General features: G+C 40.8%; 1 protein-coding gene and 1 long non-coding RNA gene across 2 annotated transcripts; one reads left to right on the forward strand and one right to left on the reverse strand.

Annotated features, from left to right (window-relative positions):
- Positions 1 to 17180: 17180 nt before the first annotated feature.
- DYNLRB2 (dynein light chain roadblock-type 2) lies at positions 17181 to 21990 on the reverse strand. The gene is made up of 4 exons (XM_027466903.3): positions 21909 to 21990; positions 21724 to 21799; positions 18294 to 18461; positions 17181 to 17481 (listed from the first exon to the last, which is right to left on the reverse strand). Exons 1-4 carry the CDS (start codon positions 21909 to 21911, stop codon positions 17438 to 17440), a joined length of 291 nt encoding a protein of 96 aa, XP_027322704.1. The 5' UTR covers positions 21912 to 21990; the 3' UTR covers positions 17181 to 17437.
- An 8810-nt stretch (positions 21991 to 30800) lies between these two features.
- LOC140003517 (uncharacterized) lies at positions 30801 to 36537 on the forward strand. Its single transcript, XR_011812320.1, has 2 exons — positions 30801 to 30962; positions 31151 to 36537. It is a non-coding gene; the product is annotated as an uncharacterized lncRNA (long non-coding RNA).
- The last annotated feature ends 35552 nt before the right edge of the window (positions 36538 to 72089 follow it).

Consider the following 72089-nt stretch of genomic DNA (forward strand, 5'->3'; position numbering starts at 1 on the left):
GTCTTTGGTTTGGGGAGTTGGGCCTTTAACAATGCACCGGGGAATTTCTTCTTTGTGGCTGTCATAGCTTGTCTGGGGAGTGGGGAAGGGAATCGCATGGTGGGGGAGGGCAAACCTCACTACAGTGAAGCTTATTAAATTATGGAGGAGGGGATTACTGATGGGAGCAGGGCTGTGGGCTCCAGCAGCCATCGGAGGAACCTTTTGTGTTGCAGGCTGGCAGAGGACAGTTTTTGTTACAGCCGCTTCTACACCGCCGGATAGGATTGCTTCGTGGCGAGAACCGTATGGCTGGGAAGGTTTCACTTCAGCCAGGGTAACAGAAGAAGGTGCAGGGTTTGGCTGTAGGATAGCAGGTGTGTGCAAAGATACCTTCCCTCCTAACAGCCCCCTGTGCTGATAAAGGATGAATTAATGGTGCTGCTCCCACCCTCAGCTCAGCTGGGCAGGAATGGTTCAGGCTGAAGCTGCCCTCCTGGGGAGGCACCTGCTCTGCTGGGATTAACTCTGTAACACCCTCCTTTTTCATGTTAAGCTCCCTGAAACACACAAAAGTGCTTCTTACATGCCACCCAGGATCTTTGGTGATTGAAGACATCCAAATGTGGTGTTGGAGGGGATGGTATCAGGATTTAGTTGAGAAAGGGAATGCTAGGCAAAATGTAAGGGACAAATAGCCTTGCCAGGAAAGGCATTGGAAGTGAGAGAGCACTATTCCCTGCTAGGCTGGTCTGTGCTGGTCCTTCCTGCATTATCCAGGACCTTTGTGTTCTGGTAAGCAAAGGCATTAGTGCTCACGGAGCAATAACCCCATCCTCCAGCTCAACATCTGGGAGATGCAGGTGGAGTGTGCATTGCTGAAAGGATCCGCTGTCATTCCTCAGTTTATGAAAGCGCCTTTTTAATTTGATCTTGAGACATTAATTTTCCTTGCCCACTATTGCTTGTTTTCAGCCATCCATTATAAAGGGGGCAGTCCAGGATATTTGTGTGCTATCATGACAGATATTTCATACTTTTTAGTGTTCTGTAAAGATAGTGCCATGAACAAATCACCTGAAGATAAGACCCTCTGTGCTTGATAACAGTTAGTCGGAGACCTATAAATCATCAGTACAGTTGCTATTCATATCTTCTTTTCCATGTGCTGGGTTTAACCGTGGCTTGCTCTGTTTGCAGGGAGCAGGTTGCAGACTGTGGGGTAAGAACACAAACCCACAGGCCACGTTCCTTGTGCTCCGTGTTTGCTTTCCTTCAGCTCTCTTCCTTGACCTATTCCTGGAGTTTACACATCAAGATAAGGTTTCTTCTAACTGACAGTCAGGCGAGCTTAACCCTGAATCTAATAATTAACTTGTGTTGTGCTTCTTACATCAGCAACCACCACAATCAATAATGGGGCGAGAACTGGAGTTTAGCTGGCTGCTTTGCAAATGATGCTCGAGGCAAAAAGAGGCGGAGTGGCTGTTGCACAGCTGTATTCTCTCCAGCTGTCCAGGCCTCGCTATGACAGCCTGCTTTTGTAGATTAAGGAGCTGATTTGCAGGGAGTGTAAATCATTGTAGCTCTATTAACTTCAATAGGGGATCTTTTTCTTTCTTTCCCATATGTTCGTATGAGAGTTTGTACCCTTTCCCTTCTGTTTCTGCGCTTTCTCTTCAAGAGGCAGGAGTGGGGTCCCTTCTGTGCTGGAATTGTGAGCTGAAATGGGGTGAGCATGCAAGAACTTTTGAAATCATCCCATTCACACATACAAATTGCAGTAACTACATACTAGATGGTATGCAGTTAATGAGGTGCATGCATTCATAGCAACTGGGCACGTAACAGCACATACGTTCCTTAAGAAGTACTCTCAAAATCACTACTTAACACCTCCCTGGCAGAGAGAGAAGCAGCAGGGCCCTGGCTGGCAGAGCTGAAGGAGCTGAGCAGCCACAGTGGATATGGAGATGAGATTTGGTGCTCAGGAGCAGAAGGGATGCATTTGGCCCGGTGATGTACTTTGCATGCTCTGAAATGCACTTTCCAGGCTTTTCCTATCAAGATGATTTATAATTGTTGCAGATGGTGTCTGGGCTAATCCCCGATGAGAACTCTCTTAAGCTCCTGACAAATTTGAATCTGTGTCCATGTATCTCATCAGGAGCGTGGAGGCATCTCTCTGACATGCTACTGAAATACAAGTGACAGAACCGAATCAATGTAAATACATAACATGCAGGACATTCTTTTAATAATATCAAAGAATGAGATATTTCCTTTTTAAATTATTAAAAGGAAGCATAATTATTGACTGATATCATCTTACCACTAAACGTAGTTTTCTTACCTGAGTGGTGGTAATGGGGTAGACAAGAGAAAGGGATGCTACAGAGCCCAGAGCTGTCAAAACGTAGTACACTAAATGAGGCAGATAGGAACAGCAGAGCACCCTCTAAGACCACATTAAAACTTGGTGGTTGAGTAGTTCTAATAATAGGGGAGTATCTCTGTATTTTGACTGAGTACAGATCTTAGAAAATAGCTGGATAACACACTGTTTACTGCAGAGATAATCTGTGGTTTTCCTCCAAAAGTACATGGTCACAACTCAACAATTATAAATACTCTCCATGGACACTCTTAAACAGCGAGAATCTAGCAGATGAAGCTCTGCCCACTTCAAGCTTTAATGAATGTCTGAGCAATATTAAGCCACTAATTGACTTGTACTGTAGGTCAACGAAGAAGTAAAATCTGCAGTCTGTCTGCTCAACTATATCTTGCTGAAAGCCTGTGTTAGGCCAAGACACTCAGTAGGGGCTGTGGTGCTGAGCAGCCAGTGAAAATCACAATTTTATACATTTTAATATGACCACATTGCTGTGGACACGCAAACAACATCTGGCAAATGGTGCAGGAGCAGTTACGTGGATGACAGCCCATTTGCTATTCTGTACCTAATAAAACATTGAGGAAAATATCTGTACAGGACAGTATTTTTCATGGTGAGATTTGTTCTAAGTTTCAGGCAGAGCTGTGTTAAGACAATTTGGTCTCCTTTTCTGGTTGTAGCTCATGCTCCTTCTACTGCTTTTTCATGATCCTGTTGAATTTCAAGCTCCTGTTACCGCCTCCTTCCCCTCCATCTTCTTTCTGTGCAGGAGAAATAAAAGGCATTAGCAAATTGCTTATATGTAATACTTGTTCAGTCCCGCACTTATCTGTGGCTTAAATTATACTTCTGACACCTTGGCTTCAGGGAGCTAGAGTTACAAGAAGCTTTCTAACACCGCACTGAGAGCAGGCTTTATACCGAGCTAAAGGCAGAATGGGTGGTTTGCATTCAAGTACATATGGAAGATTGATCACAGTTTTAATTGTAGCAATCCTGAAAAATACGTTGAAGTTCTGGTTTCTTAAAGGTCATCAAGGAACAGAAGTTCTCACTCAGAAATATTCTGGTCTCCTCTGTGCAGTGGTAAATACGAGGTAATTCCAGTGGCTTCAGTGGTGGAAGATGGGTTTATATTGGAGCATCTGCTACCAGATTCTGGCTCATCAAATGCTTTAAACTCCTGTAATACTGGGACGTGGTCTCCCTAAACAAAGAGTCTTTGAAAGATCCACATCCGGAATGCACCTGTTTTGCCAAGTTGGCTAAGTCTCTTTCCTAGGGATTTCATCCTGGCGTTTCAGCTGACGGTTTGTCTCTATTTCAGTCACTTAGTTTTCTGCCTCATGCATGAGAAGATGGGATTCAGTCATTTCAGTTCACCTCCCTTTCTCATCTCTGCGAATTAGTTCCCAAACCAGTTGTCCCTGCGTTCAGAGGATCGTGATGCTGTTTGTGTGTTGTCCCTGCCATCTGCGTCTGCTGTGTGATATTTTTCTGGGCAGAAGGCTCTTTGCTCTTATACACAGAGCAGAAGGGTCGTGACTCAGGGAGGAAACATGTAGCTCACGCCTGATGAACGCCCTTACTGGTCAGTGCTGAAGGCTCGTGGTAATAACTCTTATTAATTCTAGCTATGTTTACATGAGAACGTCTGAGTGATTTAGTAAGCATGGTAATTGCATATACAAGCAAATGAATAGATGTATGTTTTTGACCAGATATCAACTTGTGAATGCCCAGCGTATAAATTTTAAATATTTGCAACTAGCAGCTTCCAAGTAACTACAGATCAAGAACCATCTGTAGGAGGTATTTGGCAAATAAATTTAAATAATGAATACAGCTAAGATGATCATGATCTACTTGCAGACAACACTCACAGACAAGTGTAAGTGTTATGAATTATTCAGCCAATTCTATTCAGAATTACAATCTTTTTTAGAACTATAATTAGTGAGCCAAAAGAGGAAGTATAAGGCACGCTAACAAAGGTCTATTCTGCACTAGTTCTTCGGAAAGATTGAAATGAAACGCAGACAGTTTGGAAGCCACAGCCCTTGTTTTAGAATTGTCATCTGCTCTGTTTGCTGACAGTGACTTTTGGTGCTTGTTTACTGCAATTGACTTAGTTACAGCATAAGTTACACATGTTTGTCTTCGCAGTGTGATGCGAAGCTGGCATCTGCCAAGTTTAAAAGTCAGAATAGGTGCCGTTAGTCATTGAGATGCTCCCATGGAATAACGATTGCTGTGACAACAGAACTGCATTGTCTTTATTTAAATCATGAGAGTTTCTAAACAGAATTTTGGGTGGGCTCTGTCTGCTCACAAGGGAGAGGATTTTAGTGTCTTAAAGGCTAGCAGGAGCAGAAACCAGGGAGAAACGTACAGCTGGTGGTCATGGAAACAGTTATCAGAATAATTTCAATTAACCAAGCAAAATATATTGTTTGTGTCCTTCTTGTTCATTCAGTGCAACTGAGTTCAAAGTATCTGCTGCATGCATCAGAAACTTAATTTCTGGTGGGTTTCTGAAGCAGCCATTTCAAGCCATACCAAGCTGCAATTGCCTTGCAAGTCCTCAGCTCTAATGCCAATTAATACCTTTTGGTGTTCCTTTTTGATTTTCAAAAGTGACTTAAAATACAAATTCTTGGGAGTTTAAGGGGCTGTTTAAATTTTAAGTGAAGGAAAAAGCACACAGTTGAAAGCCCTTGTCAAGGTTTGCAAGCTGTTAAGGCTTAAGGCAGCTCCTAATGAAGTCAGTGACCAAATTTCCTGGGAGCTAAATGAGAAGGTGGCCGGCTGCTGGTCCTGCCTTGCCTTGGGTGGCTTGGACAAGAGCAAGGAGGAAGGCAGAGCAAGTGCACTTGAAGCACAGGGTCTTTCTGCAGTCTTTGAAAGCCTGGGCAGCCGCCCGTGTCATGCCTGGCTTTGCATAATGCCCACCGCACACACGAACTCAGCAATCCCATGGATGGTTACACTTCCAAGGCTACCTCTGCTTGGCTGCAAACCCGCAGGCTCAGAAGGCTGCACAGTGTTGAGGAAGGCCATCTTTTGTTCACTGTCAGTGCTTGAAGAGTAAAATACTGAGCTGTTGGAATGTGGGAGAGAAGCAGGCAACGGGGCCGGGAAAAGTCCTGTGCTAACGCCCCTGTGGTGGTGTGGTGGGGAGCATCCTGCCCTGTGGGGCCTGGTGCTGTGTTCCTGTAAATGTTCCCTACCTGTGGGCTGCCTGGGCCAGAGGCATAGCCCCTTGCAGCTGGAGGCAGCTGGCCACAGGAGGTGTATGCTTGCTTAATGGGTAATAATGGTTTTATTTTTTAGGTCTGTGTCAAGGGAATTGGTTGATAAGGATTTAGTCAATGTACTGACAGTTACCTGTTGTATTTTTACTGCATTTTCTTTTTGGAAAGTTTTTTATTGTGTGTTCCCTCTTCTCACGTTCTGCTATGCAGACGCACCTGTAAGTAGCTGAAGCCAAATGATCTAAAAAAGCCAGAAAAGAAATTCTGAAGTAAATGCACCAAAATGAAATAGCAAGGAGGAAAAAAAAAATAAGCATGACAGAGCAATCCTTAAGAGGAACCAGGCAGTTTAAGAAGTCAGAGCTGAAGTGGACAACCCAGCCAGTGGCTGAGCATAGCATGACAAGAAGGGAAACAAAGCCTCGTGTATGGATGGTGTAGAAGGAGAAGTTGTGAACATTTACCTTACAACATTGATAGCTGATTTAATAATTCAGTACATGGATGTGCACACTTAGTGAAATGGCAGAGTGTGTTTTTGTTTGTGGAGGCTACAGGGACTCCCCTACTCCATCAAAGTGTTGTTAAATCAGTTGTGTGTAGTCTAGAACCAGGCATAATGGTTTGAAAAGATCTTAACAGCATTTATCTGTTGTGTGGTCTTTGTGCATTTGTTCATTGGATGTGTAAAACATCATCCAAAAATAATTTACAGCAATTATTTCCAGTGACAGGCCAATGTAAATTCTCAGAAGCAGAGGATGACTATGTGAAAATAATTATACATGAATATCCAGCTGAGATCTTTTGAGCCACTAGAAAAGGGTAGTATGTAAGCAGTGTTGTTACTGGAGCGATAACACATGCACAATCATGTTAATGCTGTAGAAGAGTTTTAAGACCTCCAACTGGGCTAAATTGCAGATGCAGAATTAAACCCGGGAATATTTTGTCCCATAAAATTGCGAGTTCAAAATTTGGTCAGGCTTTAAAAATCTTTTTCAACAGAAAAATGCCACAACTGATTCAAACACTTGGGCTTTAAAGACATGTGGGCCCTTTGAAAACTGTAATTCTGGCTCATCGTATGAGTATCTTCAGGACAGTACAGCACTGAGCTGGCATTATCATGTATAATTCAGTAATGTATGCGATGTGTATTTCAGCTTAGTTAAAATTTCTAGTGCTGCTAAATAAAGATGTATTAAAAGCTAATCTACGCCTGCAGGCCAAGGAAGTGAGAGAAGGACTAAGGGTCTAAAAGAGGTAGGGGTATCATCGTGCAAGAGGTAGGTCTGGAAATCTGCAATGCTGCAGTCACAAGGAGATAAAAGACAAGCCAAGTGTGGTTTCTCTAAATGATCACATCTGATATGTATTGGTCATGTTTAGTCATCCCGTGCTGAATAATGACCTGCATTGTTCCCCTGTTTTGGTAACCCGAAAGGTAGCTAGCTATGTTGGGATGTGTTTTAGAGCTCAAAGTTTGCACTGAGTGCACTGGTTTTATACTGTAGTCATGGGAACTCTCGGTCTTCAAGCACTCTGTGTAATGAATAATATATTATGAGACTATTCACTAAGATTTCTTGTGTGCTATAATATTAACAATTTCCCACATGTGGGATTCATATTCATCCTTCTGTGTATTGAAGGATAGCATAAGTAGATGTCTATTGTGCAGCAAACACACTGATGTAGTACTTGTTAAAATTATTTCCAGATCATGCGGACCGCAGGCATAAAATACCTCCTAATCTTGTAACATTATTAATGAAATAAAATAGTGTTGTGTGTGTTACTCACAAGGAGAATTTAAAAACAAGCTCCACATTGAAGTGACAGATTCCATAGAAGTCCATATCCGGAGGCTGACAGCAGTGTGGGCTAAGACTGGCCATGCTGTGTGTTGTGCTCTGCTTGGTGGATGTGGTGCCGTAAATTGTAAACAAGTCCTGAAGGATCACGAAGCACATGGCTAGGCAGCTGTGGTCTCCGGTTCTTGGGCACACTTTCAAATCTTGGCATGCCGAAATATTAGTTTCTGATTGAGATAATGTAGCACACAGCCCTTGAGTTTAATATGCAGAAGTAATTGTTTCTCCAGGAGATGACTGAATCCCCGACTAATGGATTGAGTGGGCGTGTGAGTGGGCCAGGTTGATTCGATACGTGGTTTGGTCTTTGGTGAGTGATGGGGTCTTGGCTGGTTAACTTCAAATCCAGGCTCTTCTTCTGCTGGATCAGGGGTAGGGGCTGCTCTCTGCATGTTCAGCTGTGCCCAAGGACTGATCCTCACAGGTCTGAGGGTCGCTTGGCACAGTGGGTGGAGGAAGGTCGGAAGAGTTTTTCCTGTCACGGCAGGAAAAGTACCAACTTCTCTCTGCTTAACACACTCAGCCCCTTCTTAATTTAGCACCGTGTTCTGGGGCCTTAGGGGAAAGCTTGCACTTGAACACTGACCTGGGCATGGTGTACCAACACATCTTTTATCTGACACCTTTTTTAGCAGAATTGTGGAAAGTTACTGTAAATAAGCATTATGGAGAGGTTTTTTGCAAGCATTATGTTGGGTTTCACCTCTTACAATTTAAGAGCCAGATTTTATGTGCTTCACATCTCTGTGGTTCAGGTAACAGCATATAGGCAGTCATTTCCGTTTCTGAATTTTCTGAAAAGTGCCCCGGACTTTTTACAAAGTCTTTGGAACTCAATTGTTGGATGGGATACAGCTCTTGAATGAATAACAGAGTATGCTGATGTCTTGATATCATTTCTGTAGTTATGTGAATCACTGTGACTTTTATAATGCCCTCTAACTGGGATGTAAATTTGCTCCTGTAGATACTTTACCCTGACCACGTTTGCTAAAGCTGGCATTGCTTTCAATACTGATGTAGAGGAGTATATTACATACAGTGTGTGTGGCTGTATTTGCATCATCCCCTGCTCTAAATGTATCCTACAGATAAAGACTGCCATTAAGTTACTCTTGGCTCTGCTTCATACAGGCATTATTCAAACACTTCATGAGGTTGGACTGCAGAAAAAGTGCCTAAACCTGGTACTCCTTTATGTTACAGAGGCAGGACTTCCTTGTAAAGTCTCCCAGCAAAAGGCTGTGCAAAAATGCCTCTGGAAAAATAATAGGGTATAGTCTTTTTGGTATGATCAAATACAACTTATACATGGTAGAGGCCATAAATAATCAAGAGGTGTATGTAGCACTACTTCTACAGCTTGTACTGGTGGAGATCTCTGGTGATGTTGATGCATGTGTTCACACTGAGAGCACTGCCAGTCGTACCTCGTTTGAGTCATGGTAGAAGGAGGCTTCCTGTTGTTGATGTGACAGAGGGGAACGTTTTTCCATGATCTTTTGCATTCTTTGAACATTAGCAATGCAATCACACCAAGAAGTAGGTTTTCAAATGGGCGTATCTGACAATCAGGAACAGATTGAATTTATAAGACACGTTTGTGTGCTCATATTTGTTTTTTGTGCGTTGCAGATGTGCTCCCAATGTCAGTAGGTGTGTGTAGACGTTATCACTGACTTGTGAAAAACAAAGTCTGTTTGATGCCGGTAGATAGATAGCCTGGCAAATATCATGGCAATGATTCAAAATGAGGCTCTGAATGTGCAGTTACTGTCCCTTGCTTAAACATCTCTTTAGTAGGAGGGCAATGTCAGGCGTTTTCTCATACTGTTGAGAAATCCTGCCATGGGGAAATCAGTCATAGTTCAGATGAGACCAATTACTTCATTGCAGAGATTAATTGTGAGTGCAGGAATGGTGGGGAATGGAGACTAGGACGATGCTTTCTGCTTCAAGTTGCATGTAACTGTAAGGGAAAGAGGAGGGTATGGCTGTTCCGTCATTTTATTGCTGGGTTTGAGTTGTTGCAATGTATGGTTTGGGAGCAAAAAGAAGAAAGGTGACTTTAAAGGCCTTTGGGATGCTGAGTACTTCATTGTTAGTGGATGTGAAGTGAGCTAATTTAGAGAGCAGCAGCGTTTTCATGCTTATTTCAGAAACTCAAGGACGCAATGCACAGGCATGGTCGTTCTGTTGTCTGCCATCTAATGGCCACACAAAGCAAAAGTAACCTGGTTTCAGCCTGTGGTCTATGAATCACTGGGGATTCTGGAGCTAAATACAGATAAAAATAAACAAATGCAAGCTTTTGCTCAAAAGTTTAAGTGTGTTACATTGGGGTGTAAAATACCATTAAAAATCACTTGATGCCACGGTAGAAAATTGCTAGAAGCTAGTAAAGAAGTCCATCTTTGCCTGGCAATATATTGTTTTTAAACACTGCAAGTCCTAAAGCAAATATCAATCTGTATGAATGAAAATTCATAACTTGAGACATTTTAGTTTTCCTTTTATTTTCTTTTTGAGCAGGTGAATAACTGTGTTCCTCTTTCTTTTCCCCAGTTTCCCCCTCCGCTGCTATGCATGCCCCCATTCTTTTATTATAATGCACAATAGAGAAGCTCTCTCACCGCTGGGGAATGTTAACACACACCTATGCCTTCCCCTCTCGGGCAGACCACAAAGGCATCCGCAATAACTGACACCAGTTCCACCGCACGGAGAAAGTGCTTGAGGTAAATCTCTGCGAGAATAACAAAGCAGAGATGGGGAGATGGTCTGGTTTAATATCCGCTCCGTCTTCCTTATCTATATTAGAAACGTCTGTCACTAAGGATGTCTGAGTAGAGCTGAAATTATGAAGCACCTTCCAGATTCCTTTATCTCCTAGAGCAACATTAATACTTATAGCTAATAAAGGATACTGGGTGAAGGAAACTCCATTGTTTGCCTGTGCTGGTGCATTTGTTTAGGAAACATGCCTTTTAATTCCATAATGTTATTTGAAATGCCTTCATCTGCTCTGAGAAAATAGCCACTTTTGTTATTCTTTGTGAAACAGAAGCTGAAGATAGCAGGCTTGCTCACAAAAGCCCTGATTTGAGTATGCTAATGTTAATTTAAGCATTTAGTTGCCAAATTTTCTTGTGATGAATTTTTTTTGTGGTGTGCACATGTAATATTTGTATATCCATTATTCCCCATGTTTCTCTGATTCGCAGGCACTGAGTAAATATTGTCTTTGATTATGATCTACAGCAGAAGTCAAACAAGACACCACAAAATGGGGCTCCTGTTCCTAGAAAAAAATCTCCTTTTTTCCTCTGTTTTTCCCTGGGAATCCAGGGGAACTTATTTCCACACCCAAAGGTCTTATGAGCTTCCCTTTTTTGTTGATACTTCCAATCTAAATATTACAGATTATGGTTATTTCTAATATGGCATCTGGCTTAAGTAATGGTGTGGGTAAATTCCTCTCTCCTTGTAACTCTGCTGTTTTGAATGCAAAGGGTACAAATAGATGTTACCTCCCTCGATAGGAAAGGGTGAGCAATGGAACACTTAAAGATAAATTTCTGAGTAATAAAACTGTGCCAACAGGAAAAATTTCATGCCTTATCTCTTAGAACATCATCGGGGAGGGAAAGCGGATGAAACCCTTGACTATTTTTGTGAAATGCTGAAAACAAGATCTGATAAATGTGTTTTCCGATGTTCTAACCTAAAGCAGAAGGTGAAATGCATTACTTTAAGTGAGGTGCTGTGGGTGTGTGAAATACATTAAAACCCAGTGAAACATCCCACTTTGCAAAAACAAACCTATCAGTGGGCTACCTACCACAGTGGTAACTTCACTGAGGAGCAATGTAAGAGAAGTTGCAGGTAAGCCCTACAGTGATGGTTTAAAGTCTATTCAATAGGCTGGTGGCTTCACGGCTGCTCTTTCTGAAAAGGACTTGTTTCATGCCCTGCCTTTATGAGGAGTCTACAGCTAAGTAGCACTGTATTGTACTGGTGAACCTTTGTGCACTAGCACAGATAACTCTGCAAGAATTAGGGGGAGCTAAGTTTTTGTCACTAACTTCTGTTTTGTGGCTTGCTGAACCAAGAGTCTCACTTCTATTACTCAAATTCTTCCAAAGTGGAGCACACAAGGGGCAAGTAAAGCTTGTGTGAATGCAGAATAATTTTAAGTCAGTGAAGTCATTTTGCTGAAACAGTGGTGTAGAAAGAAAAGTGGCCCTGCAGGCTGTTAGTCCAAGGACTGTTTTGCTGTGCGTAATGGCCAAGGCAAGTGGCACCACAGAATCACAGGTCATTTAGGCTGGAAAAGGCCTTCCAGATCACCAAGTCTAGCCAACCCTTGACCTGACCTACTCAAACCCACCATTAAACCAGGTCCCTTAGCACCATATCCACACATCTCTTCAATACCTGCAGGGGTGGGGATCCCACCAGCTCCCAGTGCTCACCACCTCTCTGGGAAGAAATTCCTCCTAATGTCCAATCTAAACCTCCAGCAGTGTAGCTGTCTTCTTACTCAGTTGCAACAAAACAGTGAGAATGTCTAGATTTCTATTTTGATTCATGTGGCATAGCCTCAAGATGATATCTTTTGTGTATCATTTTAACTGTTAGATTGAGAAGTTTCACTCAAATGATGCTGTAGAGCCAGGGCTACTAAAAAGGGTAATCAGGTCAAAGGCAGGCTTAGGTATTTTTGGAGAAGAGGAAGAATAATCCTACAGCATGGCCCAAAACAATAAGCCCAGCTGTCCAAGGGAGAATGTGTGCACTCACAGCTCGTGCCCTCTTGTTGTGCTTCCACTCTGAAGAATTTTGACTTAAATTGATGTTGCTTTTAAAAATAAAGTGCACCCAGTTCAATGTAACTGAAAATTCCTCAGAAATGAATTCTGAGGGCCTTTGTCATTCCGGGATAATTTGCAGAGATTCCAAAAAAATAGTCCAAAAATAGTGTGTTTGGACTAACTGATTTTCTGCTTGGTTGCAACCTGGGGATTTAACCTCTTCCCTCTCAAATTGTTTTCAGAGCTCAGGAAATGAGCTCTGATCTCCCTGTGGCTTTTTCTTTCCTGCTACTCGCTGTGTTTCTTACAGGGGTCTGTCTGGTCGCACTCTGCCCCCAAACGTGGATGTCCAGAATTCAGAGAGAAATCAGTGCTGTGATCTGAGCAGATACACGGTGTACCTCTGCTGTTATGCCTAATTAACTTAGGACATTCTAGGCTTTCTCTTGAAGCATCAGTGTTCCTTTCTCCCATGGATGCTGTGAAGTCCCACAGTGAGCCTTGTTGTTAAGACCTAATTTTTCCACAAACTGAGAGATTTAATTTGTGCAGGTGCCGGGCAAAGGGAGCACAAACCTGGAATTCTCCCGGCTCTTCTAATTTAGCTGACTGAGACTTGAAAAATCAATAGGGGAATTATCTTGCTGTCTCTAGGTAGTAACTTAATAACAAACATGATTAAAAGGGTGACATCAGTTTATTTAGGAAAACTGAGGCTTTTTCTGTGGGTCCACTCCAGCGTTCATGTCCTGCAGTGCTGGGATTGGTTCCTTTGGCTGGGGAAACACAGAAGTTGTACTATCATGGTTTAATTCCAAAACTAACTGAATAACTCTCCAAAATAATACGAGTTCCTAACTGTGTTTTCAGATTTGGTTGTGGTAGTTAATTAAGCTGACTCTTTCAGGTTCACTATCATTAACTAACACTTAAGATCAGAAAGGTTCTTCAGGGAATCCAGTGTCGTCCACAAACTGATGCAGTTAACAATAGCTACGTATACAAGCTTTAAGTGCATATATATGACATGATTATATGTATGTGTACGTAATACTGCTGTAAACAAAATGCTGTCTAATTTTATTCTGCTGTCTTCCATAAATCTGAAGAATTTCTCACTGAAGTTACATTGGCAAGTGCTATAAATATATTACAAAATACATTCTGAAAATTCATTTATTGGCAGTAAGAGAATTTAATACCTAACATTTTAGCACTTTCTAGATAAACTGTGAACATCCTAATTGCTGTTAATGAATGTGGTCTACTTCAGACCATTTTGACTTAATGTTGAATACCACCTTCCTCACCATTACACTTGTAAAAATCTTGTCATGTAAACGCACTTAGCAGACAAAATACAAATACATAAATTTCAGCAAGTATGCACAAGTGACAAATTAGTAGTTCAGTATTTTACAAATGCTTTATCACTTACATAGTTTGTGTATCCCTTCTGTTGCATCCCATGGTTATATTAAATTAATGTACAAATATGAGACTACAGAGCTACATACGTCTTGAGTTAAGCTGAAGTTAAAACTGAAAAATATCCAATTTGATACTTCTAGGTGTATTGTGTAAAGTGAACAAAATGATAAAATTAAAAAAAAAAAAACCACAACCACACAGCCAGCCAGACTGCCAAATGCACTAAATATGCATTAAATGAAATATTTTGAAATTATTTAATTGGCAGATGAGAAAAATTTATGAGAATGAACAACTGTCTTGAATGAATCAGCTGGCGTAAGTTGTTGTCCCATGATGGACATTCAAGATTATATGCTAAGGAAAACCCATGTTGCTTTACTCTGAAAGTGGGAGGTTGACTCTATGAGCACTTCCTATTTTAGTTTGTTTTGGGGATTCCAAGCGCATAATACTGATAATCTTTTCCTTGGCTAATTGCCTAGCTAGCATGTTACAGTTGAACCTGAAAGCTGCTTTTCAATGAATAACAGCTATTCTTGACACCGTCAACATGCACTTGACAAAATGATCATCTATGAAATTAATCTCTTAACATATTTCTTTTCAACCTACCCCTGGTCAACTGTTAACTAGTTAGTTAGTAAAATCTCCGCTGGTTCACATAAATGACAACTTAAATGACATAGTGTGACACTTGTGCTCAAAGAACTTAAAATATTTCCTTGTTTTTTCTCTTGACCATTCCATTCCTTCTCAATGACCCACCTTTGCTCAGATCGATGTGCTCATAAAGGGTTTTTGACTAGGATTGTGGGGAGTTTGCTATTATTTCCCTTTCCTGCTGAAAGACATGAATGAAAAGTTGACACGTGTTCAGTTTGCTTTTGCTAATAGAAAATAGGAACAAATTACCAGGAAATGAAATGGAGTGTTTCAATTTATGCTCTCTAGTCAAGATGTTGCCAAAATTGTATACTACTACAATGCTTTCTAGGAAACCTGATTAGAGACTGTGCTGGTAAGAGTATCTGGCAGAAGCACAGCTGAGCCCATGTGTTTGCATAGCATTTGTTACTATGCACATCATTATAAATGGACCAAACTTTGCCCTCTTATCTGCATCTATGCCTCTCATAGGAACAGTGAAATAAACTAATTTGTGAACAGTATTTGACCCTGCGAGAACAACACGCATCTGCTTAAGGCCATTTTTCCATAGAAAAACATTTTTCAGCAAAATGATTTAGCATGTGTTTAATTTTAATGATTTGGCTTAAGTGTCTTTTTGAGTGCTTTATCAAGCTACAGCAATCATCAGCTGCTTAATAAATATTGGATTAAAGTCTGTAAAGGGAACTAACATGTGTATCAGAAAAAAGAAAAATGAAAGAGCATTGCCAGATACTAAGCTTCTCTCTTTGTAATGTACTACTGTGTGGTATGGTCTGGAGTATATTTCTCACTGATGCTGAAAATTACAACACGGTACTATTTCTGACAATAAAAAAAAGTGTAACAGGCACTGTAATTCTGGCAATTTGCTGGACCTAAACAGCAAAATCTCCACAGAATTTCATGCTGTTAGAGAAAACTACACAAACAAAACTATTTGCCCCAAGAATGTGTTAAGAGCAGTTGAAATTCAGCAGTGCTTTTGGGTATGTGCTGAAATTAAAAATCTGGTCTTTGAATTAGTAGCCTATAGTTGCTAATATATGGCAATGAATAAGCTGGATTTTTAAAATTATTACAACAAAAGCAGAGAAGATAAGTTTTTTTTTAAAGTGTTGTCACGTGTCAATATACTGGTTCATTACAAAATAACTTAAAATGGTTATTTTCTAGTGCACATTTCAAAAAACACTTTAGCAGTAAAGAAATTTATTTGTATTGCACTGACTATAGTAGTGTCATCAATAGCTGCCCATTTGATTTACTTACCCTTAAAATTTTGAACAGACCTGCCCAGCTGGCTTGCTATGCTTAATTTCCATCATCCTGGGCCTCTGTGCTTTTGGGTTGACTTCCTCTTAATATGCAGCAGGACTGAATCTTGGTCTCCACTGCCCGCTTCCTGGGTGTTGAGCTCAGACACCTTCAGTTCCCAGGAGCAGGAGCAACCCTCTCAGATTTTTCGGTGAAATACAGCCTTTCCAAGCTGTTCAGCAGAGTCAGAGCAAACATTCAGATTGGAAAAAAACACCAGGTTTTGATATCTCTCCTTGGTGTAAGTTTTGAGTGATACATAACATAACCCTAAGAGCAAATTGCTGACTCCCTATCCACTGAGACATTCAGTGATTTATCAGTTTCATAACCTCAACCACAATTCATGTGATGTACTACAAAGATCCCTGAGCAGTATTCAACAGATTCATTTTTCCTTTCATCCTCATAGCTATCCCACATATTTTTTTCTTTGTTATATCTAGAAAAAAAATGATCTTGTGATAAACTGAAGGCAAACAATCTGATGCTTTAAAGTTTAAATAATTACTTGATAAAATTTTCATATAATCTGCATAGCCTGAAATGATTTGTAGTATAAGTATGATTGGACAGTATTCTGAGTGCAGGCTCAGCTCAGACCCCCCTTGCTTTCACAATGTCAGTGTATAATCACATGCAAAGTAGATCTTGACTTTGGGATGATGGGAGAAAAGCTTTTAGCCGTGCTTGCCTTGATTAAAACCCTACAGCGTGGCCAGAACAGGGGTTCTGTATCCGGTTCTGTCCTGACCTCCCAGAACCAGGAGAGCAAAACAGCCACAAGACTCATTCTGAGACACCAACATCCCATGTCTTTGGAACAGAAAGGATTTGTAGGCAGCTTAATCTTATAAAGGCCTTTTAACAGCGCATCTGTTCTAAAGGCACTCAACAAAAGGTATCTGGTTTCCAGAGCTGCCATTTGAATGTGGACCTGATTTGAGAAACATGAGCTTCAACCCACCTTTTGACTCATGTCAAGTACAGCTGATGTATTGGATCTATCTAAAGGCGTAGTTATCAAAAGTTTTGGTTTCATGATGGCACTGTTTACGATTACCAGCAAACTAGTAGTAGTTCTACACTTGAGTGCTGGATCAACTTTGTCGGCTTGAACTTCTCAGTCCAGAAAATACATAATGAAACTGTTGCTTCAGTCCATAGAAATTGGATGACAAAGATAGTTTCTTCTTTCACTTCTTTTCCCTTAGAAAATGCAAACAAAACAAACAAACCAGGAGTTGAAGACAGGGCAATACTTAGTCCCTCACTGACATGAACTATGTTACTTACATTTGTATTCTTTAGTTCATGTAACCGGTTACTCTGGGTCACAGGGACATATCTATGTGTGTACGTGCACTGTGATTCTCCTCCAACAGTGAGACATTTAAGTAGAATGACTTAACTGAAAGAATAGCTCAAACATCCAATAGAAAGGTTCTCAAGTATTTTGCTTTATTTTGCTCTTCTGAACATCAAGACAAACATCCAACATTTTGGTATTTGCATTACAATTTGCTCACACAAATTGGTAGAGCTACAACAGAATATTAAATTAGCAACATTTTAGTCCTGACAGTTATGTTATGTAAAATTTGTAAGTGCTATGTTTGATATTAAATATCAATAAGTAATTTTAGTTTAACAAGTAGAGCTACATTACTGTCTGAAAATACTGCCATACTAGGCCTATTCGCATGGGTTCTGAATAACGACCAGGAGATACTCCTTATCTGCAAAAAGATATAAAAATACTTAGTTAAAATATTTTATCTTCTTTCCTGATAAATATCCCATATTAACCATTCCTCTCCAACTTTGTGCATAAAACGTATGACATAAAATATAAGACATTCTTATTAAGAAAGTACTTTTTTTTAATCTGAAAACTTTTAATAAAACTGTCATAAATGTTAACTATACCATTTAAAAATTATTTTAGTAAGCAGTGTATTTGCCTTCAAGAGTCTGTGAAGATATTTAAACAAGAGGAAAAAAGTCATAAGATTAGCACCTGGAAGCTAGCACTTGTTATAACAAACTTTTGACATCTGCAGCCTCTTCTGCAGGTGCAGAGATCTTCTTTCAGTTCACTAGCTAGTTTATTCAAAATTGAGAACCCCATTTAGAGATGAAAAAAACAGAAAAGATTTGAATAGACCTTTACTATGAATAAATTCTAAGCATGGCAGTCTTTGCCTACTAATTCTAAAAGCTTAGGGAGGTTTTAGAAGGAATTCAGTTGGATAGCTATTTAATATTGATTTTAATGAAACATTTCTTAAAAGTATCCAGGGAATTTGATAGGTTTATATCTGCTTTGGAAAGTCAAGAATGACTACCTCTTGACTTGTTCTGTTGCCTCCAATATTGAGTACTATAAACCCTGTACATTAAAATGTTAATGTATCTGTTTTTATGGTGAATATACAGTTTTTCATATACGTATTTTTAAAATGCATTTTCTACAGTAGCCTTATTCATGAACAGTTAAAAGAAACTTACGAGGACTTTACGATTCTATCATTTTTAATAGAAATACTACCTGGAGCTACCATGACTTCATGTTTCTTTGATCTGATCCTGAGAAAGGTTAGATCATTCTGAGGATCAATATCTCTCACTGTGCTCCTTGCTTTCGTGGTGAGCTGACAAAGAAGACCTGCATACTGGACTGTTGTAGAGTTATCAAGAGTTGTCCTTATTGGAATTCCTGAAAACAAATAGTTTTCTATCTCAGTCATTCAGTGAATTTGCATATTCATATACTGCAGATCATAACAGAAATAAAACAAATATATATGTATATAAATATATTTGGGTTTGTTTACAGTGGAAAGGAGTTGCTGATTTCAAGTGTCTACATGTCTTTTAAAGGATAACATTAATCAGTGACAATTAAGCATTGAGTTTCCTTATGAAACTGTTGAAAGAGCCTAATTGCCGTTTAAGGGTCTTAAGTGTCTAACAAATTCTGTTCTTTAGTACTTAACCAGTTTTGGTGCTTCATCAGTTTAAAAGTTGTCACTGGGATTGGATCTTGGCTGCAAGATTCGAAGCCATACTTTAGCTGCAGCACTTGGCACATGCAGTGATAGAAATTACACGTTCCCAGTGAAATACCAAGAGCAATCAAAGGGCAGAAATGGCATGTTTGCATTTGGCAAGCAAAACCACTCTTAGAACAGTCCCTTACAATTACATGCAAAATATTGACAATTCAGAGTACAGAGTGTATTGATCCAACTATTAAAAATGTGATCACCTAAGATTAATTGTTGATGATTTAATGAATCGTTATCAATAATTTGTCAAATCATGGTTTTTTAATGTTAATAGGCTACCAGGTGAAACTGACCCCTGTGTTTATCTTGCAAGTATGAACCTATCTGGCTTCTAAAAGTTTGTTTCACTAATAAAAATAAATAATTATTCAACCTACTAACAAAGACAATAGATTAGAAGCTGGCAAGGCAATTTTCTCTCTGCATACATTTGCAATGCATCTTCCAGATGGACAGGATAGGAATACAAAAATAGATTAATATGAGTCAAGTTTGATTTATAAAAGAATTAGTATGCAAAGATCGTGAATGCCAGGTGAGAAATTAGAGGCAAATGAATAAAATAAATAACAGAACCTCCTCAGATACTACACTATTCCACAGTTTTCCTAGCACAGCATTATTTGAATCACTTGATATCGGTGTTGTCACGAGAAATAATCGTGCGTTGGTGTGATGTGTAGTAAAGTGCAAGAGGATGACCCAGTACATACTTTGTGTCTAATGTTTATTACAGAGATTGAAATTGAGGTTTTACCAGAAACAAGCAGGTGTTACCAAGCACTGCATTAGCATGAGCATATCTGTATAGTCAGGGCATTAAATAGTAAGTCACTTAAAAGCAGCAATGAATGTGTCAGGTTTATATGACCTCGTATCTAAATGATCACTTCAACAAATACAGCACTTTTAATGGAAGTGGTAAATGTTAAGTGATCCTCCAAGGTCTAATAATAACCTGAAAATGAGTTGACAGTAGTGACATCCTTAGATTAGAGCTAGTCTATGTTTACTTTAGGAAAAATTCTCTTTGCTTCTGGCCCCAAAATTAGAGGAAGGCAAATAAATCCCTCATTAGAAATGCTGTAGTGTGTTCCTTCACAAATGTGAAGGATAGCAACAGTTTGAGGTTTCCAAAATGAACAATGTATATGTGGCATAGTGTTTCAATGAAAAACTCAACACGGAGCATTGAGGCAAATGGCAGGCTGTTTGCATCAGGAATCTTTCATTTGCTGTTTCACCTGAATACTACTTCACCTAAGTATCACCTACAGTATTAAAAAGTCTTAGTAAAAGATATTTATTTTAGTGAAGAACAATGTTTTATCTTGTAGGGAACCTGAACAATTTGAGAAACTTCACTGTTGTGCCATTGGTTAAAATAATTTTACTGTGATTCATTCAAGTTATATGCATGTTTTAAATATTTCAGCACTGAGAGAAATTGAACTGATTTTTGTATAGGAAGATTTGAAAGAATTAGATGGAACAGTCCCACGTGGTCTGCAGGTTTATGAGGATGAGGAAGTTTGAACAGCACGTGGAGGGACTTTATACCGTGTCTTGAATAGTCTAATGTACAAAAAAAGCAGAACTGGAATGTGGAATGTTCTTCCTCCATTATAAATTGAAGCTGTGATGGAAGGAATGTGTAACAGCCTTTGAAGAAGCATGCTGTTGTAGAGCTGTGCAGGGCACTCACCATCTGAGCATCCCTCAGTAGCACAGAGCTACAACAGGTAAAGATGAACTGCGGTAGTACACCGAAGAGGTTTCAAGAAATTCAGTGTAAGAAAAGGGTTATTTTTCTAATGGGTTTTGTCATTGGTTTAGCCTTCAGAAATGTATCAGCCTGCAAACTCAGCAAGGATCATCTGTGTTATCTAAGTGGGTGGCTTTGTTCACTTTGAGTTTGCAGCTACCTCTAAGTGCACATTGGATCAAGTCACTTTCTGTTTATTTAAACAGAATACAGAAAACACCTGAAACAACACCTTTTCTGAAACCAGCCTGTTTCGGTTTAGTAAACAGCTGTATCTAGAAATGAGCACAAAGCATCCTTTCCGTTACTGTTTGCCAGGCTATGCACTTCTTGACCTGCATCTAAACTGCTGCTAGAGCAGTAGAGTTTGGGGGGCACTGTAGAAGTGAAGGAAGCAAACCGAATTTTAGGGAAGGTAATTGAGTGAGTTGTCTTATTTGTGAAGGAATTATTAAAATAAAGACTAACCTGAGAAGCTTAGCTTCTGAAAACTGATAAAACTGATTTCTGCGACCAGTTCTGCTTTTGGCTTGCAGTTTTCTGTATCGCGGACAAAGTTTGCCTGACATGAAACTTGCTCACCCTACTATGACGACACACCATGCCATGATTTTAAAGAACTTCTGAATGTTTAGTAGGGCCAAGGCACAGCTCCTAGTGGTGGAATACCAACTTTGTTTGGCAGACACCAAATTATGGACTGAAAAATGGCCACAAGAGCAGCATGTTCTTCTTGTAACCTACCAAGAGATGTTCAAGACACAATTTAACATGTGTCTTTGACATCTTTAAGATGTTCAAATACAATTTAGTTAAACAGGGATGAATAATAATACAAAAGAGCTTAAATTAAATGAAGGTTATGACGCCTCCACTCATTCCATCAGAGGAGACTTATGTCAGAGGTCTTGACATTTCTTTCCGTTAACTTGAATCCCAACCTGTGTTGCACGGGGGCTTCGAGGCATGGCCACAAACCACCTTTTCATGCCTTGTGGTGAAACACTTGCTGTTGAAAACAGCATTTTCACAAAACGCTGCAAGCAGACTGCTTCAATGCCTCACAACCTCCACAGTGTTTTACTTAGAGGGCACTTCTCGCCCCTCCAGGGCTGCCTACTCGGAGAAAGGCGGTGGCGCGTTACCTTCCGCGTTGATGATCATGGTCGCAATGACCCCTTTGTGGGCTTGGATCCTCTTTAGGGTTTCGTCCACTTCAGCCTACGAGCAGAGAGGACACCTCAGCGCTCCCGCGGCCCCCCGGCCCCTCGCCCACCTCCCCGCTCCCGGCCCGCCCCGTCCCCCTCAGGGCCGCGGGCGGCGCCATTACCATGGCCGGGCCGTTGCTAGGGAGCGGCGGAAGTGACGGCGGCGCCGGCCCGGGCCCCCGAGGGGAGGCCCCGAGCCCCCGGGCCCGGCCCGCGGCTGTGTGGGGCCGAGAGCCGAGCTGGGGATGGAGCAGCACAGGCAGCGTTGCGCTGCTTGCCTTTTGGTTCTTTATTTTGGCATTGAAGCTGGCGCCAGCTAAATCCCAAAGATACCAGTTCGGTGGCTGTCAGCACAGACAAGCCTTCCCCTCGTGTTGAGTGCTTCTTTATCACCTCTCTGTGTCCCCCAAAAGCGTTACCGCACTGCGTGCTGGAAGTTTCCCTGTCCCATCCCACCATGCTGTGGCACCCGCACGAAGACAGGCACCGCACTTTGCTACAGGGTGTCCTGTGCTGCTGGGACTCGCTGCATCCTTCAGGTCGCTGTGGGTTGCTTTTATAACCCAGCTGTGCACTGAATTACCCCCATATCGCAATGCTCTCTTCCCAAAGTAGTTGGGGATCAGCAGCACTTTTCTTCTTTTCCGTGCCCCAGTAAATAACACTAATGTGTTCAAAAGACTACATAGTGTCCAACGAGGGGAGTACTTACTGCATCTTCTGAGCTGAATACGGAACTTCTAGAGTTGTTCTTACTGAAATGGCTTTTTGCTGCTTTACCATAAAGAGTTAGCACATTTACAAAAATTTGGTGTCAAGGGGAGGCACCTTCTTTCCACCCCCACCCCCCTTTTTTTCCCCATGTTAAATGGAGAGGTCCTAAGAACAAATTAAGGGGCTACTCATCTGCAACTTTAAAGGACCCAGTTGCATTTGAAACTTGCAACAGTATCAGCACATAACTTAATGCAGTTTATGGCCCTACATTGGAAAGAAAGTAACTTCAGGCTGTGGGATCGCTCTATCTGTTGCAACAACATTACTCTAGGAGTTTATTAAGTTCAGACTGGCAGGGGCTTGCATAAATCAGAAATGTAGTCAGCGTGCCTTCAGATAAGCATTAAACTGAATCTAGGATCTGATTTATGAAGGAGGGGGAAAATGATCAGAACCATCAGTGTGTTTGTTTCAGAAGCTACTCCTGTGGGAGTTAGCCCAACATCCTATGACATACTGTGTAAAGCAGTTAAGAACACTGTGCCTGTGGTACTGGTCTGTCTGAGTGACCCCGTACCAGCTGTGTGAGTCGCAGCTCACCTGCGAGTAATGGAGCCAGCAGTGCAATTTGCCTTGATACACCTGTGCAGTTTTGCTACAGTAAGGAGTATGGTGTTTTGCATTTATTGGAATTGAGATATCCTTACAGATACTTTTTCATTTCTTTTTTTAAAAGACAATTGGAAGCACTGGTGCATGATTATTGAATCTGACTGGAACATCTGCTGGGCAATTTTGTTTTAGTACCATCGATAGATGTTCTTAAATGAAAACTTATAGATTGTAAAATGTGAACCTGATCCTTCTGTCAGTGTTAGTCACGGGACAGGACCTTGCTATTATCAGTCCAACTAAGGTCAGCTCACTGTAGGATAGAGTGCTGGAAGGGGTAGTGGCGATCCTATCCCCAGTAACCGGGCTGGCAGTACCAGGAATGTGGAAAAATGAAACAGAAAGGAAGTTATCCACTTACTCTGCTACCCCATTGATATTTAGTTTTCAAGGTTTCTTTCAAGAATGCCATTTTCCTTCAGGGATGCAAGATGCCTATTTGTCTTTTTAAAACCAATAAAAATACCAGCTCTGCTTTGCAAAAAATACTGAACTGAAGCCAAAATGGCAGCTAGCATGATACAGGATTACTCTGGGAAGCACTGTTTATACTCAGCATTAAAGATTGAAATGTGCAGACTCTTACAGGCAGTCAGATAGGGTTTGTCTCAGATTTAGACTTGTAACAATAAATGAAAGGATTTCCTTGATGACTTGAAATTTAAGTGAGAATTCAGATTCCTAGCAACATTATTCTTTTGGTACACAGTAGCAAATACAGTATTAAGAACAGGGTGTTATTGCTTGAGAATCAGGAACTCTTCATAATCTGGGACTGAAATCTTGGAAATGCTTACTGGTGTAAGTTTTAAGTATTTGTTAGTAGCAAGAGAGCAGCTTCTAAATTTCAGGTGCTCAAATTTAGAGTGTGGTGTTTGAACCCTTAAAATTTCTTCTTAAATTTATTCTAAAATTTCTGTATTTTCAGTTAATTTTGAGGAAAATAATCAACTGAAAGATGAAAAATACTTAAAGCTATTCCCATGTGTTTTTCTTTTTCAGGCTGTGGCAGAGGATGCAACTCCCCACATTGAAACTAGGAAGAAGACTTTGCTGGTAAGCACACAAGAATTTAATTTCTTTTATACTTCTTGTACCTGGAGACCCAGAAAGAGAGAGAGAGGAGGTTAAGGTTGAAATCAGTATTGGATCAATTTATAATCGTATAGTAATTGGATAAAAAAGCAGAGTGCTCTGGTAAAACAGGTGCTTATACATAAAATGAGTATTCTATAATAATTATTGGTACATACAGGTGGAGTCATTCAGAGTTTTGTTTTAAAAAGAATCAGTCTTGTATGCTACTGTTTTTCAGTTTTCAGGGTTATTGCTTAAATTGTTTGTAGTGCAGCATTTATATCAAAACAAGTCCCATGGATAGAAATACATCAGAATTAAAGAAAATCACTTTTCTTGACTCGAAGCCGTAAGCACTTCTTTCATCATTTTTGAAGGCTTAAGTACATCTTCCCCATCTCCCAGGGAACTGCTATTGAAAAGATCAACTCCCCTTTTCTCCAAAGCCCCTGTATGTACCAACATCGTGCCTATGTGGCCCTTTGTTAAAGTAAGCCCAGCTGAGGAGATCCGGTGTGAGTCAGAGGTGGTGATGCCAGGCCTGCATTCCTTCCCAGCTTCCTCTGTGCAGTGGTTGGATACAGACTGTTTGCAGTAAATGTGGGAGCATGAAGTGGTTGGTGGATTCTTCCACAGGGGAGTGATACGAGAATAGAGGAGATGCAGACAGCCTCTCACCGTGACATTTTTTCCTTTGGATAAGTCAGATGCTAAAATAAGATCGAAAAAAAATGTATTTTAAGCTAGCACATGTTAACTTCCACTGGTACTGGATGCAAATCACACACAGTCAGTTAATTATTGCATATTGGCTCATGAGATGCCTATTTCTCTTACTTGATTATTTGATCATAGCTTTAACCTGACACTGAAACTGCTATAGGATCTGCAGTCCTGCATTGTGAATGCTTTTGGCAGGCTAAGATATTAAAAACAAACAAAAAAAACATTTTCAGTCTGGATGGTAGATGGAACATACAGAAGAAACCATTTTGGGGGAAATTATTATGTATTTTGTCCTTTAATAATTCTGCAAGGAGCAATCAGGTATTGTCAGTAGCTCCTTCTATGTGTGAAATAAAACAAAACACACAATGTATGTTACTCAATTAAAAACTTGATCCATTTCTCTGTTTGCATTTTTTTTTTAAGAGACTCCCTTAAAAGATGCTAATTAAGGTAAACATAGTAAAGCTAGTCATTCTTGCAGTGCCATAATCAAAACTGTAGCAAAGTTCTTGCCTTTCTCCACATGAAAAAGGCCTCAAAGGAAGCATTTGACCTAGAGTGGAAGAGATAAAGATCTTTCCCAATCTCATTGTCTGTTAATAAAATTTTGTTTTAATCTTCTGTTACCCCCATGAATCCAAATACTATAAACTGGGAAAATATTTAAGAAAAATTGTGTGCCATGTAGGCATGCATGAAACAATTTTTAAAAGTTATTCTGTAAATAAATGATAGAATGGAAATTCATTCAAAATAGTTTGCGTAAAGATTCCTTTCACAACTTTTGAACAGTTTCCCATGCTTTTTCCCTTCTGTGTGAGGAATTTCTAGCTTATATCCTCTAGATGGTGCTAAAACTACAGCATATTGAAGCGAAGTCAATGTCAGGTTTTGAAGAAACTGTTTTGCTTGTTAAAAGGCCAACTCACTTAAGTCACGTAACGTTCAAAAGGATTAATGACTTCAGCTAGGCTTACAGGTTTATTCAAGGTAGAATCAACGTAGGTTGATTGTTTATCCTCAACTGGGTAAGAACAGAACAGGTATTTTATAGGTATAGGAGACTTGCAGGAACTGTTCCATGGTCAAATTATCCACTCATCTCCTGAAATGTCTGTAAAGCACCTCCTTAGTGCATCCGTACCTCGAGTGCTGCTGATGAGGGCAGAGGTGACCAAGTGTAGCCCGTGGTGCTGATTAAGTGACAGCAATAAGCCTCTTAAGACTTCCAGCAGATGTTGCTGCTTTTGTATGCTAATGGAAACTTTACGAACCATTTTCTCTTCCTTCTGAGAGCAGATGTAAGTACATGAAAATCGCTTCCTTATATCAAGAGCAAATTGATAATAACCTTGGTTCAATTGTAAGGCAGAAGCTGTAGAGGCACTTTATTTGATAATTGCAGAAAGCTTATGCACAGCTTCATCAAAATTAATATTTGATATTCTGCCAACTTTCCTTGTACTGAAGCAGTCGAGCAAAATCTGTGCTGTGAGCACATTGCTACCTGGGTCTTTAAGCCTTCCACATAGAGGGTTTCACACCGGGATGTGCGTCTGCTCTACCAAGTCCCCTTTCCCACCTCTGCTCTTAAAGTAGCTGCTGCCAACCCCTCCACCCTGCTTATTTCAGGGTGTCAAGGTTAGTCACAACTGTCGCCTTAGCTTAGCAGAGGGGCTCCTGAGCATGGGAGCTTTTGGTGACCTAATGTGATGCTCTGTGTGGCGTCCTGTGAATATATAATAAAAGAATTGTATATCACAAAGGAGGATGTTGTGCAATACGCTGGTGTTCCACAGTCCTGCCTTGGTAGGAGATACCCACTGAAGGGGCAGTAAGAGTTTAGAGAATGACCCTGAATGGCTGAATCACACTGAGGTTAATACTGTTAGCACAGTGAAGGCTGTGTTTGTGATTAACTTGTATGGAAACACTGGGCTCAGGAGTGTGAAAACACAGGAGCATCATTTGGGAGGGGACCAACTCTATGGTCTCTGTTACAACAGAGCCTTAAATAGATGTAGACCATGCCCTTTGTAAGATTAAGAAAGAACTTGATTATCTTTGTAAGACATCTGTCTGAAAAGGTATATTTGGACAGTAAAGGAAAGGCCTGAGCCATGGGACCATATTGTAAAACTTAATTTCACTTGAGTGATTGCATTCTTCCTGATATAAGTTGACATCTTGCATTTTAGATTCTTAGTGAGGCTGGAAAAATAATGGTCAGTGTTTTCCAAATAAATATCTTAAGTGTTTTTGTGTTTTTATTTTACGAGATAGAATACTGGCGGCCTCCTCACTTGACACTATTAAAGCACCTATAACGTTCTTGATAGGAAAGAGAGTTTACTTGCTGACCAGACTTCATTTTGGGTTGCAGCAGTCTGTCTGCAGTTCAGCTATATTTTCTCTTAGATGTTGCAATAGTGTTTCTGGGCTGACTAGTGACAGCAGCTACAATTCAGTGTATATGCCTCCTTTCTTAAACATCCACGTAGCATGATTTGTCCTCTTTAAAGGACAGCTGTCCTTCATTCCAGGAGGTAAGTGAGTGACCATAAGATCTGTAAAGTCTGCATGTCTATTTTTTATGTTGCTGATGCACTCTGGTTTGACAGTTGAGTACAGTAAGAACATGAGTTTCTGAGACCCGTTCTGGGTACTAAGTGTACACATGCACATTCAAAAGTTAAACAAAGAAAATCAGAAAATAGGTGGTTCCCTGCCCACCGCCAGTTAAAGGTTAAATGCCTCTCTTTAGTACCTTTCATGTCTGCAGCGCAGTGGCTAACCCTGGGTCGCAGCAGGGTGTTAGTAGAAGAAGGGGTTGGGGCCTTTCAGCAAGGACAGCCTTCTTCATGCTCTGTGGTGTTGAGGTGTGAGATCCAGCATTCAGCTGTCCTAGCTGCTTGTAATTGCCATCCTGGGAGTGGGAATGGCTACTGCTGGACTCCAGGCGAGTTGTCTTTATACGTAATCATCAAAATGAGTACAGGAATATAACTGTCAATGGAGACGAAACTAGTAGAAAGTTGGGGTAAAATTTATTTACCTATATTGACAGTTTTTGTACAAGAAATATTTTGGACAAGAAATACATTTCCCATTACTTGAGTGTTCTGGGTGTCTTTTATCAAAGTCCCATTATAACTGCATCCTGTAGTTGGAAGCTGTATGCTTCATATTTATTATTTCTTCATCTCAGTTTGTCAAGAAGTAGGAATTCCAAAATAACACATGAAGTCAGCGTTTTAAACTTTACAAATGTGAAAACACCTCAGCAGGCATACACACATAATTAGATATCATGAGATTTCTCCATCACCAATGATACCAGCTCATTTACTAGAGAAAGACTGCTTGAAGCAATGCTACTATTAGTTTTTCCTAAAGGCTGTTTTAAACAAAAAGTTTGCAAAATCAGTTGTTAGGAGTTATTGTGTTGCTCACAGACCAATGATGAGGAAATTAGTTACAACTGAGTATGAGGAACCAGACATATCAGAACTAATGCAGCTGGAGCCTTGTTCTTTTGGTATTGGAGGTAGGTTTTGTATTGTTTTTAACCCTCCCTTGATAAGGAAGGAATCTCAGGATTGTATATCAGTGTCCAAAAGCAGAAATAAGTTTAGTAGTAAAATAAAAGGTTTTTAGAGGTGATCTGTGACCACTGTAAGACTTCTTGGGAGGGTAAGGCTTTACATTAGATTGAGTTGTTTTATAACCCACAATTGTATCCTCACCAGTCACGTTCTTCCTGCATATATCACCCTAACTTTGTGAACCTTTAAATACTTTGGTCACCTTCTTTATCTCCATTACCAGCAAAATGCATTATTCAGCCCAGTCCTTGTACAGCCAGTCGGCTTAGCAAAACCCCAACAGAACACTAGTGCTAAATGTACAGTGGAGTGGCGTCAAAGCAGCATCCTGTGACGAACTTCTCGAGCGCTCTTGGAACTGGCAAGCTGTCAAGTAAATTTAAATATATGACTTTGACATCATTCGAGTGAAACCAGAAGCCGCAGTGAAATACTGTACGCTGTCTTTCATGTGGTGGCAATGTTTCTACGAGGCTGTACATGCAAATTAAAAAATAGCCATTGGCACATTGTTTCCAAGTAACCAACATATAAACAGGGGTAGGTGCTCTCTAAACACAACTTGCATTACACCATCAATCATGATTCATGGGATTCCGTGTTCTCTTTCAAGTGGATGTCTCGGTGCATCCTCGGTAGCAGTGATCCATGATGTGAGGGCAGCAGCTCCTGCCAGGTGCCAGATGTTGAAAGCTCTTTTCAGTCTAATCCAACCCTTTCTCCCTGCTTTGTGCATCCTGTGAATGTTTTCTCAAAATAGAGTATCCCAACTTCATGGATATAAATTTTCACAACAGCTTACTGAGTGGGATGATTTGCTTTGTTTCTTCTGGGAAGGTCTTGTCTCCTATGCAAACTGACCTTTCAGGAGGTGCCAATTACCAGATTGTCTGAATAGATCACAGCCCAGGACAGCATATCCCAACGGCCCTCTGAGTTCAGGGGAATTTGTGAAATAGGAGACTGCAGCTCCAGAAGGTGGTGGTGTCCTGCCTTTATTCCTAACATCCTAGCGTCTTTCCTGGATTTTATGCAATATCCAGCTTGAACTCTTCTTTAATTTGGGGCAGTTTTCTGATTGTCTAAAGATTTTTCCTGAGCTTACATCACACTCTATGTTTGTGTCTTTTTCCCAATTTCTCCTTTTGTCATTGTTTTACTTTGACCCATTAAATATGTAATAATTAAAAAAATCTCATTTTATCCACTGAGATTGAGGGTGAGTAAAAATTCAAAAGTCTTGCCACCTTCCTTACGTACAAAAGCCATTACAAGGAAATAAGTTCAGTAGCAATTCAGTGTTAAAGTGTTATCACGATTTGTAAGTGACGCTGCAGTGTGATGGTATTTACAGGTTTTCAGTCTGTGATCCTCTTGATACAAGAAATGATCTCTGCTGCAGTATGAGTCTGTTGTTTGACAGCATTTGTCAGTGTCTTCCTCTTCTCTGACAACTGAACGTGAGCCTTTTTAGCTTGCGTAGCCCAAGGGTTTATACTGAACAAACTCTACTCAGACTCTCATGTCAATATAATAAACAGCTTTTTTTTTTTTTTTTTTTTTTTTATAGATTTAATATCCTTTTAAAGAAATGCCAGCAATAGTTGCCAAGCAAATGCTGAGAATAAATCTGAGAGGAACTTTCATTCATATCCAAATTAAAATCAATTTTTATTTCTGACTCCAGACTAAGCTCGCTGGACATAAGTGAAATTTTGGTTTCAGCAACCTCACTGCTTTCAGTGAGCTTGGTTTCAGGAAGGTGGGATGCAATTCAGACAAGCCACCCTTAGCCCTTAGTCATCACTAGCATGTTTTTTGTGGTGTTGTTGCTGTTTTTAATGTGTGTGTGTATATATATATGCTGCTTTTTCAAGTTGCATAAGATGGATATAGTCTTCTTCAAAGAGGCAGCTTTTAACTCCTATCAGCAAGCCTCTAATCTGATCGTTATTCTGACCTGCTTCTATGTTTTAATCCTTATTTTGCCAGTCTATAATGGCTCAACAGTGCTGACTTCAGCAGGTGTAATTTCTGCGTGTCTGGGAGATGAGAATGGGCTTCAAGGGCTGCGAGGAAGGTGTTAAAATGCATTCTTAGGTACTGATCCTAGGAAGTCCAGAGTGAAACTTGTGCAGCTCAGGTTATTTTAAAAGTGTGATGCCATACGCTGAGTGTGACTCCTCTGATGGAGTGTTTCCTGCCCCAGCTTATAGTGACGTAGCAGTCGTTGTCCATGACAGCAGGTTGCTGAGAGCTGTGCCAACGCCACATCCCCGGGATGGCTGCTTAGAGGCGGCATCAAAGCCTTAGGGAGGATGTTCAAATAGTGCTTATTGGTCAAGCAAGATGGATGTGATGTGGAGCCATGAGGAGGTGAGCCTAAATTTCATGTCTAAAGAAAGTAAGGCAGCAGGGGAGGCTGTAGTTTGGCCCCCAGGTTGGTGGGTGTGTGCCAGCAGTCAGACGGTTCCTTGGCAGGATCTCTTCATGTGCATGCACTCTGCCCTCCTGATCAAAGTTGTGGGTTTATTTTTTTTTCCCCTCTTATGTAATTCCTAAAGGGAGTTTCTGCACCTTGCTCCTATCATCATCGATTGCACTTGGTCCTAAGTTTTCTGTGATAGGACTGCTGCCACACCTCCTGTGTCTTCAGTGCACTTGACTCCTTCACTACTGACATGATGAAGGTGGATCAGAAGGTGCAAGATTCTGAGAAAAATCAATGCTTTGAAGAATGTTCTGAACACTTCTTACTGGAAAATTTACAATTTCTAGGAAATAACACGGTCATGCAGTTGTTCTTGCTACTGGGTACTTTAATGTGGCCTTAGAAACGGAACCTTTCAGGATGTTTGCTGCTTCACGAATGGCACTTGATTAAGCAATGCTCATCTTTGGCCAAAAATACCTTTTAGTTTGGTTTTGATCAGCTAGTTGAGCCACAGTGATGTAGCTCTAATTCTGGCCTAGTTTGGTGCTAAGGAAGAAAGCTGCATTAAAGCATAACAACCTTAATCACGTGCTAGGTTTTCTAGAAAACCTTAAGAACTGAAATTGTAAGCTATTGATAAATGTCTAGTTAGTCAACCACTTTTTGAAGATAAGAGCTTTGAAGCAAATCTGGGTTTTTCTGTGCAACTTTTTACATTCCAGCTGGGACCGGTTAGTCTTTAACAAGAGCCAACCAAGGCTACAGGTTGAAACCAATTTACCACGGATCCTCCACTCTTCCACCATTTGGAACTTCACAGTCTCCTAGGAGAAGCTGTAATAATTGACTTGGCAGATCAAGTACAGCTGCTGCCATTTGCAGGGTTTTTTCCTGCTCAAATTCTAGAGAACAGCAATTGTTCAGGGCCACCCCGTGTACTTCTAACTTGGAACAAATTTTCTGCTTCCTTCTGGGTTTGTTGCCATATGGAGCAAAGGAGGGCAGCACCTGAGGAAGTTCAGCCACATGGTACTGGGGAGGCTTCCGTCCCCGTCTCCTTCCTTTGCAATGACTCAGCTTTCTTCCCATTAACATCCCTGATCTACGCTGGATTGGAGCTCTGAGTCCTCCAGAGTCCTCTAGACCAGTCCCTTTAGTCTGACAATACTCAGAATGCAGTGGTTTTGTAGGCAAGGGAGGAACGTTTTGCTATATAAACCCTAAAAAGAAAGCATCGTTCTTCTGTGCTAAGAATTCCCCTCGTGCTGGGGATCTTTAGCCGTGTAACCCGACAAGGAATCGGAAGGCCTCGGCCTCTAATGATGTGTTGTGTGATCCTGAGCACAGCGCCTCGCCTCCCGCTCGGTGCCCTGTCAGGTTTCCAAGCGCGGGCCTCGTGCTGCGTGCTCCGGCGGGGCCCCTAAATACTGCCGCTGTATAAAATACAAGTAACTCTTCTCACAAATAGGAATGCAGGCTAGGAATTTCCAAAGGACACAAGAACGAGTCTCTTTTCGTGGGCTCCTTTAAAAGTCAGAGCTTTATGCTCAGAGGCTTAAGGCAACTTGCTGAGAGCCAGCCCCGTTGCTGTTGGCTTCAGCGATGGAGGACAGCAGGACAGACTCCAGAGATCTTCTGTTTTATCTGCCTACCCTTTTAGGTGTCATGAGGGAGAATTTTAGTGCAACAGATTGAACCTCAGATAAGATTACGTGCTCTAATTACCAGTGGGATTTATTTGTCCAATTCTTTGAGCACTGAGTGGAAAAATGCACATATATCCCTTAAGTAAAGGAAAGGCATGTGTGTGTGATTTTCCACTCTTAACTAAGTAAAGAGTAAGATGACATGCAAGTGCAGATGGGAAAAAGGTAAATAAATAAAAATTATCAAAACAAACATTCAGATTTTTCATGTACCGAATGTACTTGGATAGTTACTGAATGGCTGTAAGGTTTGGTTTTTTAAAGGCTTATTTTTAAGCTGTAAATGTAAACTAAATTAAACTGATAGTTTTAATTAAATTTGAATTGGCTGTGGTATTATGCCACTTTAAAAGCCACTGGAGACTCTCAAGTTGCATTTAAAATCTGGTATTGTAATTAGTGATATCTACATTTATTATGGTGATAACTGCACTTTAATGTATTCGGTACTAAGCAAAGCTACAAAATGTAAACAGCTCTAATAACCATGGTGATTTCAGCTAGGCTGTATTTCCTTGGTCATCCCCTTAGATGAGCTGAGATATGAAAACTAAGCTTTAGAAAGCTAATCAGGAGAAAAAGTAAAAGTCAGGGGACAACATTACATACTTTCCCTTGGGGTTAAGGAACTCTTCTGAGATGTTATCTTCTGATCTTGTCTGCCACCTCCTTGTCTAGGCTCCTGCTACAATTTCCATGCTAAGTGGTGTACCTTGCAGACTTTCCTTCCTTTTTTCACCTGGTGAAAAAAGGTCCTGTCTCAGGAAAAGAGACTTTTCCTGTCTCTTTTCCTGTCTCAGGAAAAGAGACACCTATAGTATATATAGTATAGCTGCCTATATGGCTACAGCTAACGTCAGGAGCTCCTAGAGGCAGCGCCATCCTTCCACCTGCTGGGCTCACCGCCTGCTTTCAGTGCTGTGAAAACCCTGTATGGGGCTGCTGGTGGGGGAATGCTGTCCTGTAACCTGGGTGCTAATGTCAGTGCAAAGTAGGGTAAATTTTTCTTCTACTATTATTCTCACCACTGCAAACCCCTCTCTTGTGAGCCTGTTGTTTCTTAAGTGAATTTTATGATCTCCCTGGGTTCACGAGGCTCCGTCAATGCTGCCTGCACCCCCCGTGGTTTCAGCCTGTTATGCTTTGCTGTCTTTGCGTGGGCCTCGCTTGGGGTTTTTAGGACATGCTTATTTCTCTGGGAAAGAGTGGGATTTGTCCTGCTTTCCACATCATTGACTTCTGTTTAATTAGCTTCCTATTAAGTGAAGGAGGTATAAGCATGAGGGAGTGGCAAAGAGAAGTACTTTACAGAATTGAGTCAGGAAGAGCAACCTTTCTGTGGGGATATAAACCAACTGTGGTCTACTAGCTTGAGATAAAATTCCTGTATTAATTCTATGAGCTTCTTGACTGTTCCAGAGGAAGGACAGTCTCAAATCCTAAGGTGAAAAGCACGTAAGCCTTCCTTGTACTAAGCTGCTGGAGTGGTTCTTGGCATAATTTGGCTCCTAGCTAAGTGAGCCACATCAGCATCCTTGGGTTGTTCCAAGACCTGCCGATCTCCTTGGTTTCAGGTTGTCCTCTTCTTCCAGGTGCAAAGGAAGCTTTATTGGGGTCTCAGAAGTGCTTTTGCTGGAGATTTTCCCTATAGCTGTAGTTGTCATTTTAAGATTCTCTTATGCTGCGTTGACCGTAGTATGCACTATAAAGGGGCTGAGATCGGGGGAGAAGATCTAACTGAAGGTTTTAGAGTAATTTCTGTAGAACCATATTGATTTCATCTCCATTAAATTCATGGAGTTTTCCCATAAGGGCTTTTTAATTTAACTGTTGCTAAAAAATGCTGCACAAATTACCTGGCAAGAATGCTGTGGAGTTATAAGTCCTTCAGGCAGTCCCTTAAAGGCAGAGCAGTAAAGTTGGGTGAACTATTCACAGCCAGGAGTTTTCATTCAATGAATTTACCACTTTGTCTGTTAGCAGATTACTGACAAACAGCCGCTGACTTTTTATGAATTTGTTCATTATCCCAAATTATTCAATGCCTGGTTTATGCAATGCAGTTTCAGCTTCAGGGCTGCTGGCAAACTGATCCACGAGTATTGTTTGAATACCACTGTTTGTAATTCTTACCGAAAAGCTCTATAAAACTCAATAGAGGCCTGGTGTTTTATTTCTGGGCACGTCTATAAAACTTAGCAGAAAATTATATCCTTGCCATAAAATTCTATAGCTTGGTTTAAAGTAGTTATAATTTTCTACTGATTTCTGTGTGGTTTTAGTATCGTTTATATATAAAAAACGTTTCATCACTGTTAGTCTCTCAAGTTTTTGTAGTTTCTGAAAACAGAATGAGTTGATGATTTGGATGTAAATCTTTGGAAATTGACCTCTTTTATCCTTGAGTTTGTTCAGTTAAACATCAGTTATGTTGATGCCTGTTATAACTCTGTTTTTCACTATTGGGGTGTGAATGTCCTGCTTGATTTTTTCTACTAATAATCCTAAAATGAAAACTGAGGCATATAAAAAGGACTGTATAACATCTAAGTTCATTAGATTTCTCAGTTCTTTTGAGTGGAATTAAATGTCCTGGGCTGTGACAGATCAACAAAGAGTGAGGTTTCATTAGTGAGAACCAGGCTTCACTCAAATTCCAAGGTATCTCTGAATTTTGGAGGTGTTTTCTGGGGTCCAAACATGCACCTTTGAAGTAGTAGGGGTCTTTGAGACTCCACCACTTGCATTATTCCATTGACGTAAATATCTTTGGAGATCCATCAACTTAAATGAATTGATGAAGATACAAAATTCCCTTTTGATAATGTTGTATTGGCTTTGTTTTATTACACTTCTGTTGTTTTTAAACATTCCCCACTGGTGTAACAAGAGAAGATACCAGTGCATTGAGAATGCTGCTGAGGATGAAGGTGGTCAACCTGTCTTCCTTGGGTGGCCGAATCATATTTAGTTTTGACTTTGCTACTTTTTGTTAGTTTATTTAAAAAAAAAAAAAAAAAAGGGCAAAAAAACAACCAAACAACAACAACAAACATCTTTTTTTCTCCTTATAGACTGTGGTTCTCTTAAATTCAGAGTAACAAGAGGGTAGCACATGATGCTTTTGTATCCGTCTATGTTGGGTCATTCAAATTGCAGCTGTCCTACTGGAAACTGGTATTTGACATTTTTCTTAGGTCGCACCCTTTTTATTCCACCACACCCGCCAAGAAGTTGGAATCCCTCCTGCCTCACCCCCTTACATCACCCATTACATATTTCAATGCTATTGCAGTATATTCAGGGACCTGTGAGTGATGTTCTGTATGATTGTTTTCCTACTGTCCTATCCTGGTGTAAGGTATGTGTCTAGAGCTGGTGTAAAGGAGGAATGGCAGCTTTTATGGAGTTCCTTTTAACTTAGGGGAAAATGAGTTAAATGGATCAATTTCTTATTACCCACTGCAGTTAAAGAGAATGTTAGAGATTTCATCAGCATTTGTTTACTACATTATTAATAAAGTTATCATTAAAATCTCAACAGTTGCTATGCAAAGCTATTTGAGCTATCACAGTTGTCTTTTATACTTAGCATGGGAATAAACTGCAACATCTCAAACCACAGTGTATCGTGGTGCCCCCGTGCTTGAAAGCTGGTGTAAATCTGCTGTGCGCATCTTGAATCTGCAATACCTGAGTGTTTAACAGCTGTGGTGTGCAGACATGTTTTGTCTTCAGGTAATTTGGTAAATCATGGTATTTGGTAATAAAAAGTATATCTGGTTATAAAAAGTGCTTAGTTTTCCTGTCACTTGGTCATGAGAACTTTGTTGATTCAAATTTTATATTGAAATGTTTCCTATGGAGACACCAGTTCTGGAAAGAAGTGGGCATGATTCACAGACATGGCTGTGCGTAAAATCAAGCTGTACTGTGTGGTTAATGCTTCCCAAGTTGAGTGTATACTTCCTTGGGAAGACTCTTCAGACATTTAGATAAAACCCATAAAAGGGCTTAATATCAAACATTAATCTCTTGGGATCAAAAGATGTACTGCATAGCTAAAATAAGGAATGATAAGGTGTTCAGGTCATTCATGGAAAAAAAAATAGTCTGTCCTGTGAGCTTATAAGGGCTTTCCTGAAGTAACTTTTACCTTTAGGTCTGACTAAATAAGGATATCTTTCTTTTGCTTTCTTGATTGAAATGCTCAATGGGACTGAGCTGTTTTGCAGTTTGTAATTGAGCATTTGCTGCATTAAGGTACGTGTAGACTTGCAGTTGCTCTTGAGGCAGAGGCAAGTTGTCCTTGGTGAAATGCCTGGGAGTAAACTCGTCAGAGAAGCTTGTATATTGCTGTCAATGAGACATCTTATCACTTGTTTTCCGTGGCGTATTTTGAACTGCATCTCTAGCACATAATGTTTCAGGTATTCTAACCTAAAATGCCACAGCTTGTTGAAATGTTTAAAAAAGTCTGCAGTGAATTATCATTGAAACAATCTGACATTATGGAGCGTACATAGTTTTCAGTGCTCAAGAGCTACATTGGCCGTGTTACCATACTAATCAAAAGATGTGTTCTCAGCAAAGACTCCACTTGCCAATCTACAGGGCTGCTCCAGACCACCAGTCACCTAGTGGTTTTACTATGCTTTAAATGTGTGAGATGCTGGCTGTTCAGTATTGATTTTTAATAGGATAATTTTATTATCCTAAATAAAGAACATCACAGAGGGAAAAAAAAAATATTTTGCCATTTTTTTTCCAAGTCTTTGGGAAAGATTATATGAAATGTCCTTGCATGCCCTGTAGCATCTTTGCATGATCTTTTGATCATTTTGTCAAATTAATATGCTTATTATTATCGCCTTGAAGAGGTTTTTTCAGCCCACAGAGCATGTAAGTTTTATGATAATGAGAAGCTCTTAGTGAAACTAGCATGCAGCGTCTGGAACATTATAAAGCATATTAAAATGGCTGAAGACACCTACTCTGCTCCTCGTCCCAATATGAGAGGTTAGAAATTTAGCACCTGCAAAGCGTCATGCTGGGCTTTGTAAAAGTATTCTTGTAAGTTGTGAGCGGCATTGCATAGCCGGGATGCCAGCAGGGATTGCCATCCTGCCAGCTCCGTCTGTGGTAAGGAACTTCCCAGGAGTGTGATGTTAGCAATAACAGTAAAACCCATCACATTTTAGGAATACAATTTGCAAGGGGGCAAAGAACAACAAAAAAAAGCCATTAATGTCCTATGCTTTTCTCTGTGCTTTCCACATGGAGACCTGGAAACCTTCTTGGAATATGGGGTAGCTCTGGGAAGCTCTAGGAAAGCTCTGGGGTAGCTTTCTCTTGAGAATGCACGTGAACACCACTGCTCCTCCCTCCAGGTGGAGCTCCGAATAAATGCAGTCTCCCCCTGAACTCCTGTGCTGGGCCTGGTAGAGCACTTCCAGGGACCTCTGCCACAGGAAGGGAAGAGCACTCCACTGGCGTCTGTCTCATTTACAGGGGCATCTAATCTGGTTGCCTATATTCTTGTTCTTTTAACACATTCCCCCTACCCTCCATCCTCCCCCAACAAAAAATAACCACAATCAAACAAACCAACCAACCAAAAAAAAAAAAAGCAAAAAAACCCTCAAACAACCCCCACCTCCCAGGTCTCTTTCTCCTTTCTGGACTTAATGCCCATTGCTGAATCGATTTTGCTGCTTTCTCTCCTGCTGTGTGCTGGTATAAACAGAAAGATGAGGCCTTGTGTGTGTTCATTTGCTTCTTGATCTGATTTATGATGCTTACATCTAGTGCTGACTTTAGCTTCTTGTTCTGTGCCAGCACAGTTTGTGAAATGTAGCTGAATTGCTATCGCTCTCCCTGGCTTCATCTGATGGCCCTCTGTTTTCAAACTAGCAGCCGAGAAGCAGTTCGTTTGCCTCAATCCACCGCTTGCCTCTCCTTCCTCTATGGGAAATTGAATCTCCCTTCTCCCTTCGGTCACCCTTTCTCTTGAGCTATAGAGACCAGCTAGTCTTCACTCACCATCATCTCTTTTCCTAAAACCTCAATTATTTTTGCAGTCCTTTGATGCAACTTTTACAAATGTTTTCTCCCAACTAAGTGTGAATGGAACGATGTGTAGTATTGTGAATTTGAGCTTTGTTTCTTACAAAATTCCTCAACAACTTAAGCTGATTTATTTTGCACTTTTATTTATACTTTTCAGTGTCTCTCTTCTTTGCCTTTTTATTCTTTATTTAGATATTTTTCTCTGGAAATCTCTCTGCTAAGGAAATAGAGTGAGAAATACTGAGCTGATTTTAATGTCGATTTTCCTACCTCCATACCAAGGTAACTTCAGTAACTTAAACTGTGAATGATTTCATTGCATTTTGTTATACAATGCATTTGGATCTGTCCCGTTATTTCCCATTTATGTACTTAGGTAAGAAGAGTGGGTTCAGAAATGAAACTTAACCTTGGCTTCCTATGGGGAAGACAGACTAGGAAATGGGACTCTGCTTCAGCACACCTGGGTATATTAGGAGGATATATATATGTCATATCTCAGATGTAGGAGTCTGAACTGACTGTATTCTGTGGCATTTCTGACTTAAAATTTCCCAGGTTGTGAACTTCCAGTGATTTTTTGGCCATATCATCACAGTTAGGTGCTGTCTTTTATTTTCCTTATTTTCCATGTATTTTACACTCTTGATATGTTCAAACTGAGCAGTACCTCTGAGAACTTTCCAAAGACATGAAGACCTAACCTGGGGCTAACTTCCAAAGGATCCTCACGTTCATTATCGTGGGAATAATTTACCAGTAGAGCTTTGTTCCTCTTCTGACACTGGAAGGTTTAGTCAGTCAGATCTTTCTCAAGTTCTCAACAAATATCTGAGAATTCAGCCCTTTTATAACCAGCATTTCTGCTTTCACCATGTGAAAACTCATGCTCCTTTTTCTGACGGACTAAAAGATATAGATGGGAAAGGAAGTGGCAACTAGTAAATGACTCATCTTATAGAAATATCATCTATCTGTCTAAGCTGACACCACCTCACTCAGAATACACTTCTGGTGAGGCTTCCTGAAGATGTGTTAAGCTTGTGGAAGTGCCTGTTCATAGTGAGTCGTTTGGTGCTATTTAGAAATACCTTCCGAATTAACTTATCTTCTCATAAATTTCATCTCTTACCAGTTGTCCTTCCTTTGGAAATCTTGATCATGGAAATACTTGTGAAACTTGGGTAGCAGCAAAGTCCATGCAAATTAATTCAATTGCTGAAGGGAATGTTGCTAGCAAATTCTCCATAGTTAGTCCAGTGTGGAAATGGTTATTAGTATCCTGGTTCTGCTTAAGGTCAGTGTGTCAGACGCTGAAGCTACATAGACAAGGAAAACCGAGAAGTTTGAGATCTGTGTCACCCTTATTGATGGTTATCTTGATTTGATCTTTCTCTAGTCTTCTCTGAGACCTTCTAAGAATCATTAGCATGCTTAGGGGTGTGAGTTAGATTTAAAAATGTCTTTTCCTTATAACCTAAATGTATTGTTGATATAAACGCATTTTCTGCTTAAAATCTTACATCTCTTCAGCAATAGAAACTTGACCTCTTTGACAGAATAGCACAGAGCTATGAGAAACCTCATCCTTTTAAGCAACCTCTTCATTTGAGAACGTGTCCTACTTATTCTTTCCTAAAAATATTTTCCAAGAATCATCATTGAAGACAGGCTATTTATCAGATAATTGCATTTTTCCTGTATGTTTTGTATAAAAGGACAAATCTCAGTCCATCTTGGAGCTGAAGAAACTGTGTTCACTCATCAAGAAAATGCAGAATAATCTCATCGGATATGTGAGCTCGTGCCAGGCAGAAAAACTGTTCAGTGTCAGTCAGTATGAAAGATGCTTCACTTTCCATCCTTCGGCCTTCCAGGAAACATCCTGGCCTTCTCAGAAAGACTGGGAAAGAATGTTCCCTGCAATACTGGCGGGCCCTGAGGCATGTCTGACATGAAGTCCCCACGTAGCATGGTTCCTGTGTTCACATAACTGACCAAACGGAGACATTGCTTAGGTTTCTATTCTTTTAAGGAAGGCATTTTTTCCTGTGTGGCTTTTCAAGAAAGAAAAACGCAGTTGCTGGTTTCTTTATGCAACTTCCTGTTCCCTTCCCAATTTTTTTTTTTTTTGAAATTGACCATGCTCTCATATTTGGAGAAAAACGGTACAGTCCAAAAAAGATCAACAGAACCCAAGTCCTTTCTTTTAGAGTCTGATTAAAGTATTGCATTTCCCCAAACAGCCGTGTCGCAAGATGCCAAGTGCAGAAGGCGTTAATCATCTGTACCTTATCTCTAGGAGAAGCCGTCTTCAAAGCAGAAAGGAGGAGAGCTCTACCCTCGAGATAAATGGCATATCGTAAATAGTGTGAGGCACTCAGATACTGTGATTATGAGCTCTATAGAAATGCCTATAAATAATACTAGGAGATGCCCAGATATTGGAGCTTACTTATGAAAATAAATAAACCACATAAAGATCTGACAAGATTCAAGCTTTCCTCAAGTATGAGGACACTTCACTTTGCTTTTCTCCTTGCTGTCTGAGGGCAGAACCTGTCGTGCAGGAACTAGGTCCCCATGCGTAACTTGCAGTCCCTTGATGAACTATGAAGCAAACTGCAGTGTAAGGCAGCGTGAAAGCATCGAGGAAGGAAAGCTTCTACAGGCACGCTTAACTGTGTATCCTTTCCAAATTTTGAATTCAAAAAGAAAAAAATAATCTAAGACAGAAACTTCAGGAGTCTGAAACTTGAGATCTGTTCCCGTGGAACGTGGAAGTGCAGGTTCTGATACAACAAAGCAAGAGGCAGATTGCTGCTGGCTGCAGTGGGAGCACTAGATAAAGGCTTTGCAGAGGTGCTCCTGGCAATAATGCATTAGCTTCTGGTGACTTCCCCGCTTCTCTGCTGGAGAGCTGTGTCATTCATTCAGCAAGATCAATATCTAAAGAGAAAAAGATGCATTGATTGGAATTAATCCTTTTTGTATGTGACTTTTTTTTTCCTAGGCAATTTCGGGCTGTTTGAGTTCTGCTTAGTTTTACTTTCTCACCAAACGTTTTGCTGTTAATACTACTTTTCTCTAATAGGCTGCGGATAGCCCTTGAAATCACTTACACGATGAGTAGGTTCAGAGACTCTCAAGTGCACACCCGGTGTTGTCGAGATCACGGAATTAGACTGCTCAGCTGTCAGCTATGGTAATGAGCCTTACCGGTGGTGAAATTCAGTTGCTATGTGGGTATTTGGATATCCACAAAGCAACAAGTACTGCAGTGAACTGAAGAGAATTACTTCTAAATTAGAAATAATGTTTAAGCAGAGATTACTGTATTTGCCTAGCTCAGTGCAGCAAGTTTCTAGGGGAGCACATGCAAATCTCTGCCTCGTGTACAAAGACAAATGCTTTACAGTAAAGTGCCATAGATATTTTTCAGGTTTTAGCAAGTACTTTTATTTGTCTCTTCTGATGTTCTGCTCTTTCATTTAAAGAAAATATTAATCAGCATTTAAAATAGGGGAAGAAAGCTCTCTGTCTTTTACATGGTCAACTTTCTTTTACCTCATCACTCATAAATGAAGAGGTACGAATCCAGTTTTAGTGATGTTCTTGACCCTGTACTGTGCTGTGAAACATCTGATGGGAGTAGGATCCCCCTCAGATGTTTCTTGGAGCATGCTGAGGACGTGTGTTCCCTGTAGTAAACGTGGCTAGAGCTGCTGAGTTTTGAAGCTAGAAGAGTCACAAGGGTTGTGAGTCCCTTGGGAAGGTTCTGAGGAAAAAGACATTGGTAAGAAAGATTACTAAGTTTTTCTTTTGATTGGAAATAAATTAGGCACAAGCTTAGTGTGTTTGGTGTTTTGTTGGTTCTGCGGCATGCACACTGCAAGGTTCCTCTCTGGGATGTGGTGCTTAATCCGTAGTTGTGCTCTGCACACAGCAAAAAGTTGTGTACAGTTTGCAGCCTAGAGAACTGGGTGCCTCTGCTATTTACTAGCACAGCCTTGACCTGGATGAAAATCGGCTGAAAGCTGGCAAAATTTCAACTCACCAAGCAAAGCAGGTTTCATTTTTCCTGTGGCATGAGGGTGAATTTTTGGATCTTGTCAATGTCTCAGTAGTCCAGCATTAGCACTTGGGGGTTAGGTTTCTTCTGCAAAATGTTTCTTCATCTTGATCTTTATAACCAGGACACTACAAGTTATTTCACTACATAGAACAGAATATTTTTCTGGTTCTACAAATCTGGTCTGTCTTTGCAGAGCTGCTTAATGCACTTGGGCTGGCAGTTGTTATGGCACCTATTGGACAGAACTCTTTGACTCAAAATATAACAGCTCTGTGATCCAGAATCTCCTTTCATTTTTTTTTGGTAGATGACCGACATTCATGGCAGCGCTCACACAAAAGCTGTGAATCTTGTGTCACCCAGCCATGTGATGAATGTCTTTCTCTTTCCCTCTTCCAGCCTTGGTGGCTTTACTGCATGCATGGAAATTTACTTGGTCAGTTCTCAGAAGTAATAAAATTTATGGGAATTTGGGCCAAGTACTTGAGTTCAGAAATATTTTGGTATGCAGTTATTTCAGTAAAGTACACTCAAAGCTTGCTCACTCTTTCAAATCTCCAAGATGTGTTTTTTGAGGAAGAGAAATAAAAAGTGAGGAAACACTGGCTCACTGAAGTGTTGAATATTCTGTTCCTATAAACTAAGTCATAAATCAAGAGCAGTTTCAAAACTGTACTTTGATGGTATATAGATGGATTGATTGATTATACTTCTGATTATATGTATGAATGTCAAACAATTTCATTAGCTAGTAGTCTAGTGGGCATTTATTATGACCAAATACCTGCCTAGAGTAGTTTATAGTTTCAGAGCAATTATTTTATATTTAATGGGGATTGTCAGGGCCTTTGCCCACATACTGCCATGAAGTCTTAGTATCTGTGTAGCAATTGTCAGCTGAGCCCTGGGTTCCGCGTAAGATAGCAGTAAATGCTGCTGGGAATCAAGGGTGTCCCAGTGGGCCAGCTCTTCAGAGCTGCAGCTGCGTACAGAGCCTAATAATTATGAACACAGTGTGATATCTTTGCTATCGTTTGCAAGTACAGTTCCTGCAGGTGATATTTGCATGCGGTACTGGTATATGTATATGTGTACCAAACAGGTTAGCTTTGCACTTCAATTTTATGCAAATGTGGTCTCATCCTAGGAAGCTTTAAAATTGAGCCATTTGTATGCTAGCATTTGCTTTTCTGTGGACACATCCATTTCTGGATTTTGTGCTATTAGGAAATGAGCCTACAAGCCCGTGAGTTTGTTTAATGACACAGAAGGAAACTTCCTATGTAGTATTCTTGCTTTCTGTTTATTGTTGAGAAATGTTGATGTTTGGACATTGATGTTTTTCTCCTCTAGTCATCAATTAAGAACAATTCTTAAGTGAGGTTATTGCCGCTATCTTTTTTTTGAAGACCTAAAACCTCACATTATTAGAAATTGTTCCCATTGTCATAGGGAATAAAGTTGTAAGAAAAAGACGAGTGGAATTTTAAAATCTGTGATTTTAAGATATTTCACTAGCAGGATCAGGCTGTCATATTGCTTGATAGAGCCAAACCAGAGAGGAATGGTGTGAAAACATTTGAAAGACTAAATAAATAAATAAATAGAAGGTTAAAAGATTTTCTGGGGGTCTCCACACATTGAATAGTCATCAGTTCTGTTATCAGAATGGCTCCTGGAATACATCTGAAGATGCCAGTGAGAACGTGGTCTCTCCTCTAATTAAATTCTCATCTTTGCCCAAATGGTTGAAAGGGCAACTGTCTTAAACCTTTGAACTTTATTTGTAATACAAAGCTTCAATTAGATAAAAGACAATAATTAGCAAATCTTTTATCTTTGGGCATAATTAAATCTTTAAGGAAGGACACCTTAATCAATGACTTGTAATGACAAGTTCATAAATTAATTAATTCTTCCAATGAGTGTCTGGCAGAAATCAATGAGTGTTAAAAGAGATTTGGGACAAGGGGACACCACTATAGAAACACTGTAGCTCAATTACATTTGGTTTAAAGACTCTCATCCATAAAGTATTAGCTTGTTCAAAAGATGATGTATTATTTAAAGGCAAATCATTAAAATATTAACCTCTAATATTGTAGAGCCTTCTTGTTGATCTTCCATCTCTACATATGTACGTACTTGACCACAGTTCATGATTAGCTCTTTGTGTTGGTTCTCTACCAACATGCAGAGTTAGTTTGCTGTTGAGTCCTAGTGTCAAGTCTTATTACTGAAACCAGCTCTTGTCTGAGCAGCCTCGGTGTGAGCAGCCTCATTCACTGGTAAGGATCTCCTGTCCAGGAGAAAACTCGCACAATTAAGCTCGACAGGTTTAAAGATTCTTGCTTGAGTGCTTCCTGCGTTCCTGCCCGTCTAACAGTTTATACTGTGGAAAATTACATAGCCATTAACTTGAAGGTTTTCTCTTGGTATCAGGATGGTAAAGTGAAGAAATAAAATCAAGTCGCAGTAGGATTTGGTTCTCTGTTTGAGAGCTCTTCTGACCAGAGGTGGGCCCACGCAAACCTCATGAAGTTCAACAAGGCCAAGCACCAAGTCCTGCACCTAGATGGGGCAATCCCAAGCACCTTTCTGCCTCCTAATTTCAATCTTCTGGTTTTGCTGACCAAAAATGACAGCGGCTTTGCAGTATTTGCAGTATTGCAAAGTATTGTGGGATGCTCTGACTAAATCCTGGGCCTTTCTTTCTTTGTCTAAATATCATGTAGGTGCTTGTGTATATGTTGTTTTGGTGCAGCATTAGTATCTCACTCCCTTCTTCACCTATGCTAATACTTTAAAGTTGAGGAGGAAAAGTTGCAAGTAGTTGAGTGGCAATTTCCTTTTGTTATGTTTTTCCTAGGTTTCATAGCATTCAGAGTATCTCTGTGAACGTAGCTTCTGTCAGATTTTGAATGTGCATATCTGAGGTGTGAGGATTTTACTAGATTTTCTGACCTTCCTCTTATTTTCTGCAATCCCTTACCACAACAGGTAGCAAGAAGTTTGGTAGAGGTGTGTGGAGAGTGCGTTCTGTAGGTAAAGAGTGATTATCTTTAGAGAAAAGGATGGGACAGCAGCTAAATCAATCTAGTTGAATTTCTCTTTGATTCTCAAAACAAGAATTACAAACTTGCTCTCGGTTGTGCATTTCTCTCCTTCTCTATATAAATTGGGCCCCATATTAACACGTGCAAATGGTCCCAGAAGTTTTTACAGCAAGCCTGGGCTGCCAGCAGGCTGGGAGCTGTAGTCCCCCAAATCTGGCTGGCAGAGCTGCAGGCGCCGGAGGCTGCTCGTGTTTGCTTTGCCTGGCAGCCAAGAGGAAGAGCTCTTTGGCCAAGCTGCAGGAATAGGCCCGGTCTAGTCACAGCCAGCAGTGATCCTCACCAGCTGGAAGATCTCGCTGGACTAGACTAAACATGTGGAGATACCATTGTGGAGGCAGTTGGGAAGGAGAGCTGAGGGTAATGCAGCAGGGAAGGAGCAGGACGTGCTGGAGCTCGAGGGTACGAGGTGCAGGGGAGGCCGGCAGCGCACATCGGAACCCAGCGGGCTGCATTTCAGCCAGGGGAGACAGAGGCATAGCAAGCTGTGCTTTCATCTCCCTTCTAATTTAGGGAATGCAAACCATCATTAGGTTTACACTGCCCAACAGTATTAATTAAACAAATCCAGCTTCCCATAAGGTATTAATACATTGCATTACGAACTCCATTTTTGGGCAGTGGAAATACACAGCTTCTCGAATGATCGATTCTCTTTGTTGTGTGGGCCACTGATTGCCAGATAAAGTAGAAATGTTAGCGATTTCCGATTTGAAACTTGTTAAACAGCACAACAGATGGAAAGTTCTGTTCAGCGTATGAGTGTCCAGATCTGTCACAGATTAAAAGAAGGGTAGCATATGCTGGTAGCCGGTCTTGATAAGTATCTCTTCAGAATAGTGAGGCAAGTTTCCCTTCTGCATAATCCAGTGGCCCTGCCGCTGGCAGGGACCATGCTGCTCCTCACACGTTGCGAAGATCAGGTGCTCTCCTGTAAAACTGCATTATAGCTCAGAGCATCTTTGGGCAGATTTGTTCACTACCTGGATGTTCGCTGTTCTTCAGAAGGGTGATAGGAATCTAAACCTCCTGCCTCTTCAGATATATTCTCCCTTCAGAGCTGTCATCCAGGTTGTCAAAACTTATCCTTAGCACGTTTCAGCTTTAAAGGTCCTCTTATCAACACCACAACATTCCTGTCCATCCCATTACAGCTTGTCAATGAGATCCTCTGAGTATGGTTTGAAGCAGCCTAGGAATCTTTTGCTAAATTCCTTCAAAAGAATTTAAATAGTCCTAATGACCATATTACCTTACAGGCTTTTAAGTGTTTCACCAGCTGCTTGAGTCAATGCGCCATAAATTGTAAGCCTTTCTGCAGTAATCTCAGCGTTTGTTTGGGAGTTAAATATTAACAGATCTTTTTCTCCCTCTCAGACAGGAGGCTCCTGGCACCTGCTCCGTTCCCTGCAGGGTCTGTAAAAGTGAATGCTGCGTTCCTCTCGAGTGCTCTGGGTGCTGTTCTCTGTGTGTGTGCTGTGCATGGAGCCAGTTTGAAGAAGACTTACTGATGTCCAGACCTCTGCACCTCTTGCAAACATGCCTTCTTTCTGGTAGAAATCTTGGTTGGCAGAATGCCCAGCTGCATAGGAAAGCTGTGTGGCTGAGCAGTGGATTTAACACAACGATGCAGTTAACTCACTGCCGTGCCCTTTACAAGGCTTTATTCTGCATCACCACTGTCTGTTTTTCGGCATGCTGGTACTTCAGGTTGTTCAAGAAGACAGAGGAAAAAGCAAAGACAAATTATAAATATAAGAGACAAGTTACTAGTATATATCTGCTGAATATTAGAAGCAACATAAGTGGTTAGGCCACATCGATACAACAGGCGTACCTTAGGTATTTATTTTAAAGACAAAGAGGGGCTGCCTCCCACACATATTTCAGAATGAATCTGAAATGTGTTTTTATCACTTAAAATGATTTCCATCAGAGAATAATAAAGAGATTTGATGCCTAGGGTACTTAATGTTCTATGATGTATATTGTAATAGCTATTTTAAGTGTAGGAAATACCCTAATAAGAAGCAGTTTGTTAGTGTGCTGATCTAGTTGATTCTTATCATAGCATTCTCTGTAAAATAATAATTGAAAGATATGACAATTGAGATGTTTGATTAAACTTTGGCATCTGATAAACTCAAGCAGAGTTAGGCAGATCATTTCAAGAGCTTTAAAAAAAATCTAACATTTGTTTTTGATGATACCTTTTCTTTTATGACCTTTGCTAGATACAGTAGTTAATGAGGTGAAGTACTCTGAATGTATACGGAAAAAAATTAAGCCCAAATCATGTTAAATATTTTCTCATAAAAGAAGCACAATGAATCGACTCTGTACTTTTTAAGGCATATTATTTAACAGGCTGTAGACTTCAAAAAATTTTTTTTTGAAGTAGGTATTTAAGTCATTACCAAAACCCTAAGTTTATAAGCCATTTCCTTCTCCTACACCTCCTGGCTTCCGCTCTCTAACCTCTTTCCACCTCTGTCCCCATCAAAGGCTGAACACCGTTTTGTTTGTGCTGTGGTGTGGCGGTTACAGGCGTTATCAGGAATGAGCCATGCAGCATGAACTGTTCTGTCCTTAATCCATCGTGGTTGACATCTTTTCTACTGTATTCCCCTTGTATTGCTTTTTTTCCCCATGTTCCCATATACGCTAGCTTGTTAGATTCACCTGCTCTCATGTCACTTCACGTGGAGTCTGTCCAACATACAATATTACCTTTCTTGCTTGTTCATACACTTTCCTGAAGGATTTATCGTATTATATTTTTACAAGCTCCAGTTCAGCAGAATTTTTAAGGAGAATCCAGTTTCATCCTGAATAAAGCTAGTCCCCTTCGGTCTTCTGGGATTCACGACCACGTGATTTAGTCATTCTGAATAAATTCTCTGCCCATTGACTTTCTGTTGGTCTTGAAGTCTCCTTTTGCTGGCTTTAATTCTCAGTCCTTACCTCAGTCTTGTTGTAGGTATCTCTGAGGAGAAACCTCAGTCCTTAATAACTTCAAGATACTCTTTTTTGGTTTCTTTTATTTTTATTTTTAATTTCAGGCCAAGGATCTCCAGCTGTGCAGTCAGACCTCTGGGATAGCTGAGCACTGAGAGTATAAATGTAAATGATACAGTCACTGCACCAGCGGCATCATCTCTGATGAACGTCAGGGAGTTGCTTTCCTGCCAAGTCTTAACTGAGGACTCAGTTTTCATTTGTGAGTGCAGGGCTCTGGGGCTTCTCAGGGACGTTATGTGCTTTCATTTTCATTTGCCTGGGATGGGAAATCAGCACTGCTTGGAAAGGGTGGCATATTTAACATCCCTCCCCCAATTACACTGGTGCCAATAGATGGGAGTCAGCTTAAATATATCCTCCTACTAACTACTGATGGACTGGCGCTAAATGTTTATTTTGGCTTAAAGGGACACTGCTGAGATGGTAATCAGCAGATGATTTTGTTTCAAATTTTCCATTCAGTGCATAGTTTTCTGGCTGACTGACTTGGCTTTGTGTTTCAACAGATATATGTATATACATGGTTATCCAGTGGTCTATATGGAAGTAACAAGGTTGCCTTCACTCATTTATAATACGCATTCACAAATGAGAGCATAACCTAAACAGTTCATTGCAGATGTTACCAAAAATGCTCTGAGCTAGGAAAAAAAAATATGCAAAAACTGAATGTACCTCTCTTTGGTTGTGCTATCTTTTTGTAGGCTACTTTCTGGCTTAAAGTGCTCTCTCTGCTTTTGTCCTAGTGCAGTGATGCTGTATGCTAGCATCTAAAAAGCAGGTAGACAACAGGGTGGCTTCTTTTCTAAGTGATCACAAAATCATAGTGTATTTTTGTAGTAGAGCTAGTGTTCAGTTGGATGTGTAGCTTTTGGGTGTTCTGCCATGGCCCTCTACATTATAACTCCACCTTCTGGCCTCACAAAGTAGTAAGTTGTTAGCGCTGGGTACATCGTTCTTGATTTGGAAGAAGACATTTTATAAACAGTGACAGCAAAGGAAGAAGAGAAGCTGCCCTTGTGTTATTCCCTCCTATTGGGAAGTTGTGATTTTTGTGAGTTTGTGTGTTCATCTTTGATCTGAGTGTGGCAGTGATCTGGACCAGCTTGTCAATATATTATCTGTAGTGCTGCATAATGATGTACAGACAAAGCTTTGTAAATCCTTTAAACCAAAAGACTTTGACTTAAATTCTTCATTTAGAATCTAACTTTATTTGCACCTATCCTCTTTACTATTAAGAACTGAAAAAAAATCTTCAGGCATCCACAACTCTTTCTACAGATCACGGTGTTTAAAGAAGTGAAAGTCTCAGATGAAGGGCATAAAGCAGGGCAGTTGGTATAACCTGTTCAACAATACATGCATGTGATATTTATCACAGGTCATTAGGTGATATTTTCTTGGGCATCTTGCAGTATTTCTGCCTGGTTTTGGTTGTGTGTTTTTTTTTTTTTTTTTTTTTTTTTTTTTTTTTTTTTTTTAAGAACACATGTGTAAGAAGATGTATTGAGTGATGCAAGTGTAATTGTGAGGTGCTGATCGTGTGCTGCCAGCTGGGAGGCACTGCCGAAGTCAGGCAATGCTGACTTGGAGGGGAGTGGTGCCGCAATGCGATCTGCTCCTGGCCTTGGAGCTGATGAAGCCAGGCAGCATCCGTCCCGAGACCAGCCTTCGTGAAAAAGTGCTGCCACTGACTTGCCAAGTAACAAAGATAACAAAAATGAGGATTGAGGCAGGTTGGAGGTGGTTTGCCTTTTAGTACAACCCAGCTTCTGAGCTATCAGTAGTGATGTCCTGGTGGAAGTCAAGGGAGCTCCAGTCACTGGCACTTGTGAAGAAGCAGGGCAGGAGCTGCCATTTCAGCCACCTCCATCTCACTGCCTCCCTCAGCACCTGGGGAATGGAACCAAAACTACGAAATAACTTCAGGACTAGGTTTAGTTTTAGAAGTAATTCCAGTTCCTCAACTGCTTTTGGAATTTGGCCCATACTTTTTTGCTTCAAAAATCCTCAGAGGGGAAAGGCATGGATAGGTTATGTGCACTCTTACAAGAGACCACAGCAGAACTGTGAGGTGCCAATCTCTGAAGGAAATGCAGATTTAAAAACTTCTCTGTGGTAATGGCCAAGCATCTTGGTATCCCACCAGGAATTTAAAAGCTCGTTTATTTCTTTCTGGCCACATGAAAAGCTGTGTGGCTCAACTGAGTTATCCTGGGTTTGAAGTAGATTTCACTGGGAAACTATCATAAAACGTGATGACTCTAAACTTACATATTATTAAAAGTAGAATTCATAAACAATAAGAGTTAATGGAATACACAGAATTTCAGCATCTATAAACCTGAATAACCGCACCTCTGACTTTTGGGCTCAAGCCAGGCCATTACTGAAGTGGGTCCAGCAATTCCATGCTCAGGTATGAAATACGGGCATGAAGTTTGGGTAGGGAATGAAGGGTATAAAAACTACATTGACAATACCGTATATCCAAGTCTAAATTTTGGAATTTGGCTCAAATATATTGCAGGTCTAGCAATAGCATATAAACACTTAGGATGTGATCTGGTGATACAGCTGTAGCATTGCAAGCTAAAATCCTGATAATGGGACTTCTGCCATTGCCTTCCGTGGAGCCAGAAAGCATTTCCTCACAACGTTACATGATAATTAAGGTTGGCCATGAAGCCACTTCTCCATCTGTACTAGACCTGGGGGCCTACACCAAAGCCAGCTCTGTGTATGTGGCTCTTGTTAGTCTGGGTCCCAGCCCACAGCGAGGGGCTCAGCCACCCGAAAAGGCCAGCAGCAGGCCCCTGTTCTTTCAACCCCTGTCTGTTTGCAGGCAGAAGGAGGGGAGGGAGGGAGGAAGGGTTCAGGACCGGCTGTGCTGAGGGAAGGCTGACCTGCAGGTGGGCTGCAGCAGAGGCTGACCTCTCTGGGAGTGTATCGGACCTTTTGGGGTCAGGCCGAGCTGCTGCAGAGAGCTGTGTTTTGGAGTTTATAATTGGTCCCTTGAGAGCGATGATGCCTTTGATGTTGTCCCTTATCAGCAGTGTGCGCTGATAGTGCCTGAGTGACTCGCCTGAATTCATGTAAGAAGCTGGTGGGGCCGCAAGAGCTGCTTGAACTTAGATGGTCTGGGATTTTAGGTTAGCATCTGAAACCCTGCATCTTGCTTCCCTGCACTTTCTTTCAGGGCATGTCTTTAGCAGTGACTCCTGCAGTGGGCTGAAAGCAGAATTTGCACAAAGCTGAGCAACTTTTAATATTTGTTGTCACTTTTTGAAAGCCTCAAAATATGACTTTTTTTTTTTTTTTTTTGTCTTTTTCCCCAGTAAAGTAGCTAGAGATGTAAAAAATCAATGATGGAAACAGTTAATAGACTTCAGGGCAATCGGAGGGCTTTGGCTCCTACTGCAAAATATTAACAGCTGTAATTTGACCTCTTAGCCAATTAATTTTGGCCAGTGTAAAATTCCATACACTAAATCTGTTTACGATACTTCACTATTCTAGGCATCTGATACTGTGCCAAGACCTTAATATGTCTCAGTGAACAGAGGTCAAGTCATGGCCTTAAAATGAAGACTTGAAATATAAGCTGTGCGTGGGTGGGTAGCCTCATGTCCCTAAGGGGCTTATGAGTTCCTTTTCTATTGCTGTATGATCTGAAACTCTGGTCACTGCTCTCTGTATTACCTTCTTGTATTTCTTAATCAAAATAAATCCATTTTGCAGTTCAGAAATGACCTCTCTTTTTCGCAGTTTGTCCGGATCGTTATGTTTTTCACACGCGGCTTTAATTAAGCATGCTAGCGGTTATCTGTTGTCTATGTCGTACATCTGCTCAAAAACTCATCTTGGTTAGATTTCTTTGACACGTCTAAGTTATATCCAGCTTGTACTTCGGGGTGAAACAATTGCGTCCTGGTGATTCTGCCTGTGCTACCCAGTCCTATAACACTTCATTTTCCCGTCTTTGGCATTTGGGTTTGAATTTCACTCTGTTAAAGTCTGCAAACTTCAGTGAAAAGAAGTGGACTGATTTGGGATTTAAAAACTGGTAGTTTGTTGTGGGCTTTCTTGGTTTTCGTTTCTGTTTCTTTCTCTCACTTTGCCTTATTGATTGCTGCATGGCAGGATGCCAAGCTGTGTTAGGTTTTGCTTATTTCTGCATGTATACCAGCTTGACGGAAGCCCAGTTTGGTTCCTTCAGCTGACACCAAGCTGTGTTGGTGTGATTGGTGTTGGGTGGTGCGCCAGGTGAGCAGGCGCATTGCAGCCTGTGCCACCAGAGCCATGCAACTCTGCGGCTCAGAGTAATAGACACTGGACAGACAGGGTCTAAATCTCAACAAATCTGTGAAAGTTGGCTTCCAGGTACAAGGCTGGGCCACGGCTTGGCTCTCAAGAGCCAGATGATGTGTTTTATGTCATAATGAAAGAAGCAGCTTTCTGAGATACTCTGCACTTCTCATGTACGCATTTTATTAAAATCTCCTGTTGGCATGTTCTGAGCAGCTTTTGTGCAGGCTGGAAATGCTGTGTGCAGTAAGCTAAAGGTGTGCCAAGCTGCCTGAAAGCACCGAGTGAGTGAAGTGAGTGTCTGTTGTTGCACAGGCATGGATGTGTTAGTAATCATGGCTGAGACCTTGAGAAACTTCTGTGAGAGGAAACAAAACGAGATGATATATGAGTCAGTGTCCAAAATGTTTGAATCTCTAGATATAGTACTGCATAGTACTACTAGAGACAGTACTATAGTACTACTAGATATAGTACTGCATAAAAGACAGACTTTGAAGGCTTATAATGAAGACTGCCAGTAATAAAGCATCCTATCTAGAACTTTGGAGGCCAAATCCTTGTTTTTCTTAAGCCTGATTTATATTGAATTTGGCAGAGATGTGCTGGCTAGCCAGAAGTCCAGTCCTTGGCTCAAAGGACTTTTTGGGCAGGGGAGAGCTGGTGAGGGGAGTAGGGAGTGGAAAGACCAAAATTAAAAAAGCACAAGAACAAATTGCTTTAGTCATTTCCATTTTGAATTTACTTAGCCATTAAAACAAATGAGATTGTCTTTGTCTGTGATATATAGTTCCCAGCTGATGTAAAGAGTATGAAAATAGTTAATGACTTAAGGAAAAAAAAACAAGAGGGTTTATATTATCTTAGGAGATTGTCTCTGTAAAGCTGTTCCCCAGGTACCACCAGGTGGTGTTGAATTTTGCATACCTTGTACACTCGAAAGAATAAGATTTTTGAAGGAAAAAAATTACAAAACCCCATGCAGCTGAGGTTGCTTCTTTAAGTGGAAAAAAAATTAGTCCAATTTTCCAGCAGCTGGAAGCTGAAATGTCTTGATAGTGTAATAGTGATACCCTTTGACTGAAGTTGGACAACCTGGATCATAGGTCATATGGAAAACGACACCTGTAGTAAGCTCGTTTGTTTTGGGGCTGCTTTCTGACCTGTCACACTAGAGAGCACCAGGGAAGCTCAGACTGGAGCAGCACAGCCTGAAATCAAGTGTCTGGGCGGCCTTGGGAGGGGTATGCTCGGTCAGCCCCTCTGCCCTGCCTTGCTTTTCTCATAATGTTGAGGGAGAAGAGAGTGACAGCAGAGTTTTCCATAGCGGGGAGGTTTCTCCCACCTTTAAAACTTGCTCCATTGTGGAATGTGTGGAACATGCAAGTGAAAACTGCTGAATGAAGCTGTACGAGGTGGGGCTGTCCCAGTATTTCAGAATAGGATTTAATCAGATATTTTTTTTTAATGATGGAGATAGGGAAAGGAAAGGGGAGAAACAGCATTGAGGGTGCATGCTCCTCTGGTTCAAATATTTGAGTTTTTTTTTTTTTTCAGTCCTATGAAAAAAGTCAGATTTTCGTCAGTGTTAGGCCAACAACTATTTTCGTTTTCAGTGTGAAAGTTTTTTCGAACAGACCACCAGATGGTAGTGTTCCCTTTGTAATTAGAGCTGTGATTTCCATGGAACAACTACTCTTGTTTGGCACAGGTCACTCAAGGACTGCTCAATATATAGCAGAAGTAGAGATATGCAAGTCAGGAGTATTAATAGTTAAATAACCACCACCAACAAAAAAATGTGTGTGTGGGTGTGTGGATCTGCAATCTTCAGCCAAGGGAGACAATAAAGGACACGGTGGAGCCCTCAGTGTTACAGATAAGCTGCTAGCCAGGAATCATGGAAGTATCACAGGTGATTAAAGCAATAAACCACGAGGCAAGCTGGAAATAGTCAATCTTCTGCAACACCGAGTGTTGCTGTTCAACTCCAGTGCTTTTCCTCAGTGTCAGACACGATTTTGATGTTCAGCTGGGACGTGCAGTATCGCTTACTGCAAAGGTTTGGCTGGCAAGTGGATCGAGCACTGAGGTGGTGGATTTAGGAGGTCAAAATAACCTGGTGCTGGTGTCTGGTCTCGGGCACATCTCTTCATCAGTATGTGCCATGTTTTTTTTTTTTTTTAGGGGAGGCAAGGTTACTGATAGCTCTTACCAGGTTCTTAGAGTGACTTAAAATATTCAAGAATGCAGTATTGTTATTTCAGCTGCACATGGCTCTCATCAGCGACTCTCGGATAACGTATTTGGGTCGGTTTGCCTAAATGTTTTGAAAGGCCTCGTTTTATTCAATGTCAAGATTAGAAGAAGTTGTGAAATGTCACGCTGTGTGGCCGAGAGCATACAGCAGGGTGTGACAGAGGGGTTTTAAAGGCAGTGCTGCCTGGGAGCTGCATACCAGGAGTGCTCAGTACGTTCCTGGGTAGAGACTGATGGAGAAATGCTGCAGAAGGTTACTGCAGATACTTGGCTGTTTGTTAAATGAAGGAGCCCAGATCTGTGTGGTCACTTTGGGGTATGCCAAAGGAAGAACAACAAACAGCCTCAGTTTGGGGAGGTTAATGGGCACAAGGATGAAAAGATACCTGACTAGTAGTGGTGCTTACAATTTCAGTAAAAGTTTTTTATTACTTATTTTTATTTTTCATATTATTATTTTCATAGAGGAATGTCACTATATGCAACATAGGGTGTCAGCAAGTCTTGGTCCTAATTCCCAACGGGAAAAACCAGAGTATGCTCCTCTTTGTGTTATGCTCTGAGTTCCTCCCTTACCCCTCTGGTCTTCTGTCTCTGTTCCAAAAATTCCTTCTTTTTTGCCTCAGGGACAGGTGCATTTCCACTGGAAAAGGCTTTCTGAACCTGTGAGGATACAGACTGGGGAGCTTTTGAGCTTAGGATCTTCAACAGGTAGATTTTTCTGTACAGTGTTATGCAGGTGAATGTAGAGTAAAATCTGTATCACAGCATCACAATGGGTTGCTTGAAATGTGATGTGTGCTTGCAAAGTCATGTCCCACAGTCTTTGGAGTGCTCTGGTAATTACAGAACACAAAACTTGCTGCTGGGTCTGCTTTAGGTTTTGAGGTGAGCAAGTACTAATCAGGCAGCTTTTAAAATCTACACCTGGGATGTTTTGTATCACTTTAATCTGATGGGCACATATTTGTGCTATGGAAACATTAGAAACAACGCGTTTGGATACTTTGCCTGCTCAACAGAAGTGTGTGCTCATAAAACAGTGAAGCCAAGAGCTTGGGGCTGAGCTCTTCAGACTTTTTGGAGTCCCAAGAAGGTCCCAAAGCAAATCAAGAGCAACTGTCCTGCAAAGAGATCACCAAGTGAGCAGATAAACTCCCAGTGAAAACATGTAGTATAGCTGAGCTCACTGCGCTTTCTGAGGCTCCTGTATGGCTTCCTATGTGCTGGGTGTGATTGCAGCCCTTTGTGCATCATTTCCAAACCACTGAAAAACGAGTGGATTTGCTTGGGTACAAAAGACAAGCAGAACAGAGCTGATTCTGCTACCAAAGGAGAGAAACCGTCTTTGAGTGTATCTGCTTTTAATAACGTTTTCTTACGGATGCATTTTAGTTGGGGAAGGAGTCTGTTTCGCAGCTGCAAGTGGCTCCTGCAGAATTTCACTGGGATAACTAAAGGCTGTTTTTCTTACTGCAACATGCCCCATCTTCAGGTAGTCATTTTGATTCTCATGTTGTGTGTATGCCATTCCTCACAGTTTTAAGATTTTGCCAGCATCCATCTTGCATTGTTCAATCAGGCACTTGTTGGCTGCATGAACAAAGTGTTCCAATGAGTAATGAAGCTCCGTGCTGGTGCTGCAGTGCCACTGTGGACATTTCTGGTTTTATTCACTTGAACTAAAATATCAGCCAGCAAAACAGGAGATCTATCGGTTCCAAATTTTTAACTTTATTTATATGGTTCAAATGTTATTTAATTGACATACTATCTGTTTTTATTTTATTTTATTTTATTTTATTTTATTTTATTTTATTTTATTTTATTTTATTTTATTTTATTTTATTTTATTTTATTTTATTTTATTTTATTTTATTTTATTTTATTTTATTTTATTTTATTTTATTTTATTTTATTTTATTTTCAATTGAGCAATCCCTGGGTCTTTTAGAAGTGGAATCTTTAAAACAGAATCATAAGGCCAGTTTTAGGAGAAGATCCACTAATAGGATGTGGTAAATACTAAACTCTGGACCTGTAATCCAAGTTTTGATAAAAACCAAACATCCAGCAGAGAAGGAATGCCATGCCTCTCTTTCCAGAGCACTTAAAGCTCTCTACAAAAAGTGCGGGGTGTGTGTATGTGCGTGTTTGTTTTTCCCCAATGCTCAGATCCTAAACTATTCCTGAAGATTTTTCAGTACTTTGTTTTGCTAAGTTCTTCATCCTGTGAGCATTTATGTCCTCCTCAGAACTTAATAGCCTCGATTTTGTGCATGATTAAAGAAAAAGGAGCATGTTTTTGACCCATTACCCTGCCTTCCCCTCCGAGTTGCATGCCACGTGCACATCAAGGCAGGAATGTTGTGCCCCTGCCTCCAGCTGCCTGCCTTTGGTTTGAGTTGCTTTTGTAAAGACAGTGCTTACCTAGGGCTGGTGCTGGAGCACGCTGCCATATCCACGTGAGTCCTCAGGTGAACAGAAGAAAAACATTATTTATGGATGTTAATACTTTGTTCATGTTCTTTACAGGGACCTTAGAATCAGGATGCGGTGAGCACCTTTTGGCTGTGTTAAAATGATGCTTGTAGGTAACTTTAAATCAAGAAAAATTTCTTAGCAGTGATAAAAAACAGTTCTGTGGAGAAGGAAAGCTCCTGTGCTAGCATACACGGTTCTGGAACCCCAGCTGAACATCCCTGTAGAGCTGCATCCCCACTAAATTCGGAGGGCATATTGCAGGGGAAAGTTCCCCTGCAATTGCCCCAGCCCTGTGGTGTCTTTTCACAGGGAAATAGCAAAGGGTTTGCTGCCTCTCATCCTGGGACTTTATGTGTAGTGAGGAGCGTGGTTACTTGCTGCCTGTTCAACCAGGGCTGAGCTTGTGTTGGGAGGGGAAGGAGGGTGTGGGAAGCAGCCTTTTTCTGCTGCCTGGCTGCATTTTTCTGTGCCCATCTGTGCTTGCCAGTGGATTATAATCATCTGCCCAGTTGCTTAGATTTCCAGAGGAAGGACAGAAAACGGAGCTGTAGCTGTCCGTATAGATGGAACAAGTTTTGGTTTCCTTTTCTACGTAGGCTCATTTCAAATAGGCAAATCATAGCCATCATCCCTCCCAAGTTAAACAAATTACACAAATCCTTTGCAGGAGTGAGGGTCCCCTGGAGGAGCTGTGGTCAGGTCCAACAGCAGACTTAATTTATGCTATCTCTGTCACAAAAAAAGTAAATAGCATTTGAATTTGGTTGTCGTAAGCTCCTGAGGTCGATCAGTCAGACTTAAAGCAAAATGGGAGCTGGTTTCCAGTCTCTCTCACTGCCTCCCATCCTGCTGCTGTCAGAGTGATTCTCCTTTTTCTTATTTTTTTTTCCTCAGTACGGCGTGTCCATCACAGGCCTAAATCTCTGAAATACTGATTTTGATCAGCTAAACCTCCTTTATTTTCAAATAAGTTCCAGTCGCTGTACACATTTGATTGGCGCTTTTCCCCAGCAACCTAATGCTCAGTTTGGAGTAATGGGAACACAAACCATTAATAAAAGATTAAAGAAAAAGCAAAACACCAGGATTTAAAATTCCAAACATATCTCTGTAGACTGTCTTTATAAAAGGCAGTTTCTTCGGCAGGCGTTGAAATGCAATTCTTCCTACGCATTAAATAATAAAATCAGACATGTGAACTTTCAGATTGCTGTGCTGAGCAAAATGGATGTAGTTCTTTTAAGTCCATAAAAGTAAAGAAAATCAGATTTTAAAAACCAAGATCACACTTGAGCACAGTTGGAAAACTACAGCATGTTACCAAAACCTCATTAAACTGTCATAGGCTTTTTCTGTGCATTTCCTTTCGCAGACGTCTTGATTGCCAAGATATTTGTGTGTAAATACTCTTTCCTAGCTGGGTTCCCCTTCCTCAGATGCTGTTTGTGACAACACGGCCATACTGTGGGGACTGCAAGGTGCCACGTCAGGAACTGCAGTGACCTCGTGAGGCTGCCGGATGGCGGAGGTGGATGGGATGGCCAAGGCAGGAAAAGTGGAAAAATATGTGGGGAAAAATGAGGGAACTCCAATAAGGTGTGGATGAAGTACTGGTGCGTGAGGTTGCTTTTGGTCTTTAAGGTTCACTGGCTGGCACTGTGCAAAGCTTCACTTTCTGGCATGAAAATCCCCGTTTTTGGCTTTGGAGCATACGTTATGGGACATGCAGCAAAAGAGAGCTTTCCTCCACTAAGATAAGCAACACGAGGTAAACTTAGCCTGAGAAGTGTAACTCTGTCCCAGCTTCCAGAAAAGGGAGCATTAAATCAGAGCCTATAGCACTTAACGCTTCTCTAATGCTTAACACGTGGAAATGGTATTGAATCCTCACAACAGCCCAGTGCGAGAAGTAAGTGCTAGAGTCCTCGCTTAAAACTGGTGAATGTGTGATAATGTGAACAGTAAGTGAACTCTCGTGGGGTGATTCATCAAATCACTGGCAGCAGTGGGACAAAATCTAGAAATTCCTATCTTTATAGTCTCGTGCTTTTTCTCTGGATCAGATTTGCCTTTCAGGGAAAACACCATTTTCAGACTGGATCTGTTCAGTTGTGATACAGCCTCGCTCCTACCAATGTTGTTATGCTGTTTTAGAGACAGGTAAGCCTAGGGTTACCAGACCATATTCATCTCTTAAATGTCCACAAGAGCTTTTATGCGTAGAACTCATACAGATGCTTGTGCAACAAATGTGTGAGCTGAATGGAGCTGAAATGGGCTCACCCTTCTGTATGCGGATGTCTGCAAATTGAGCATCATGTATGCAAAGCATCCCCTTTTGCAGGGTCTTGAGTCTCTCTCTCTCTTCTTACACATGCCAGGTCTGCACTAACTCCTGATTTATATCACTTTAAGTGAGAGGAGAATCAAGGCCTTTGACTTGTAAGTCTCGCTGAAAACACATTTTTATGGTCAGGGTTATAATGGAAATGCTGACAAACTCAGACACTTAACTATAACTGCGCGGAGTGTGACGCGATAATAAAGATATGTTTTACTGCCAAACTGTCTTGTGGAGACATTAGGGGAACGATGTTTTTCAGATTCTCTGCTGTAAATATGCATAGTTTGGCAAGGAAAAGGTGTTTGCCAGGTCAAAGTCACTGCTCCGAAAAAGAATGCAATAACGAAATAATGTAAATAGCGAAGCACCCAGCATCTTTGATATCAGTTACCAGCTCCGAAGAGCGAACTGCCAAATTATTATTTCTTATGATCGTGTATCAAACATAGTATATCAGCACGCCATTAATTCAGTGTCGGCAGTATTGATTCTCTGTGCATGTAACTCCCATTGAGATCATTACTGGGTCCGTTTGCGAAGGGACTACTGGCACTTGTGTCACTGAAACGTATGAAATTTATGTTTGTGGGGGGTTGTTTCACATGTGGAACTTCAACAGAAAGGCCCTTCACTGTTCAAAAAACGTATCTCCAGTCTTATGGTGAAAAGCTGCCATTTATTTCAGTCTGAAGCAGACAAACGAGGCTTTCATCCAGTCCTGGGTTTGAATGTAGGGGGAATAGGGCTGGTTTTACTCCCGAGCATCTTTTGTAAGTAGGCCCCCCTCTATTAGAGCTGAATGAATTACTATTTTTGAGGTTTTGTTTCTCTTTTCCATAGTGCTAAAATAGTGGTTTCTCTGGGTGAAGATTTTTGAAAATACATTGTTTTGTTAAAGCTGCAACCCCCATCCCAGACCTGAGATGGAGTCAATTGAGAGTTGAGCTTAATAATGGGCAGAATTTGTTTATTTTTCATCTTTTTTTTTTCATTTTTTTTCAAAATGTCCTTCACAATCTACTCCACTTCCTCACTTTCTGTCCCTCCCAAGAGCAAAGCAGAGGCTTATTTGCTGTAGTGACATTTCTGAAAATCTGCGTGGCAGCATCACTGTTGCCTATGGAGTAGTCATCATGTTCAATTTTGTTGATCCTGTATTTGTTTGCTGGAAAGCAAATCCATCTATTTATCTTCAAAGTCTATTTTTCCAGGTTTCTGTTGCTTAAAGAGCTATACCCAGCTACTGCAGAGTCCCTGACTGCAAAAGCTGGCGATATTAATGTTTTGCTCTGCCGTCCTAACGCTCAGTGTGATGTTTGGGAAGTGTTCTGTCTTGTCAGCCTGTTGTTTTTGCAGGCTGCGTTGATTTGGGTGTCAGCTGTGTTTCCAATAAACTTCTGAACCCAGGTTACTTTCTAGTGGGGAAGAAAAGAGATGCTTTGTTTACCATGCTATGAAAATTAAAGACCGAGGACTTTCAAAAATAGGAGCCTACAGTTAGGATCCTTAGCCTGTGTTTAGATTTTGAAGGCAGTGGCCTTGTTTTCAAAAGGGCTGCGCATCCAGGAGCTCCTGGTTGGAGGCAGTGGTTATACCTGTCTGAGTCCTGGTCTCGGACCATGGTTTTTGATACTCCACAGGGTTTGATGTCTGATATCAAATTTACTTATTCGTAGCCACGTGGTGTTGCATGGGGGGTTGATGTAGTTGCTGGTACAGCATTATGGTGAGGTCAATGGCACAGAGGCAGTGCAGTGACTGTGACGTGCAGTTGTGTCACGACACACACGTGGTTGCATTGCCTCTCTGCACGCTCCCCATCGTGGTGCTGGGCCCCTCATCACTGGGAGGGAGCACGTGGGCTGAAGCCAGCTCGAGCCTATTGCCTTCTTCAAGGTTCCCTTCGGCTGCTCAGGTTAGAGACTCCCATCTGAGCCACATCCACATACTGTGCTGCACTGGCTGGCTCAGGAAGGTGATCCTCTCGATTATTTTAAGGAAGACCTTCTACACAAGGCCACCTACTCAACTGATGCAGCCATTAATCTAAAACAAAGGCCATCCTGTGATCCCATTTTGCTAAGTTCAGTTTTCTTCACGATATCACGGGCACATCATCCCTGCCTGTCTCCTCTGACCAGTCTCCTTGGCAGGAGGTCGGTGCTCAGCCACAGTACCCTGCTGGGACTCCTCAGGAGCAAACACTGTAAGTGCTGGTGGCAGGCGCAGCTGGGATTGTATTTCCCTTCTGTGCGTGCTTGTGATTTTGGGGGAGGCTGGAAGGGAAGGAATAAAGCTTTCTGGACTAAAGTTTTCCATATTGGGTTTCTATTCTGTAGAGAGCCTAGCTCATGAGGTTTAGAAGAAAATTCTCTCTTGTTTTCAGTTAGGAACAAAACAAATATACTAAAGAAATAAAACAAGAGTTGCAATGAATTATTGTACTTCACTCTATTGAGCTTCATTTATGAAGACAATTTTGGCATACAAAATTTGGAGTAAAATTTCTCTGGCCACGTTTTCAAGCAGAAGCAAGGCAAGTAGTCTTTACAAATAAGTGGTTGGAACAAATTATTTCACTTTCAAGCCAACAGATCAAGACTAAAAGGAAAGAAGCTTATGATGCTTCCAAGTGAAGATTACATCCTTTTGCATATGGAAAATGAGGTATTGGCTAATTCTATCTTTAAGACAGAGCCATGCAGTGCTCTGGGGCCAGGCCTGTGTACCACCAGAGGCTGCAATGTGCCATGGGCAAATCTGCAGAGCATCCCCGTGATCTACCTCCTGTGACTTGTTGGTGCAGCACTGTCTTAGAATAAAAGTGCACAATGATGTGATGAAGAGCATAATGAGCATCTTCTGGATGTTTCCATGTCCTTTGTCTTCCTACTATCAGCTGCAACCAAACTTCACGTGGCTATTTTTAGTGTGGTGGTTGCACACGTGTCCTCAGTGCTCTCTGGCAAGCCCACACAGCAAGGTTTGCCAGCGGCTAAGCTGGATTTCCTAGAAGAAACAAGTCATGTAAAAGGCGGTAGCTGAGACGGGAAAGCAACTGCTGGGCCCCGACTGCTCCGTTTCTTGCCATAACCAGCAGGCAGTGCTCCTATTGCTAATGGAAGCAGGAGGTTCACAAACAAACAGCAAATTATATTCTGAAGAGTTTCTTAGGAATATACCAATTTATTGCTTTTTTTTTTGAGCAAACAGAAAAATCCCATGGCATATGCATCCGCCATTTTGAGCATTAGTCTTGAGGTCAGGATATGCCTGTTGGGTATTTTCCTCTTAATGAAGTAACTTGCTGCAGAGGTGCCATAATATCCTAGCAATCTACATGTTCTCTGGCCAAAGTACTTAAAGTTTTAGCTCCTTCTTGAATATGTTGGTTGGAAACATGCCGTTTTTAGAAGCTAGATATCTTTTATTGGATTTGATGGGAAATATAAATTGGGTTTGGAAAAGGGCTAACCGTTCAAGCCCTCGATTCTCCCTATTAAGATTTTCCTTGCAACTTGGCCTCTTTTAAACTCCCATCTCGTGCATACTCTTTTCTAATCTGATACCTCAGCGTACATATCTAAACATGATCAGTGACAGTTTTAGCTGCGGGGTGAGACTTTCTGTGACAAGGGCAGTGAGCTCTGATTTGAGACCATTCATTGCAAGTGACTTCAGCTGTCTCTTCAAGTGACATCCAGCTACTTGAGGAATGAGGGATGACGAAAGTTCTTTGGACAGAAAACTTTCACTGACAAGAAGGTGACAGGTCCTTGCACAGCTGGTCTCTGATATGCCTTGGAAGAGGCCTACATAGTTACTAATTTAAGTTTAGCGGTGGCTGCAAGCATGGAGCAGACAAGTTCTTGTAGATTTGTAACTCATCTGCAGGAATGACAGGAGTTGGAGCTACACTTACGGTGCTTGCGTTGTTGTATAACATTTCCAATAGCCCATGTTTATTTAAAGAGCTAAGTAAACTGAACTGCAAGCTATTCTCATTCTCATTAATGCTTCTTAATATGTAGCTGAACATGGTGTATTCTCTTAATTTGTTCATTTATTTAAAGTGGATACTGACCTTTTTTTAATGGTCTGTCAAGTTGTAGTAATGGTATCCTCAGTCTTCAGGCTGTCTATTCCATCTTTTTTTTTTTTTTTTTCTCCTGTCCTAATTTTCCCCAATGTCTCCTATCAGTTTTTCAGCTCTAGTGGTGCTAGCAAGAATGAGAGCTCTACTGCGTGGGATGTGGGTGGCTGCTGTTTTAAGGGGACATCTTGCCTCGCTCAGAACAAATGTGTGCAACTCCTAAATCGCCATGCAATGTGCCCACCATTGTGCCTGATGGCAAAATAAATAAATAAATAAATAAAAACGAGAGATCCTTGTAAACTAGGAGGAGGGTGGTGTGGCCTGAACGTGCACAGGTGAGCTCTTTCCACAGCACTTGGCTAAGTGCCTGCCATTGCACGGGAGCTGTGGCTTTGTCGTTTGTGTTTGCTGTCATCCAGTTAACAACATGGGTATTTGGTCTCTGTCATATAGTTATAGTATGTCATGTAAGTACTTGCTGATTGCTTACGTGTCTGTGTATATGCAGTAAAGGTTTAAATGTTGAAAGTTTCTACTGTGAGGAAGCCTCACCTGAAAAGGAAGTGCTTACTCTTCAAATGTCAGGTAGCTCTTGGAACAAAACATGATGGAAACCAAAAAAATAATAATAAAAAATTGTGGCCCTTGGGGTCCACACATAAGGTGACTTATGGCTGGCATTTGAATAACAATGCTGTTTGCTGTAGCAGATCTGGTTCTGGAGGCTCCTCGTTTCCTTCCATCGCTCAGGACTGCTCTTCCCACTGCCTTCTCTGCTAGCTTTTTGCGTGGTTGGGTTGTGTCCCCAGCAGTGACTTTATATTATTCTCAAAGTATCTCATTTCACAGCTGTGATTTAGAGCATGGCTGCAGAAATGGTCGAAGTGGCCCAGCTGCTAGGACGGTCACCTCCAGCACGTGCGGTGCAGAGGGATGAGGCCACCAAGCGCATCAGCCCAGCTGCTGACAGGAGAGCAATGCTCAAGCCCTGTCGGCATGGACTATTAAAGGCAAGATAAGCGAAGTGAGACTAATTGATGCAAAGGGAATAATGGAGAACATAACAACCCCAATGCTGGGTGGCCTTGAGCTGAGCTCCAGGGAAAGTGTGGCCATTTACACCCCTTGAAAATTTGTCCCCTTGTGTGTGTGGGAATGTTACATCATACCATCAATGGAGTTTCAGCTCTCCTGTAACGTCCTTACTTCTCATATCTGAGACATTGCCTGGTTTACTTTTAAGATTACAGAAATGTAATCTGTTTCTCAGCAGTTGTGTTTCAGCCTACAGCTGGTGTAAGTCAGCAGAGCTCAATTGCCCGCACAGGAGTCACAGCATTTGCAGCCGCCGAGGCTTGGCCCTCAGCAAATAAACACCAGTGTATTATTGCACGGATTTGACCTCGTTTGTTTTTTCCATCTCCTTGACACATCGTTGTGCAAATTGTCACCGAAACAAGGGAGTAGGAAAGGAGATGATTAAATATTACATAAGGATAATAAGGTGCGAGTAAAATTATTTCTGTGGCTTAGCATGTATGTGTTTTTTGGAAATTTCTTTGCTAGCTGGAAAATGTGAGCTCTGTGTAATGCCAAATAAACAGTTTGCTGTAGATATTCAAAAAGACCAAGTGCACCTCTTACAGATACTTTGTTGACAGTTAAAAAATGACATATCTATTATTCATGTTGAGCCGGCTGACAGGAGGAATGTTGCCCTAACTTTCGCTTGGTAAGTGAGGGAAGTGGAAAGCGCTGTAGCTTGTAACAGCAATCCTGTTTGTTTACAGGATCCCTGTTTTTTCTGTAGCCTGATTTGTAGTATGTCTGAGCTGAAGCTTGGTAGGCCTTGGCACTGCAGTGACAAAACTTCCTTTGATTTCAGCAGGACTGTAATTTGGCTTTGGGTATGCATGTTTATGACTAAGGTCACAGAAACCTGGTGCAGATAATGGTTTTTGTTTGGTTGTTATTTATTTATTTATTTATTTATTTATTTATTTTTTGAAAGTCACTAAGTGTAAAGGAGTGATGCTTGGCTCTCTGACAGCAAACCTTTGATTTTTAATGACTCATCTGCATGAGCTGATAAACCATTTAACGTTGTAAGGCTGTTTCCTGGAGGGTTGGCTTAACAGACTGGTGCATCAGAGACGTGTTTGTACAAAAGAACAATGTTTGCAAGTGTCTGAGGTTCTTGGTGTAGCTTGTAGGTTTTTTTTTGTTTTGTTTTGTTTTTTTTTAATTTCACGAGAACTCTGTGTACATACAAAATAACAGTATATCGTAAGGTGACTGCTTCATTGATGATTACACATTGCTGACTGCTGAAGTGTAATGTAAGTTTTGTGCAAGGAAAGGGCCATGCTTGCTACCTGTAACGTGAAAGCTGTGGCAGGTAGCACATCTCCAGCTTCCCTAGAAAGCTGGCCAAATCAAGGGGCTCAGCCCTTCAGACATTAAGATCAACATGGTTTTGTTTTTTTCCAGTTGCTCTTTTCTCGCTTTCAAATGTATGTCCCAGGCCTTCTCTGCTTTTGTGTCTGCCCCGCATTTCTAGGATTTTAGTGTGATGTGAGTAATGCAGAAATGCTTCTCAATGAAAATTGTTCAATTCAGCTTTGCGGGGTTGAGCAGGACGATGTGGAAAACAACCCTAGAAAGCACTGATAACAGGGATGTTGTTATCAGCACCAAGATCTACTGTCAGAAGTGGGTATCACGTGTAAGTTTTCTGTGAGTAAACATGGAGGTGGCTGTGCTCTGTCCCCAGTCAGGTGATACTTGTCTTCTGAAATCTTGGGAGTCTGGTGGAGGGAGCCAGGTGGAGGTGTGCCTAAAAGTGGGCACTCATCACAGAGATTATGAACCAGCACGTGCCTCAGGGATCAGAATCTGTCCTTGGAGTTAATGCTGACTAAGTACATTTGAAAATAAAAGAAACTGAAACAACTTAGTGCAACTAATGAACTTTGTGTTAACTTCTCTTCTGCCATTTGCTCCCAAGCACTGTCCCGAAGCAGTGGCAACACCTCTGTGTGGTGCTGCCCAGAGAGGTGCTGACTTCATGCTGGCTTTGTAGCATGTCGTGTGCCCTCACCACGGAGGCCAGGAGCCTCTTGCATGACGCCTCCCCAGCTGCCCTTGCCGTGCTTCTCATACCTTGTAAAAGCAGGTGTGTTCTGCACCCACAGCATTCCTGAGCCTCTCCACAGGATAAAGGCATATACAGAGCCAAAGGGAAATATCCCTATAAAATGCTCATTATATTTATTACACTCTTTCTCAGGATGGGCTCGTCAGGGCCTCAGGCAGGTTGCGTGTGGCAGTTGGGTTCGCTGCTGTAGTTTGGATTCCCATAGGCTCCAAGGACAGACCTAAGAGGCAAGGTCAGGAACAGGGAGCCATTTGGTTGGTTTGGACCAGCTGATATTTTCACATCATACATCTGCAAAGGCTGACGCAAGGCCTCCAGTGGGCTGGCTGCCCTGTAGCAGCGAGACAAGGGTTGCTTTGGCATCACACGAAGAAGGGAGCATGGAGAAATGTAGTATTGCCCAGGTCTACATCACTCAGCAGAGCAGCGTGGCTCTGCAGAGTAGAACAACCTGTGCAGTACAAGGGGAGTAACATAACTTAGCCCATGTGGCAGGACCCTTGGGAAGGGATTGCGTCTTGTTCAGGTCTGGTATTGTGTCTGGCAGTGGCTAAAAGTCACAAGTTGACCCAACAGTATTTCATCACGGTATGACTTCTGTTGTGTGGAAGTAGAAGTGCCTAAGGCCTTGCATTTACCTGTTTCTGGTTTCTCAAGAGTGTAAGCATAGATTTATCTGTATAAGAAAATTAATTTTGTTCAGGAGAGAATTTGAAACAGAATGCGGGAATGATTCTGGAACAGGGCAAGTAGAACAGTTACTTAAATCATCTCCGTGTTCTCTGATAAATAGATCAAGAAGCTGGACAAATTACTGAATAGCATGTTTGTAGTGTTGTTTTCACCTGAGCCTGAGGAATGTGAGGCTGAATTTCAGCTGACTATATTGCATTCCTCTCTAGAGCCAGAAATAGGATTTTAGCTGTTAGAAATTGATTAATGAAGGTATTGTTATTTAGACCAGGCCCTCAGGCTTAAATTTTAGCATAAATGACCAAACCAAGCCATTTGTTAGAAGGCACAGCTTTAAAAACCATTTGTCTAGTTCAGAAGCAGAAAATATAATGACTTCTCATTGTTTCAGGTCTTTTATTGTCTACCTTGCTACCCAAAATGACTGTGCCCAATTCCTTTTTTTTTTTTTTCTCTCCCCACTGAACCTGTGTGGCATCGTATTAACATGGCACATAAAGATCCTGAGGTGAAAATAAATCCAGAAAGATAAATATCAAACTTTGAGATGCTGTTCCGTGTAACTGCATGTTTATCTAAACTTCACGCACAACATCCAGTTAGATAATTTGCCCACAAGGCAAGTTTGTTTTGTTTTCACAATGTTCTGCTACTTGAGATTATTTATTCACTGCAGCAGAGCAATGAACTAGTCTGATTTGTTAAGCAAGCACTGTGAGGATAGATAATGCTGGATTATCTTTCGTGGAAAACTGGAGTGAGAAGCAATGAACTGTCACCCAGTGCATCGTGTTCCAGGATGGGCTAGAAAAACTGGTACGGGTGCAACTGTGGAGGTAAGAAGAGAACCCTCTCCTGTGGAAATGTCTTCTGCTGATCCCTTCTGTTTGGCCTGTAATAACCTTACACCAATATTGGGGGAAAAAAAAAGAAAAAAAAAAGTAATATCTTCTTTTTATTAAGAAAGAAAAAGAATTGAGAAGAAATCATTGTGTTATTAGTTAACTTCTTGAATGTATGTTTAATTAGCCAAATTAAAATGAGGTATTTGTTCCACTAATAAGCACAAAAACCTTATTTTAGGCTTAACTCAAATTTTATAGTCAGTGCTGTCTTAGACATTCCTTTGCACTTAAGAATCATTCTTGCATTAAAGTGACAGGGGAAGTCGAGCTAATGCGCTGCATTAATTGTAGATCATCTTGCAAGGCGTTGTCACAGGAGTTCTGTTCCTTTAAACCTTTGTGTATGTGAAGTTAAACTGCTCACTAAAAATTTAGCAAACTTAAACTGCAGCCAAAAAAAACATCTGCTTTGGACATGACTTACTTTATTTTCTAGCAGGAGGGCTCCATATATCAGTGCCTTGCCTTGTCTAATTTCATTAATGTGATCTTGTGTCCATCCTGTGGCAGTTTAATAGACATTATTTGTGGCCTCCATCAAATAAAGCATTGACCATAAATCCAACTTCACGTAAATGAAGATATAAATGTCAATCTGCATTACTGTATAATATTTATTATTTTAATTAAATGAAACTGATTGTGACATTTATTAGATCACAAGTTCCTTGTTAATGGCAATGGATAGCAAAAAAAAATGTTTATTTTAGAGTAGAAAAAAATCTGCTTGTTTTAAGTAATTTTTCTCTTAATATTATTGCTTTAGGTTAGCAGATTTTGGGACCTGTGTGGAACATAATGTCTGTGCTTCTTTCTGGGACACAATCTAGTTAGTGATGCCAAACATGACACGCACAGCAGAAATATCAAGGAACAAATGTATTAGGAAGGTGAACACACTGTTTTTGTTAGTCACTTCATAATACAAGTATTTACATGTAACTGAGCCAATTTTTTTCTACTTCAGATTGGATAACTCCTGCTATTTAAAGTCAGATATTCTATGTTTATGGTAGTAGTATTTAAACTTTCTTCAACATGAGGATAATACAGACTGTAACTTAAACAATGTAATTTCCAAAGTATTGTGAAAAATACAGAAAATCTGTAATTTTAAAACACTGAAGTCCAATCCTGTGTAATTTAGTCCCAAAGATAGAAATCCATTACAAATTACAGACTGTTCTTATTTATTCTTTCTTGGTTGTTTTGTTGTGTTTTTAATGTACAAAAAGCATAATACATAGTATTTGCACTGGGTATAGGAAAGGATTTTGAATAAAATTCCAAGGTCTTGATGCTGGCAAAATTCCTTTATCTGGCAAATCTCACATGTCAGTAAGAAGTGTAAGAATGAGGGCTTGATATCTGGTACGTTTCTTTGCTTGCAGAGAGTCAGATTTTATCGAAACTGAATTTACAACAGTCTATTTAGTGGAAGAACAGCCTTTCTATGTCAAAGATAGGTCATCAGCTTCTTACCAAATAGGCTGTATTCAAAAAAGAATCTGGATGATGAAGATGTTAAATTTTATTTAGGAAACAAAATAACTGAGTTATAGCCTTATTATTTTCTATCAGAAAATATTGATCCTGATCCTGTTAGTGATGCAGTCAGTGGCAAAACTCCAGCTAACTTATTTGAAAGTGTGGAAGCTTCAGAAACCAAGATTAAAAAAAAAAATCATTTTTTAAAAAATGAATGCATTTCATTTCCATCTATGTTTTTCACAATTATTCCTTGAAAATGAATGGAAATGTTCACGCTGTCTTTAAAGGGAAACTTATTTGGATTTTTAAACATCTGAGACACTATTTTCAGGGTAGTTTCACAATGTTTTCTGCAGACCTTGGGTATCTTTTACAATGAGGCTAAAGTAATTTTAAACAGGAAAACACAACATTGTCTAAATTTCAGATCACTTTTAAGTAAAAATGTTTTTGGCATATTTGTAACACAGCTGGACATGAGGTGCCTGTCTGTATCAAACACTGTTGCTCAGCTCTAACTTAATTCCATTAAAGAGGAGAAAATTCTGGTCCTGGAGTTTATCCTTTTGGTTGGTATTAAGCAGGTATGCTCATAATAGTCTTTATGTTATTACTTGGTGTTCTCTATTCCAGCTAAATGTCCAGTGTTATATGGCATGACATAGAACAAAAAGATTAGGAAAAGCAAAGCTGAGAAGCTGGTACAAAACTGAGACTGGAATCAGAGTAAAAGACAACATTTACAGTTTCAGGTGTTGCTCTACTGTATTTATTTATTTTTCTTCAGTGAAATCATTGAGGAAAAGGAAAAACTTTCCCAAAATCTAAAACCAAATGAAGTGAAGCCAAGAATACTTCTGAAATTGAGTCGTACTTTTAAATTAGGAGTTTTATGCCAGTATATTTTTTTCAACAAGTGCTTAAAACATTTTTTCACAAGTTGGTTTGCAGTCATGTAGATACATAACCATGTAACACTCATGTATTCCTCTTGAATTTACTGTGATGCAGTTTTTCCTAGATTTCCTCCGTGCTTATAAAAACGATCTGCGCTTGTATAGATTTATAGTATTTTCTTTAAGCCTTTCTAGTAGCTAAAATGGATAGATCTTGGACCCGTGTTAACAATTCCTCTATGTTGCACTGAGGAGGTGAAAACATTCTTCTCTCTTTTCACAGTTGTGAAGAAATTGAGAATTAGCACTGTCGAGATAACCACCAACTTTGTGCTCTGCTTACTGCTTCTTTCAAACTTGGTGTTACATTGGTTTTACATTCCCTGTAGCTCAGAAGCCTGAGAGAGATTTGTCCATACACACACTGTGTGAGAACTCATTTCATCTCC

This window comes from Anas platyrhynchos, chromosome 12 (genome assembly GCF_047663525.1).
Source record: "Anas platyrhynchos isolate ZD024472 breed Pekin duck chromosome 12, IASCAAS_PekinDuck_T2T, whole genome shotgun sequence".
NCBI classification, from domain to species: Eukaryota; Metazoa; Chordata; class Aves; order Anseriformes; family Anatidae; genus Anas; species Anas platyrhynchos.

Excerpts from the sequence above, each read along its gene's own strand:
- DYNLRB2 (XM_027466903.3), bottom strand. Across the intron at positions 18,462-21,723 it reads CATGATCATCAACGCGGAAG|GAATTCCAATAAGGACAACT; the intron begins GTAACGCGCCAC and ends ATTTGTTTTCAG. Across the intron at positions 17,482-18,293 it reads TGAAGTCATGGTAGCTCCAG|ATAAGGAGTATCTCCTGGTC; the intron begins GTAGTATTTCTA and ends ATCTTTTTGCAG.